The following is a 72,089-nucleotide window of genomic DNA, read 5'->3' as shown; positions in this document are numbered from 1 at the left end:
AATATTCCAGCTATATGACGGCGGTCTGTAAATAATCGAGTCAGGACCAGGCAATGCAGTGATAGACATCATGAGCATCGATCCACGCAAATGGGAAACGATGACATGCATCAACAAAGTCAGTGAGCCTGACCATCCGATCGCGTTAGTCGCCTCATACGACAAGCACAGTCGCCTTTTACATCAAGCATGGATTGCTGAAGACCTATTCTATACCCCGGATTTTCACGGGTCAATTTATTCCCTAGCGCCTGGGAGACACACACTGGGGGAGAACAAGAATATAATAAGGTTAATACATTGTACAATGCTACGGACATTTCATTATAACAAGACAATAGGTTTCACTATTCAAAGACTTGGTGATGCTGTTTCATGGATTATCGAACCTTTCGCTGTGGAAACAATAGACAGATCTTATCAAAAAGTCAAACTTTTAAAATAGGAGACAATTCATGCAACGACTGAGTATATGGTGACCTCAAGGAGATGTTGTGTAAAACACAATGATATATAGTGGTGTCCAATATTATTGAAAACAGTTAATACAGTGTGAACGATATGCAAATACTGAACATTGTCAGCGACGTAGAGCATAATGTTTGGCATGCATTAAAAGGTATTCGTATATAAGGGTGATATCTATTCTGATATGAACACTTAGGATTATACACGTTCAGCTAAATGGATTCGTATATCAATATAAGTATATACACTGCCTATAGCCCATTGATGTAGACCCATGCACTGGGGCGGTGTGCATAACGACATGTATTGAGCGTGCAGTGAATCGATGGTATATACTGTACAAGTAATCTACTAGTACGGTGCGTGAGGCTTATGTCGTGGCGTGTTCCGTATGTAGGCCACGTCTAAGGGGCGCGTTCAATTAGATGAACTAGGATTTGGTCAATTACAATGTTCAACGATTGCAGAAGCTTTCGTCGAAACGGGGGAATTGTGTTACGCCATGCGAATTTATTGTTTTGGCGTCATTGGTGCTTTGGGGATTAGGAGACATTGTGAGTTATATATTCAGTGGCGAGGCAGTATACTAGGGTTCCGGGCCGTGGTTGCGACATGATTACACTATGAACATCCTAATCCGAGGGGAAATTACCTAAGTCACCGACACACTGGCCCTGATCGATCTGGGATTTATTGATCTGGAGTACAGTGGCTGGGTCGGTCCCGATTTGGTTTACCGCGACCATGGTTTGTCCAAACAAACGCAGCCAGTTTTAGACACTAGGCGTGGTTTCACATGGCAACCTCTGCGGTCTCGGTTTGAGTCCATTCAGATCCCGTCGGGTCATTCGATGCGTCACGAAATATCGCGAGGATATCCGAATGAATAAGGCCCGTGCAGTACATGCAATGACGTTCGCCTAGCGACAAGGCGATATGGGCGTGGTTCAATGTGTTGTGACATTGTGTGACAAAGTGACGGGTTAGAGAACGTGAAACGAAAACCAGCAAATCATCAGATGTTTACAGTTTGAAGGATGTCTTTTACAGCATATATAAGCACGCACATTCGTTTTCACTGTAGATTAATTTAACCAGTATGTTCATGAAGATTCATTTTCAGCTGTGAGCGAACAATATTTAATCAGTGTTTGCACATCGTGTTTGTGTCATTGTAAATAGGTGTACATCAGTCAATGGATGGGGATCTCGGGCCTATATTGCTGAGTGATATGTACGTCACCTTAACAGTGGGTAATGAGCTTCGACATTTATACTTGTAAAGTGAAATCAGGGTTTCACCTGAAGTCGTTTGGTCCAAGTGACAGGGATGTACACCTAAATTATATTAGGATAACCTCTAACCTTAATCTTATTACATGCGATATATAATAATAAATAGGATTTATTTGTTTGTTTGTTTGCTTATGACGTCAACATTTCGAGAGATTTATATATTTTCACAAATCTTTTATTCTCTTTGCTGTAACGTTTTGGGAGCACTGGTGCCCGTGTGGTTTAGGGCGCCGTTACTCACTGTAGAGAGTTGCGTCGCTTGGGCATGCCAGAAGCCTAGCGCTATGACTGTTGGTTCCAATCCCGATTCGCCCCGAATCTGTTTCTAAGTTTGACAGAACCATATCCTGCTCGTGGGTTTCATCAAAGTGGTAAACGTCTGAGACCTGCATCCCTTCGGGCTTTTGTCCCGCAGCAAGCTGGCACGCCGTAATATAACTCCAATATTTTTCAAAGTGGCGTTAAATCCAACTTACTCACTGCAAAGTTTTTTTAACTTCCTTTCGAAACATCCACCATTGGGCTTTAAGAGCTCAACACCAGAACTGTCAAAGCAAACATAACCTTCAACTTACAAACCGGATATGATATTGACTTCGTTGACAGCCCGGAAATGACGAGTGTTTAGGATACGGATCGATTCATTATTTAAGTTAACGATTAAGGATCATCATGAGAATATGAGTTGCTGTTGTATCACTGTGTTGAAACGTTATTGATATTCGGGTTTGCGGAAAGGTTAAATCTACAATGAAGTTGACATTTAATGTGTATTGGTCGAACGTATAGATATTTATTAGAAACGAAAAAGTCCAATCAGATCCCGTCGTATCTTTCGATGCGTCACGAAATTTCGCGAGGCTATCCGAATGAATAAGGACCGTGCAGTACATGCAATGACGTATCACTATGTTGAGACGTTATTGGTATTCGGGTTTGCGGAACTACAATGAAGTTGACATTTAATGAGTATTGGTCGAACGTATAGATAGATATCTATTAGAAACGAAAACTACATTAGGTCATCATCACCGTACACCAGGAACTAGCTGTGATGTTGAAGGGAGCTATTAAAGGAAGGCATCGAGCGATACCTGAAGGCTGGAAGACCTTGAGTAACATGTGACCTAAATATGTTATAATGGAGGTACCTTTCCTCACACGACACCAGTATTTAACTAACAGTTAGGACCTATGTGTGTCAACCACAATGATGCTAAAATAGCATGATCATGTAAGCCTCATTTGAGGATTTAACAGCACTTGGGTTTGACAGCACTTGGAATTAAAACAAATGCCGAAATATAATCACTTTGGTTAAATCAAGGGCTATTTAGTTAGAGTGTCTTCATAGCGTCTGGAAAATCATGCAGGCTGTCGTCACGTCGCGGATCACAACCATTGATTATTATGCGATGAGCTTTTGGCCACGCGGCTTTGCATTCCTTGCGAATCGCAAAGCGCTACTTCCGGTACCGCATTTCCGGTGACATTCGTCACCACTCGTTCCTTTTCCTAACTTAGAAGAAGACTCGCTCCCCATCGATAAAAGTTATGTGTGAAAACATGAAAAACTAATAAGAATACGTGTATGACCATATTAAGTGTTTTGGTCAAATAATCTCTCCTTGATATTTTTGGTAATATCGGTTTAGTTTACAACAATGACAGGCGCAATTGTTTCATAGTAAACTGAATACCACGGGGTTGTAAATGGCAACTGTGTTATATTTAGAACATGGTAAGTTACAACTCGGTACAAGTTGGCTGTGTTTTTGCTGTGCCTGTTTGCGCAAAGATGGGACGAAGGTTTTAAAAATGTTCACGAGAGGTATCATTATAGCCATTTTTGTCGCGTTTCCGGTGACAAACAATTCGAGTCCAATCGGCTTGTAGCGTTACCGACGTAATACATTGGGGTCCATAACGACGTTAAACAACATCTACTTATTCTCTAGCCATTTTTAATCCTTGAAAAGACTTGACTAAAGTCTATCACGAGTCGTCACAGTCTGCCTGTTTGCTGGCTGGGATATGCAAGTCCATGCCTCCGGCTGCTCACGCGTTGACTCATAGCATTAATGAAACCGAGGCTTTGTAACTGTTGACTAAATAAAGTACAAAGTTTAAGCTAGGTATGTCGATGTTGATAAATACAGTATTGTGCGATCATGTTTTGTATTTAGAATATATGTAGCAGTTTTATTCAGAAGAACATGCAAAGACGTTCACACTGCATCGAAACTGAACCATTCGTGGATCCGGGGGAGTGGGAGGTAGGGGTGGGGGAGGTGAGTAGTGCAGTGTGTGTGTGTGTGTGTGTTGTTGGGGGGGGGGGGGGGGGGGGGGGGGTATTATGGGTATTCTAAACCGGATAACGTATAAATAACACAAAAACATATTATTTAGCGATATGTTATCAACTAAACTATCACGATTACCAAACGCAAATTGTTTCGGGAAGTGATTGCAGCCATCTAGCATGTCGTAAGTTCAGCCTCCAATTTGCCAAAAGCTGCATCCGTGATTGCGAAAGGTATACATTCTCGGTTCCGATGACTGTGATGAACATACAACATGTCTTATGATGTGGCGGAAGAAGTCCATGTACTTATGCATGAAGTCGTGCCACATGAATGTCTCCTATCTTATGTTATACAAGATCGTATATTAGAAATGTCATTCCATGATGTGTTGTACTCACATGATATATTGCTGTGTATTTGACAAGAAATTCACTCTTGTCTCTGCACATGTCATGTTTATTCAAACAGCTATTATTGCTATCGTGATTATATTTTTTGTAAAGGGTTTCTGTACAAATCCATGAGAGCTGCTTCTATACAAAGCGTGTTAGACGCATAATAGCTACTGTATTGTGTAAGCTAAAGGGCAAAGAAACTATACCATATCTCTTCCTCTCAACTGAAATGAAATTGTGTTTGCTTTTTGTTTACCGTCGCATTCAGCGATACAGTATTGCGGTCATAATGTGTAGCTAAGGTGATCGTAACTCTCATACTTTAACACTGGCTTACGATAGTCGTAGAGCTAAGATCGCTTTGTGGAACGGGGCCCTGGCCTAAGTCGGGATAACACCTGTACGGTTCTTTTTTTTCGCCCTTGCATCCGTTTACACTTATCAGTAATTATTTCCACACGTATCCACGCGTAGCCCATGGTGCAGACGTACAAAAGGGAAATCCACGGGGTCCACAGTATAATCTGACGTCACAACAGGGGCTATTCCATCCACAAGGTCCATCCGTATCCGCAAAAATCGGGTTGGGATCGAAAAAACGGACGTGGGACACGTATCCATAATGTACGGATACTGATACGGACAGGTGTAGATGCCCCTGCGTATTTTCTACAAAAGCGACTTCTGTGGATATAAAAGATAGGGATAAGTGTAGATGGCCCACTATTGTGTGTCAGGGTAGCCTGACGACATTGATTGTAGTTTGTGCTATCTCCTGCTGGTTTGTTTGACCTAGACTGGCTCCCAGGCCCGAGAGGATAAACTAAAAAAATAAATCCAAATCATGTCTAGAATGATTTGGCAAGTGAAATTAACCATTTTCTGGGCTTTATAAGGATCTTATTTTCATGTCGTAGAATAACGTATATAACATTATTTTGGGGACTAAATGTTAGGGTCTATCTGACCCAAGCCGGATTATTTGCAGATCGTCATACAAAATTCACCCAACCACTAATACCAAACTTTTTATAACTAAATCCATTCATTAGATATAAACTCGTTTATATCGACGTAAACATTTAATCAAGTTTACTGTTTCTTAGCCTGACAGCCGTGTATATATATATATAAGCTACCTTTCAAATTACATCCCATTCCTTCCGACAATAAACAAGTTTCGAATTGCAATTCCTTTGTTTAAAGGAATTGTGTCACATTTCGAAATAATGATACTCAAATGGTACTTTCACAATATCGGTAACGCCAACAATCGTTGCTTATAGCGTCACAACACACGTTGTCCACAGCATGTGGTTCACGCGAGGTATTTATTTGCGCTCGTCATCGGCGCTCCTCACAACGTACAATGGTTTACCTGTGCTGTTGGGAGCCTGAAACACTTGGTGAGACAATCCGCACCTAATTACGCTCAGTCTGAAGGAAACGGCGAACGTGATGGATAGAAGATCGAATCCTGCGTCAACATAGATCTACAAGCACGAACACCTTTATGTTTATTACTGCGCGGTCCAGTACAAGGAAACACCGACTGTTGGACTGTAACGTTGCCTCGGACAGACGTTTGATTAAATGCCACACAAATGTATATTGCTTCGGAGCCATTACTGTAAGGCAACCACAATGTGATTACAGTTGCATCGGTACTCTGTCATACAGACCCTGAAACAAATTTATCCAATGCAGCCCATGCAAATTTATAATATTTTCAGTCTAGATCACTGCAGGGTCTGAACATAAGGAGGGTCTCTGGGCTCCTTTTTATTATATTTCATAACTATAATATAACAAATGTTATTATCCCTAAAATATATTCTTTTCGGAGACTAGATGTTAGTCTAGTGCTTCGGAATCTTGGCATATTTCCATCCTGGTAAACCAAAGGGTTAATATATATTTACCTGGGCATACTTGCACAAAGGGTCCCTATATGAGAATGGCGTCCTAAGAGTCCATGTACTGTCCACATATCTTGACTTGCCTATTTGGAGGATAGAATTTCTACCAATCCATGGAATTTTCTTTCAGTACAGCCTTGGAGCAAGGCTACCTTGGCGACTATGGGACTTGAACCCAAGATGAACCCACTTTGACCTCTATATCCCAGACCTTAGGGAACAATTTAAAATATGAATCCAGCTCAAGTCTAGATTGCCTCAGCTCTGAATCAAATATTATTCTGGGCTTTATTTGGATTGTACATTTTATTTTGTAGATTTACATTTTTTAAATTAAATAACTTTATTTCTGGGACAAAATATCGGTCTAAGTGGACCCGGATGCTACTGAATCCTGGTTGCCAAGGGGCACAACTCTGCACGGCAATTTGTGACACCGCCGGGCACTGGATCATGACATGCATGAACTGACATGAACAATTTCGGTTAGCTGAGCAATCACTTGGTAATTGGTTTCAGATCATCTGCACCTGAAACATATTACTTGAGGTAAGCCATATCCCTTGTGAATTTATAAGAAGGACTCAAGCCTTGCAAACGTGCAAATAATCAGATAGTAATCAGATGATCCGTAATTCCCCTTGGCACGTACTGTCCCAATAGATCCCCATGTTTATCAGACAGGCATCTCATTAACTGAATTCTAAAAGCACCTGTTTGCACGTGAGATGCATTATCTACATAGCTACAGTGGATGTCATGGAAGCCATTTGACATGTATGTGAGTAGTGGAGTATTCGACATAAATTCAGACCACATTAAATATTCAGTTAACCCTAGCTATAGATCAAAATACTATCACTTCGTTATAACCGAATTAATTTTAATTTTGGTTCGTAAATAGCCTTTTGTTGTACGTAACGTCATATATATAACCCCGTGGTTATTCCAGGTCAGATTAAGGGAATCCTGCAAAACTAAGGTACAGTAAACGGTAGTCATAGTTACCTGACAACGTGAATCGTTGATCATGCTATCAACCACTGGTATGCCTACAAAGATTTTATATTTACCTTCATGTCACGGCGATTAGCTGGATTGCTAACTGCGGCGGTAAACACAATTCACTCACTAATTCACTTACATGTGAATCTTTTTTGGTCTGTGAAGCTACACTCATCTAAACAATGTAAGAAAACTTGTATGTGCTTCTCTGAAACTCACGGCTTTTCTTTCGACACCTACTCAATCTTAATGTACCAGGTCACTTGCAGCAGTACATTTTTCATTCTAAAAGGCTGATGTAAGCGATAGGGAAAATTGAACGATTCTGTTCAACTCCCCAATGCATTGAAGTTAGTCTCGTTCGTCGCGGTTTCGATAAACGAGAATTTACTTTCACAATCTCTCTCCGATAATGCTCAAATTATAAGCTCATTCAAGAATCGAATTTGGCATATGGAATGTGGACATGTAAGTTTTACGATGAGATACTGGAGAATGTAACGATCATATAAAAACAATTTAGGAATAGGTGAACTGACGCAGAATATATCAGGCTTTTTTCAGGCAATTGTAGCACTTTTATATAAATGAATGTTGATGTCATTCAAAAAATAACTACCAGTTCAATACCGAAGAAAACCCTAAATTTGACGAGCAAATATTGATCTGTAATGACTTAACTGTCATATAGTTAAATCAGCGTTCAGAATTATTCGCCTGTGCGCACTATCTTCTGGCTTCCTCGTTGATTCAATCGTGAGTCGTTGCAAATCCTGCATCAACCAACGAAGTGGGGAGTGTTTCTAAGACGGTTTGGTGAATCCGAAATTAGTCATTTCCGTTTCTTTGTTTGTTGTTTAACGCCGCACTCAGCAACATTCCAGCTACATGGCAGCGGTCGGTAAATAATCTGTAGTCTTGACCAGACAATCCAGTGATTGATATCATGAGCATCGATCCACGCAATTGGGAAACAATGACATGCATCAATCAAGTCAGCGAGCCGGACCACCTGATACCGTTAGTCGCCTCTTACGACAAGCGTAGACACCTTTTACGGCAAGCATAGGTCGCTGAAGACCTATTCTTCCCCGGATCTTCGCGGGTATTTTCGGGAATTTAAATGGCTCTAATGTATGTGTCGTTATATCATTGTTTCCACTATAGGCCCCTGAGGGTGACAGTCAGTTAACCCCACTATAGGCCTCTGAGGGTGACAGTCAGTTAACCCCCTTGCCTCAGTCATTGTTTCCACTATAGGCCTCTGAGGGTGACAGTCAGTTAACTCCCTTGCCTCAGTCATTGTTTCCACTATAGGCCTCTGAGGGTGACAGTCAGTTAACCCCCTTGCCTCAGTCATTGTTTCCACTATAGGCCTCTGAGGGTGACAGTCAGTTAACCCCCTTGCCTCAGTCATTGTTTCCACTATAGGCCTCTGAGGGTGACAGCCAGTTAACCCCCTTGCCTCAGTCATTGTTTCCACTATAGGCCTCTGAGGGTGACAGTCATTTAATCCCCTTGCCTCAGTCATTGTTTCCACTATAGGCCTCTGAGGGTGACAGTCAGTTAACCCCCTTGCCTCAGTCATTGTTTCCACTATAGGCCTCTGAGGGTGACAGTCAGTTAACCAACCCCCTTGCCTCAGTCATTGTTTCCACTATAGGCCTCTGAGGGTGACAGTCAGTTAACCAACCCCCTTGTCTCAGTCATTGTTTCCACAATAGGCCTCTGAGGGTGACAGTCAGTTAACTCCCTTGCCTCAGTCATTATTTCCACTATAGGCCTCTGAGGGTGACAGTCAGTTAACCCCCTTGCCTCAGTCATTGCTTCCACTATAGGCCTCTGAGGGTGACAGTCAGTTAACCCCCTTGCCTCAGTCATTGTTTCCACTATAGGCCTCTGAGGGTGAGTCAGTTAACCCCCTTGCCTCAGTCATTGCTTCCACTATAGGCCTCTGAGGGTGACAGTCAGTTAACCCCCTTGCCTCAGTCATTGTTTCCACTATAGGCCTCTGAGGGTGACAGTCAGTTAACCCCCTTGCCTCAGTCATCGTTTCCACTATAGGCCTCTGAGGGTGACAGTCGGTTAACCCCCTTGCCTCAGTCATTGTTTCCACTATAGGCCTCTGAGGGTGACAGTCAGTTAACCCACTTGCCTCAGTCATTGTTTCCACTATAGGCCTCTGAGGGTGACAGTCAGTTAACCCCCTTGCCTCAGTCATTGTTTCCACTATAGGCCTCTGAGGGTGACAGTCAGTTAACCAACCCCCTTGCCTCAGTCATTGTTTCCACTATAGGCCTCTGAGGGTGACAGTCAGTTAACCAACCCCCTTGTCTCAGTCATTGTTTCCACAATAGGCCTCTGAGGGTGACAGTCAGTTAACTCCCTTGCCTCAGTCATTATTTCCACTATAGGCCTCTGAGGGTGACAGTCAGTTAACCCCCTTGCCTCAGTCATTGCTTCCACTATAGGCCTCTGAGGGTGACAGTCAGTTAACCCCCTTGCCTCAGTCATTGTTTCCACTATAGGCCTCTGAGGGTGAGTCAGTTAACCCCCTTGCCTCAGTCATTGCTTCCACTATAGGCCTCTGAGGGTGACAGTCAGTTAACCCCCTTGCCTCAGTCATTGTTTCCACTATAGGCCTCTGAGGGTGACAGTCAGTTAACCCCCTTGCCTCAGTCATCGTTTCCACTATAGGCCTCTGAGGGTGACAGTCGGTTAACCCCCTTGCCTCAGTCATTGTTTCCACTATAGGCCTCTGAGGGTGACAGTCAGTTAATCCCCTTGCCTTAGTCATTGTTTCCACTATAGGCCTCTGAGGGTGACAGTCAGTTAACCCCCTTGCCTCAGTCATTGTTTCCACTATAGGCCTCTGAGGGTGACAGTCAGTTAATCCCCTTGCCTCAGTCATTGTTTCCACTATAGGCCTCTGAGGGTGACAGTCAGTTAATCCCCTTGCCTCAGTCATTGTTTCCACTATAGGCCTCTGAGGGTGACAGTCAGTTAACCCCCTTGCCTCAGTCATTGTTTCCACTATAGGCCTCTGAGGGTGACAGTCAGTTAATCCCCTTGCCTCAGTCATCGTTTCCACTATAGGCCTCTGGGGGATAAAAGAAAGGTAATCCGTTATGAGGTGGTGAGGTGAGGTGAAATTGGGTTTAACGTCGCATCCAAGATTATTGCACTTATATAGCGACGTGCATGTACGTGTGTGTGTTTTTGTGTACTAGTCTGGACTGATGCCGATTCATAGTGCTAGCTCACTGGGATACCATGCCGCAGTTTAACATGAATACCCCACTCAGACACAACATACTGACTCCGAGCCGACCAGTCCTTGTTTAAGCACCTTAATGCCGAGCACCATACAGGGTAACAACAAGTACCATCTTTTAACGTCTTTTGGTATGACGCGGCCGGGGATCGAACCCCGGACCTTCCGCTCTCCGGGCGGACGCTCTACCACCAGACAACGGAGGCGGTTAATCCGTTATGAAGCGCCCAGACAGAGAAGACAGCATTGGTTCATTAAAGTATAATAAACAGTTAAGGAATGTAAGAATCGGCGTTAGCGTCACCGGTAACTCGGTCCCAAGGCAGACAGTTCCAAGGGAAATGTGTATATCTGTATCGGCCAAGGCCACAGCTCCCATATAGAGCGGGATATAGGTGGACCGGCACCAGTCGTCTTCGGGCCAGGCCTACACCGGGTTAACCTGTAGCTTCATGTATTTATCACACACGAACGTTCCTGTGAAAATATCCCGGCTCAGACATTTATTTGTGCAGGCGAGCCCCGAGTTACAGCTCGACTTGCACGAGTCTATACGGAAATAATTAGTAGTTTCAATCCTAATTCCTAGATTATATATATGATAAGAACAAGTCGTCCCTGTAAAAGACTTGCGTCCTTTGACTGTCCGCTTGTCTAGACTTGCCTATCATATGGATAGAATTTCCATACATCCATACTTATCATTCAGTACAGCCTTGGAGCAAGGCTAAGGTGCAGGGAACGGCAACATTCGCCTACAGCGTGCAAGTCGTGCTCTATGGGTGGACGTGTGTGTTAGCCAATGTGAAGGCTGTGTCCTATACTTCTCTCGTACATGCAGTGTTGAAAAATTCCCGATGTCATTAAAGAGGGAATATAGTCAACGGTCTTCGTCTAGACGTAATCAGTAACAAGTATCACACCGAGTATTACACATGGTGTAAATTAGGTAATCATTAAGTGCAAATCGATATAAATGATAAAATTTGAGCTTACAGATGCACAGCGTAGATCACACAAACTTCTTTGGAATTTAATTGGATCGAGCCAAGCTCGCCTTTAATGAAGGAATTGGTTATGGGGTGAGTAGACTAATCCTAAGCTTCTGCAAAAAATATTTTTTGAAAGAATCAACAACTCCCTGTATACAGAGTGAGTGAGTGAGTATGGTTTTACGCCGCTTTTAGCAATATTCCAGCAATATCACGGCGGGGGACACCAGAAATTGGCTTCACACATTGTACCCATGTCGGGAATCGAACCCGGGTCTTCGGCGTGACGGGCGAACGCTTTAACCACTAGGCTACCCGACCGCCCCGCCCTGTATACAGATGAGGAGTCCAATTGGGAACCTAAAAAAAGTAGACTTGCTTCCTTTAGGTTGGTTGGTTGGTTTGTTGTTTAACGCCGCACTCAGCAATATTCCAGCTATTTGACAGCGGTCTGTAAATAATCGAGTTTGGACCAGACAATCCAGTGATTAATATCGCAATTAGGATCGATGACATGCATCAACCAAGTCAGCGAGCCTGACCACCCGATCCTGTTAGTCGCCTCTTACGACAAGCGTGGGTTGCTGAAGACCTATTCTACCCCGGATCTTCACGGGGTCAGAGGGTGGTACTCCATGCGAACAGCTTCATTTAGGACAAAAGCAATACAGTAAGGGCTAAGCGGAAGGGAAAATACCATGTTTCATGGGCCGTGTGACTGACTATATGGAGTGAGGTGAAATGTGGTTTGACGTCGCGTTCAAGATTATTACACTCGTGTGTGTTACTGTTTGTCCTTTGTCGGTTTTATAGTGCTGGCCCATCGAGATATCAGGCCGCAGTTGAACATGAATACCCTTTGCACTCAAGTTATTGTGCTGACTCTGAGCCGGCCAATCCTTTATCACCTTAAATGACGCAACCGGATCTAGGCTAACACAGTCTATGACATCTTCGTTACACAATACATTTCTATCCTCTAGAAGAATCATTCCTGCTGTCTTCATTGAATAGAGCTGGCTACACTTGCTTTTTTGTAATCTAGATTTGGTTTCATAAAATGCCCCTATTTCACAGCCATGGTGCAGTATTGGGCCGGGCATTCCGCTCTCCAGGCAGAAGCTCTAAACTGAGGCGGTCGAGTTGCTTATGAATGGGTGGCGTGTATTCAGCGTGTATCCTTGTTCGTGCTTCTTATCAGTAGCTCCTATTTACAGTGGCTGCTTATCCCAAGTCGTATATCTCGCGCGGTTTTATAACTTCTGGCCAACAGCTGGACGTTGTCCGGACTGGTTATCAGGAAGGTAGTTGATCTGACCGCGAACGTTTGATAAACAACGAGTGTTTGTATAGCGAGGCCATATACATGCTTGTTTACCTGTGGGTGGGTTGATTAATTGAGTGAGAATGGTTTTACGACGCTTTTAACATTATTCCTGCAACATCACAGATGGGGAACACCAAAAATGGTGTTCACAGATCGTACCCATGCTTGTGAGGAATCGAACCCGGGCCTAAGGTGTGACGAGCCAGCACTAGGCTACCTCTCCACCCCAGGATGAATAGGAAGCACTTACCTAGTTGTAGAGGTAGCGGTACTAACATATAGTCTTTGAAATCTTATATTACACTATACATTTCTCCCGTAATTTCGGTAAAGGTCATGGACACGAACTCTAATCTGTACACCTGGGGCTAATTTCACAATCCGACTATCGAAACACCCATAGTTTATACATGGACTTTGCACGATCGCTTTTCGAAACACAGTTGCATTCGTGACCATTCGTGTCATTCCGGGACAAGTTGAATGGCTTGCAGGCTACGGAAGGGGACGAATGATGACGAATGACACGATTGGTGCTTTGGAAAGACATGGCTCAACGACAACCTTTTTCCTCATACTCCATCTATTCCCAGCTTAAGAAACACTCACTTCAACACGCAAGCATTCGCCATACACATTATGTTCAACCACTCGGCTAATTCCGCTACCTATATTATCCCTTGGGATGCATAGCCATACCAGTCGCACGTTCGATTATTTACGCCAAGTCTGGAAAAAAAATCGCTGGTTATGCCAGCGCCCTCTGTTCGCAGATTTTTGCTTCACATGGGATTAGTGATAGCAGTGTAACACACTCAGTCTGTTATACGTGTATCTTGCCTCGTGGTGGTCAATTTTGAAAACAGCACATTAATAGTATACAGACATCTCGTGTATATATACACGTTGGTTGGAGAAAAAAGGCAAACGCGTTCAACATTTACATCCGGGTCACTAGAACAGGTGTTGTCTCGGTGATTCTCGCGTGAGTTCCGATATGGATTCATCCCAGCGCTTGCCGCGATGTCCTTAATGATTGAAACGAGCACGTTGGCTCTGAGTGAGTGAGTGAGTGAGTGAGTGAGTGGGTGGCTGAGTGAGTGAGTGAATGAGTGAGTCAGCTAAACCTTCTAGTCAGTCAGCTAAACCTGTATAAACACTTAAACAGTGTACATATTTAGCTGGAGATTTTCAAGGGTAAACCGTCAGCTCAATGGCAGTTTCAATAGGCTAATAATATATGATACCAACAGATAACCAGGTACTCCAACGGCGGTGCATGACTGATACCTTAATCCGATGACAGTCTTATTCATAATTCATGTACAGTGTATTTCCCCCCGATCGTAAATGTTTCTGAACTTTAAACGCCGTCTTATATTGCGCCTTGGCTCTTAACATGCATCATGCAATACTATGGGGATGTGATGAAAACAAGTAAAACCTTGACAGGGCAACAACTTTTACAAATGTCACGGCATTCATATAGCTTGAATGTCGCCCACAACGTATATCAAATACATCGCCTAGCAGGCAAGCGGTTGGGTTCGTGTATCGCTACATGCGTTATGCTGTCGTGTTAAAAACAAGAAACGTTATCAATTCCTGTTAACGTGGCGTTCAATTAATTCTTAAGAATAAAAGACAGACACAATTTATTTGCTGTTTGACGCACTCGGCGTGATTTCAACTATACTACTCAAAAGAAGTTAAAGAACACCCGATTCTTTGATGCGCATACATTGCCAGACAGAAGGAGGGGAGGTGTGTGTGTGGGGGGGTGGGGGTGGTAGTACTGGTCCGACTGAAGTATTACTTATCACGGTACTGCGGGCAAGCAGTCATTTTGAACTCCCCGTTGTCTACGCGTGGAAACATGCAGTCAGACGTTCACATAGTGCAAACAAAACGTATTCACAGTCGTTCACGCAGCGACTTGACTGAGTGCCAACGTGGAAAGTGTATCTCGGGCACATGTAATGTTCACTTTAGCCCTGACAACGGCTAAAGTTACATGAGACTCGCTGTTAAGACCTGCGTGGTGTTCAATCATACAATTCCAAACTGTATCCCCTTAAGCACGAATCTATGTCAACACATCCTTGACACTTTCTTTTATAGTGACAAGAGCTTCACCAGTGTGTGAAGTATATACGTGTATACTCCTCGGGTTCAGCCGTGCGTTAACTTCAACAGTAAAACTTCGAGATTACATCTGCTTTTGCATGACGAAACCCAATAATGGTTCTTTTGTACACTACTGGCTATGTAAGATAGGGTTTCAGTTACTGGTTGTCTTCGAGATGTAGGGGCAGTCGGGTAGCCTAGTGGTTAAAGCGTTCGCTCGTCACCCCCAATACCCGGGTTCGATTCCCGACATGGGTACAATGTGTGAAGCGCATTTCTGGTGTCCCCCGCTGTGATATTGCTGGAATATTGAAGCCGCTTTGAATGGTGTTATGTCGCATCAGAAGAATGTTGTAGGAAAGCACTAAGTGATCCAGGTTGTATACAGATGAGGTTAGGTGCAAATGGGGTTCAACGTCGGTTTCAAACAACGAGCATGTACGTGTGTATGTGTGTGTGTGTGCGTGTGTGTGTAGCTGATTGTCCCACTTTCATAATGCTAATTCATTGAGAACCCATGCCACGGGGTAACGTGGATACCCCACTCAGACACGAGTACTGACTACGATCCGACCAGTCATTACTTTCTCACCTTAAAAAAAATAATTTTTCAAGGTCATTTAGTATCACACAGCCGTGGCATATCGAACCACTGACCTTCCGGCCCATCAGGCAGACGCTTTGTGCACTAATTAATTTAAGGAGGCGACCAGTTACAAGCGATAGACATTCACCACTCTGGTGAAACTCACGAGCACACGTTTTTGTTTGTTTGTCTGTTGTTTAACGCCGTAATCATCAATATTCCAGCTATGTGACGGCGGTCTGTTAATAATCGAGTCTGGGCCAGACAGTCCAGCGATTGCCATCATGAGCATATATACACGCAAATGGAATACGATGACATGCATCAACCAGAGACCATATAATAGGTCATATGGTCTCTGCATCAACCAAGTCAGCGAGACTGACCACCTGATCCAGTTAGTCGCCTCTTACAACAAGCACAGTCGCCTTTTTCAGCAAGAATGGGTTGCTGAAGACCTATTCTAGCCCGAATCTTCACGGGTCACGAAATCACTTATAATGCAGACCGTGACCTCGAATTTATCGAGAGAAAAAAACATACTTCAGTGATCTCAGAACGATGTACAAATACAAATGATTCTGACTCTGAGCTAATACTGCACAATGAAAATAACAGGCCCACATGTGCGGGCAAAGTATTGCAGTGAACAGAGACAACGGTTATACAATCAGTAACCCATTCAAAGTGGAAGTTGCAGATCTCGATGTTTTCCTTGCAAAATATTTCCGCGTTATTCGTATGTAAACTGCAGCTAGATAGTCCTAAATAACAACAACAATAATAACAACAACGATAATTACGCAGCGTTCACTGAACGGACTTCGTTTATATGTCAGCTGGCTGTTTTATTTCCGTGTTTCTCTGCTGTATATTATTCAACATTATCCATATAGATAGATATAATAGGTATATCTTAGATACATGCACAGAATATATATAGGCTTATCAATTCTTGGGCCCCGTGAAGATCTGGCTTGTAACCGGTCAATGCTTGTCGTAAGAGGCGACTAACGGGATCGGGTGGTTCGGCTCGCTGACTTGGTTGATGCATGTCATCGTATCCCAATTGCGTGGATCGATGCTCCTGATGTCAATCACTGGATTGTCTGGTCCAGGCTCGATTATTTACAGGCCGCTGTCATATAGCTGGAATATTGCTGAGTGCGGCGTTAAACAAAAACGTTGATGGATTTTTTTCGATTCCACGCCCCCCTGTTTTTTTTATTTAACTCAATTTGAGATAAAATAGACTCTTTGTAGTGTATCCGAAAACATTTTCCATTGTGTTAATGGACTGATAACAGTATCATCTATAACGTATTTATATATTCTCCCGACTACACGATTTGAAATTCTTTTTAGCCAGCAACCCGGTTGGAATGGAAATTAAAGATTTTAATATGTTGCAAATCACTTTTTTAAATGTATTATGAGACGATTCGACTTTTTGTTTGAATCATCCGTTCGTATAAAAATCGCTCCGGTGACATCCATACAGCATATCTCATTTCGCAAGGAAATAACAACGGCTACATTTGATTTTTAGCACATAACCCTCAGTATTATTGATACGGAAACACGTCACAGAAGATCAGATTAACCCTTTCACATTTTCCACGAGTTACCTCCCTTTGTATAACACTTCGCATATGGAACGCGAGGAATGCAGTGTGCTAGGTTATACAGTCCTGCGCCTCCTGTTTGTGTAATGTTAACGTGATTCACAGTCACGTGATCTCCACGCCACTTTCCTACTCCCATGTGCTGTCGGTCCCACAGGCTTGATAACTCGCCGTGTACAGAATAAATGTGTACTTTGTACGCTGAACTAATTGTCGAGAACAGTAGCGTACGTATATTCATATATACCTTCGCGAATTAATATGAGAAACTGGGTATGTATTAAGAAGATTTAGGTTAAATGGCATTATACGTAGAAATTTCACATGTATTATTTGATGTCTTTGTGAAAGATGATTAACCAATAACCCTTTGTATGGTATATGGCTATATTTGGTTTAATTAATGGATCGTTCCAATTGTTATACCTGCTTTGAATGTCACATGTAATATTTGATGTGTGTGAAAACTCAGTAATTGCCGCTTTGTGTGGCATATGGTTCAGAGAGAGAGAGAGAGAGCTCATTTATACAAGTTTAAGTTTTATCTTCAGAGAGAGAGAGAGAGAGAGAGAGAGAGGAGAGAGAGAGAGAGAGGAGAGAGAGAGAGCTCATTTATACATTTATATACATGTTTCAGGCTTATCTCTTCAAGGAAAAGTCAAGATAAAGCTGTAATATGTATAGGAGCACAATTCGTGTTGTGTGATTATTTGGTGATTTTCTTTATATATCTACATGAAAGATAATTCAAGTTTTCTCCCCTCAGCGTTTACAGTCTATTAGGAGGAAAAGAGATGTTCAGGATTTTTCCACAAACTGTTTCTAATTTTAGAACATGATGCAACTATCTACCAGGAACGGATTTTGCGCGGGTGTGTAACGCGGGCGCGCATTTCGGAACACAATTCAGCTGCAGACAATTAATGCACATGTTAAACGAAATCGACTGAATATTTGTGATGACGATGTGAATTAATACTGCGACCCTTTTGTACAGAGGACGCATGGAGGCTTTGTAGTTTTGGGGCCGTTCATTCATCAACGATCGCAATAATATCTTTAATGCGAACGAGTGTGTATGAATGGAAAATGAGTAAATTGTGTTTGAAGCTGCCTTGAACGATATTCCGCTAATACTCCTCACAGCGTCGAGTGTGACATGAGCTCCACGCAGCGGGCCTTACTCGATAGACACGCTCGACTTAAAAAAGCTAATTATAGTTTCCGGTGTAAGCCATTTTACCTCACAAGCAAACAATACCTCTCTGATGCTTTTTTTAGTACATGTGCAGAAACCTCAAAATATGGTTGAATGATTAGATTAGAAAGGAAAAGTATTGATTTGGACAAGGTAGTTTATAAATATAACAACGAAAGAATAAGCGTGTGACAGTCTGAAACCGACATTTAATGTTATAGTGGTTATAGTCAGATTCTGTTCAAGGGCGGATTCGGCATTTTTACAAGGGAGGGGTCCAAAATATTCAAAGAACTCTCCAGATAATTTTACTTCCTATAACATAATACATTTGGTTTTCTCTGGATTAGCCAATGCCGTTTGTTGTGCGCATTGGAAATTGAAAAAAAGTATAGTGTTCGCCAGTACAAGACGCTTACGACTCCCAAATGTATACACGAATAATATTGCATGTTGTGTTATCAGATTAGTCACGAGGATTGTGTTTCGCAATAAAGACAAGACGACGTATGTTGCAAACTGGAGAGTTTGAGATAGGCCTATAGCTTTGTGTATGAATATATAAATATTTAAATAACCCGTTAGAACGAAATGATACCCAACTGAAACATTAAAAAAACCCCTGAAACAACAACAAACCATCGAAACGTCATTTTTTTCAGCTAGTTACCAAGGTACCATGATGATATTTTTATCTATTTTGATAAGTACATTCAATGTAGAATACTTATTAATCGTTTATTTGACCTTGGATCCCGTACCTTCTTTGACCGTTGACCACAGAGCTCTTATGTTCAATAAAACAGTCACCCCCCTTTCTCTGTTGTGAAGCAAATATATATACTCGTCCTCTCTTCGTGATTTCCTGAAATAAGGCACTTGAGGGCTCATTAATACTCCAGGGTTTCCTTGTAGTAGTATCTTTTATGGACCTTATGTATATTTTTTAGGGACCTATGCGTCTTCAGAAGCTTATTTATAGAGTGCAAATTTCTGTTGACTTTTCGTCTATTAGTCTAAACCTAGTCACATTTGACGGGTCTGCTGAAGCCATATGGACGCTAAATATAAATGTCCATGCTTATGTGACATGATAAAAAATATCTCAAACTATAGAATCAATACCGTCATACTTCACGATAAATCTATACGAGCTTATAAATACTGTATGTGTCAGCGAGAATGGTGGGAAATTATTTTGGTTATTGATAGCCATTGTTAAATTATCCTTATGTGTTGGGTACCATGATATTGTGTTCCTGTTCAATGAGTTGATTTAGTTGTCGAGAATAAGTATATTTGTGTCAACGAGGAGAATATGCGCTGGGTGATCTGTTTCGTTTCGTTTTAGCATTCCGACTCGCCATTGGACGACACAACAGTCTCGTGACTAGCTGGCTACATTCCACCTGCAGTTGGCGAACGAACAAGGCTGCGGACAAAGTCTCTCGTCGAAAATGCGTCTTTTGTTTGAAATCTGGATGTTTGTGGGCCCATTTTGATTCCTGTGGATATATTAATATTATTTTACGTAAGTATGTGTGACGATATTGGGTGCATATGCCTTCATTTGTGGAATACATGTGAATATTGCCTGTGTTATCGAGCGCGCTATACTGCGGTGGGAAATGGCGGCAAAGTGAAACTAGGTCACATGCTTTTGTTTGGGTTCAGTCAAAGACACGAGGTGAATATCAACACTCGCTGTCACCCAAGGATGTTGATTTCAGATTGGATACCTACCCTGTGGATGTCGACGCTTCAGAATGGATTTTATTTCATCCAAATATTGAATATGATTACAGAAAATGTGTTGTCATATGCAACTGTTTGGTCGTTTGTTGTGTTTGGGTCATACGAGTGGAAGGTATTTTTATCACGGAAATCGGACATATCAAAACAAAACATTCAGCTCTGACCCCCATTGTTTTCATTGTGAAATACATGCCCATAGTGAAGGCACTCGTCACAGTAATTAGTCGTAGAGCGAATAAACAATAGACTGATTATATTGAATAAACAGTGAATTAACAATGACGATCTTTGTGACTATGGTATGAACAAGCGAGCACAGATGGATTCACTCAGGCGTGGACGTTGGGTGGGAGGGGCAGATTTCATCAAGGTCAAAGACAGATGGGGCATTATGTAGCGAACACGATTCGGTGTGAGTGTTAGCACCAGGGCAATTGATGTAGGATAGATGGCAGTAATTGTGTAGTAGAATGTTGTGTTCAGTTTTGCAAGAAGTCATGCATGAATGAATGTAGGCAGCTTCTGAGATCAATAACTGGCAGTGGAATAAGAAGGATGATCTAGGAAACACTCAAATACTGAATACCAGACTGGGTTTATTTAGACAGTAATCCATATGGTTACTTGGGAAATTGATTGACAGTGGCTGAAATAAAGATAGGTGTGACAGTTAACATTTCTCTGCTTCATGTAGCTGCATTAATACCAGAAAGATTTTGACATTAGATAAATGTTTTTTTCTTCTAAACAAAGTTAACTCAGGATTAGACTTTCCAACAATGAAAAGTTGTGTTGAGGTGCCTGTGGTGATTCTTATTTACCTTTTTATAAAGTAGATGACAGAATTCTAAGTGCATGTATCGACCATTGCACCCATATATTTCTTGAAAAACTGGATTTATTTTTGCACACTTTATCATCTGCAAGTGTAACATCAAACTGCCCTAAAGATAAATGACAAATATTAGGGAGAATTTTTCTTTTCAAACAAAACCCTGTTCAGTGTGTGTTTTATCAATTAATCAAATGTTGGAATAGAAGGATTGTGTTGGAAGTGTTTTAAAGGAATTTACAATGCTCAAAAGCTCTCCATTTGGTGATATAATTGATAAGAACTGGTTTAACACTTCTATTACTTCCTGTTTTTTGGGGGGGCGGTCAGGTAGCCCAATGGTTAAAGCGTTCGCTCGTCACGCCGAAGACCCGGGTTCGATTCCCAACATGGTTACAATGTGTGAAGCCCATTTGTGGTGTCCCCTGCCGTGATATTCCTGGAATATTGCTAAAATTGGCGTTACAAAACCTCACTCACTCCACTCACCTGTTTATATTGTACAGGGTCCCAATTGATTAGTGTTGAGTCACCCAAAGGTGAAGGTCACAGTCCCACAGATACATCACTTGTGGTAATAGATAAGTATTGAAAGAGTAAAGTTGTCTGTGACTTGCCTATTAGCCCGCAGTCCATGACAGATATTGCTAATTAAGCAAAGCCACGTTTATTTGACTAAAGTCAAATGAGCATCAAGATACAAGTTTAGGGCTTGTTCTTTTTTATCAGGGGCGGTCGGGTAGCCTAGTGGTTAAAGCGTCCGCTCGTCATGCAGAAGACCCGGGTTCGATTCCCGACATGGGTACAATGTGTGAAGCCCATTTCTGGTGTCCCCCGCCGTGATATTGCTGGAATATTGCTAAAAGCGGCGTAAAACCATACTCACTCACTCACTCACTCTTTTTTATCACAGATTAAAGGTTTCTTTTTAAAAGAGTATAAAGAATATTTATTTTTGTATGTTTGAAATATTTGTTTATGTTCGTTAATCATTGTTCAGCTTTCTTGAAATGGAAGGAAATGGATAGTTGTGCTGGTTGCTCACAAGGACACATTTCTCCATACGCACAATGATTAACCATCACGCTAGGGGAAAGTGACTCATTTTATTCAGATCTTGTCGACATACTGTATAACTAAGGCAAATGAAATAAATATTAACACTGCCTTTGGTATACCACGTTAGACATTGGCACTAGTCCTGTCGTCCTTGCCATAATGCCCAATAGTAAGGTATCATGAGGACTAGTAGAAATTTGTCCTTTTTAAGGGGTTTGCTATATGTTATCATTATAAGGACTAGTGGGCTAAAACTGTTAGTTTCTGCTGCTGGTATATATGGATTGCTAAGCAGAGGACTGGCAGTGTCAAGCCACACTGACATGAAGTGACACCAGACACCGTGTATTCCATTGAGATATATCTGAAGTCATTGTGAATAGCTGTAACATAGCTGAGGCATAATGAGGCAGTTGTAACTGCTGCAGTTATATGGTTGTCAGGTTATGACTTGACAGGATTACTTTTGAAGTGGTGTAGTTTTCTGCTTGTGACAGTGTGTAGTTTCTTGTATGGCTGAACAGTAGGAAGGAACTAGCTGTAGCTTTAGGGACCCGCTTCCTGTTGGGAAATGAGTTCAGCACAATTTGAATCCTTCATCAGATAGGTTCACACCTACAGACACATTAGTGGTGTAATGCCAACAGTGATATAATTATGCAGTAGCAGGGGGTTGTTGAGATCTGCACAGTGCACACCCAAGTCAGTATGCCAGTAAACATTCCCAAGTTGGAATTAAACAATTCTCAATTCATCCTGTTCATGTTGTGCAACTAACGCCATGGCTTTGTGGAGTGGACTTCTATTTCACTGATAACAGGACCAATAAAGAGGCTTTTATACTTTTATTTATGTTTTTGAATTGAAATTCAGAATGCAGTGTTGAAGAAAATGCCTCTTGAGTTACGAAAAAAAATATGTAAATATCAATCCCAGTTTTTGAAGAAATAAGATTATTTTTGTTCAATTTGTCTGTCAATGGCAGCTTGTTTAGAATCCTAGCTAAATCCCCACGTATGTGTTAAGGCGAAAGCTGTCCATTCTATACATCAATTTGCAAGGGTTGTAAAACAATTCAAGTGATTATTTCTCTATTGTAATGAACATTTTAAAGGAATATTTGTAAAGTTTTCAAGTCTAACAGTACAGAAAGGAATAAGCTACTGTCTACACAATGTTTAAATGAAACATTTTTTTAATATTGGTATATTGTAAATACTTATGTTAGATTTCTACATGTGTGTTAAGTATTGTCTGATTGTACATCGTTTTGAAGAATTTGAACTCTCTTCAAAAAGGTTATATCATTTCAGTTTTTCCATTCAACCACCAGTCCAAAGTTGAACAGTTGACACATGCATCTGCAGCTCTTTTTGACTTGTTTTTTTATATTAAAAAATAGTTAGATTTTGGGTGAAATCGACTAGTCTTGCTTGAGTTTTACTGATCTTGGAATGACGGGCTAGTGGCCATGTCTATCCCTGCTGAATCTGTAAGAGAAGAAGAAAAGAAGAAGAAGAAAATTGTTTTATTTATGTAAGATTTGTGTCTTTCTGGCACGTTTATGACTGTAATAATTGCCCCATGTTCTGAGTAAACCTAATGGGAGTGATACTGAAAGACAAGTTCATGGCAGGGCTGCCTGTGTGTTGACCAACAACTTTGGTTCCTTTTCCTTGACCTTTGTAAGGAAAACAAGGTTCATAGGAGTCATGTTAATTGTCACTTCATAGTTGGGTCATAAGTTGGTTCATGCTTATGCTGCGAAATGAGAACTGCCTGATTGCATGGTTAGGAATTTAAACCAATACATTTGGAAAATTAATAAATTATCATAGTTTGAATTAGAAAAAGCAAGAATTTCTTTCATCTTAGGGTTGCCTCACACATTTAGTGACAGAAGTGCCTATGGTTGTATTGGAGTTGATTTGAATCAGAAACAACCTCATTTGACCTATGGATCAATGTTTTGCTGTTACGTTTCACAGGGGTCGGGTACCTTGGTCATATTTACATGTACATCATTTTTCCTGCTTCTCTCCCTAAAATCCACAGTCTCTGTGTAAGAACCCCATGTAAAAAATATCATTGTCAATGGAATAATAATTTCATTGTAAGTCTTGTTAGTGTTGAAATGTCATAGTTGATAGTTGTTCATGTCACACAGCATTAGTAGTGTATTCCAGGAAAAGGTCAGCAATATTCTTCACATGCCCTTTACATGATATTGGTGCTCTCCCTGATACTGCTTGATAAATGTTAGGCTTTCTAATTACTTCACAGATGTTATATAACAGGATCATCAGTTGCTAGGCTGGTTGTCAACATGATCTAAGTATGTTGCCATGGTAATGAAGTGAGGAATAACAGCTGCCAGTAAGGTAGTTGTGAGAGGAAAATTAGCAACTTTCCATTGATTCCTTGTGAGGCTTGCAGACGTGAGCATTTATCTTTTTCTTGACTGAAGGGGAGGTAACTCTTGTTAAGCCTAAGGGTAGGAATTCAATTGTGGGTTTGAATTGATCAGAATGACACGCTGTAAAAACAAGTTGTAAAATTGATTGAATGATTTTTTTACTTTTGAAATAAAAAGGTATTGCCAATATTTGCAGTAATGTTGATTTTGAAGAGAATACATTTTCAAGAGTCGATATCGACATTTTAGTGTATGATTATGTGTACTGAAATTTTATTTGATATCTTTCCGAAATGAAAAGAGTAAATTTATATCAATAGTTTTTAAGCAGGAATTACAGGCTGAAAGGTTCGTGACTAGATATTTACAGTGTTTGCAATTACCATGTTACAGGGGGCTCTGGGAATCCTACCTTAAGGTTTGTTACTATAGTATGTGAATCTAGGGATTCCCTAAATCTATACCTTTTAGAATTAGGACCCTTTTACTTTCATGCTTAGGTTCAAACATTGGATAAAGTTCACATAACAATTTGTGTCTTACAGCAAATTGTTGTAAACAACATACATGTTTATCATTAAGGACTGGTTACCATGGTAATGGAGGTGTTTGTGACAAACAAAATAAATTAGTTTGATACAGTCCTATGAATGGTTTAAAACTGATTTGTTCATCATGTTCATTATTTGATATTTTATATCAAAACATTGCGTATTATCCAAGCATCTTTATATATTTGACTGGGAAATGGGACCGGATTTCCGACCCAGAGTAGATAAGAACTGACTAGTTATGGGTGATAAAATATCTTATTATCTCACAGAGTAAACAAGTCTAGATCACATGCGGATTATGTTGAAGCATGTCCTATGTAGCTGGAGAAATTAACATCTATCTATTATGTTTATGGATGTTTCTGATTCGTGCAATTAATCATAATGATTAAGAACAACCTTTACACTTGACAGCCATTTGGTTGAAGCTGTTTGTGCTGAAAACTTTCGAGCCCAGGAGCCCAATATTGGCTCTTAGCTACATTTTCAGTAGATTTTACCGGTAGTCAAATTGTTATGTTGACTATTATCAGCTGTATTTACAAGAGAAAATAGGTAACAGATGTATGTCCTCTAAGAATCTATATCCTACCTGAATTATAAGTGATAAAGTTCTTCTACTGAAAGACATTTTTTCAGTGTGCGATATGTATAAATATAATTTCTGAAGGATATTTTTTAGTGATTGATTGTCCAATGATTCATCTGAATTTCTGTGAAATATCTGAAATATGGCATTAAGCATGGTTCATTTTATCGGTTTAATCCTACCGCAACTCTTACCACTTGGAAAAGAGAATATTCAGTTTCCTGCAAGCAACACAGTTGGTTTAAGAATTGATCATGAAATATTTTGGTCTATGAATATTTATTCCTCTTTAGCAAGTCAGGCTCTGAAAGTCAATACATAGGCTATTTGTATGACCACTGCAGTTTGTTACGTTTGAGCATGGTCGTCAGATTGCCTTACTGATGATATGTTTTCAGTTACTGCCAGGGTGGTGGAGTAGCCTAGTGGTTAAAGCGTTTGCTCGACACACCGAATATTCATGTTTGATTCCCCCACATTGGTACAATGGGTGAAGTCCATTTTTAGTGTCCTCTTAAGTGGTAGAAACTAACAGTTTTAGCCTACTTGTCCTTATGATAACATGTAGCAAAACCCTTATAAATGACAAATTTCTACTATTCCTTATGATGCCTTTACTAGGACAATTGGCAATTTCTAACACTGCTCTACCATGATATTGCTGGAATATTGCGAAAAGCTGTGTAAAACAAAAGTCACTAACACTCACTTACTCCATTACTGCCATGAGAATAATTCCCAATTACTATAATCATTCAGTCGGTAATTTGTTTCGCTCGTTGTTGGTTTGAGATAATGATTTTAATTATTAGTTTGTCTCCTGATGCCAGTAGGTGTGGTTAAGATGTAATGATAATAATTGTCTGAATTTAATTTGCCTTGTCTAGGTTACATTTAAAATATTTACAGGCACTGTGATCTTTGATATGGCTGGAATATTGCTGACTGCCGCATAAAACAAAATTCAGTCACTCAGTATGTTCCCCAATAGCAAAACCTGTCTCAACAATGAAGTCCAGAACAGTCAGTAAAAACTTGGTGGTGACAATCTGTGCCAACGATTTTAGTCTAATCGTTCTTCAACATAATATTTGGTAGATGATGGTGTTAATAAGCATTCTAGTTTACCAGACTGGAGAAAATATTACTGGTTGACGTCACAGACTAGTGGCGGGCACGGGTGGCCCAGTCGTCTAAGGCACTGCGATTTGCTGTGCTGAGTGTTTCTAGGTTTGTCAGCATCATACCCGTGATCGTGGGTTTCACTGAAGTGGTAAACGTCTGAGACCTGCATCACTTCGGGCTCTCCTCCCGCATTAAGCCGATACGCCACGATATAACTGGAATACTGTTAAAAGCGGCGTTAAACCCCACCCACTCACTCACTCAAACTAGTGCTAAAACTAGAATATTGTGGAATTTGACTTAAAACTACATTCACTCACTCAAGATCGTTGGGACTTGATCAATATACATGATATAATATCAGGTGTTGTGTAATGGTGGATAAGTCATCTGTTGTCCCAGGTCTAGTGACTCACATACAGGAACATTATGCTAAGTACAGCTCCAAGACTGGGACTGGGTGCTTTTGAGAAGACCTGATGGCAGATCAAGCCTCCGACTGAGTCACATGTGTGACAGATTAGCTGTAAATGATCCCAGGATTGCATGACGCCTCATGTGTCTGCTGCTGCTGCTGCTGCTGCTGCTGCTGCTGCTGCTTTTGCATCTATAACAGGACCTTGCAGTGGTCATTCTATCAGTGATATAAACTAACAGTTTTGGTCTACCAGTCCTTATAATGGTAGCATATAGCACAACCCTTAAAAAGGACAAATTTCTACTTGTCCTTATGATACCTCAACTATTGGGCAGTTTGGCAAGGACTATAGGACTCGTGCCAATTTCTAGTGCTCTCTGTGCTCTCTGTGATTATCATTCAATTATAAGCTGTAGGAACGTTGCTTGTGTGTTTTTATTGTCGGAAATGAGAGTTTGATATTCATCTTTGAAATTTTGTGGAACCAGGAATTAGGAATACACTTAAAGTTTGAAAATCAAGTGTGTTCTAAATATTCACCATGGCTGACATTTTTAGAACAATCTAGTTTCCACTGTAACTAATGTTACATTTTACCTAAAACAATCTCAACAAAATATATTGCCTCCCGATAAGCCAAGCTTAAAAGAACATCAAAGTTACATTTTTTTTATATCAGTTAGTATTTATTTTGTAAACTTTCACAGTGGTATTGACACCATAAGCCAAATTCAACTGGTCAATGTGGTGCAATCCTTCCCTCTGTAACTAGTTGTTCGTTTATGTTACATGCTGACAGTTTAAACAAAAATTACTTGTCCTCACACATTTGCTAAACTGACTAGTTGCTTGATTCAAACCATCCTTTATGGTTCAGACTGTTGATGTATTGAATAATAATGTATCATGTTTCATGTACCTGGTTGGACACATCAATCATTGTCAGTGCATTCACACTCGATAGTGTCAACAAACATTGGTAAAGCATACTACAGTTTATTGCTGAACTCCAAATAAGACATATCCCATTGTCTGTATTATCCCCATACTAGCAGCTAGAAAACCTGTGAAGGCTTCGCAGATCTGTGTAAACATTGAGTTAGAGTTGCAACGGTGATGTGAAGCATATTGAAACATGAACGCAGTGAACACTGGCGGATATGAATCTATCATAATGTGTGTCAAGTCTGCCTGTTTTGACCTGATCGCACATCACTTCCTGTCTCGCTCACGGCCTCTGATTCACCCTTGACATTTCCCGATACACGACTGGTGATCATCATTGTCCAGAGCCTTCCTTCACAGCCCCTCCCAGCCTTGGTGCACTGCATCCACACAGATTATTAGCTGAAACTTTGCAATTGTGCAAATATGATTATGGGGGCTGTCTCTTTGTCAGGATGAGAATTTTCTGTGGAATTCCATTAATTTTATTACGTCCAGAGTCACTTTTGAGACATATGCCATGACAATACATGTATATGCAAAAATCATCCTGTCACCCAGACCCAAGGCTAAATGAGAGAATTCTCCTCCCTGCTTTGTGCAAGAGCCAGCTCTGAAACCAGTAGCCTTTGGAGTTATTGATGGAAGGCTTGTATGTCAGAAAATTTAGCTGGGTCTAAGCAGATTTGTATTATTTTGAACATACTTCATCAATGTCAACATCTACAGTTGGAGAAACATGCATTGTGCTTTGATATGTTCAAATTGTTTTATGGCTAAGAAAAGCAAAGGTTTAGTCATGTTGATTTCACAGTTAAAGATGTGTTCATCTTGAGCAGTTCTGTTACAAAGGCCTGATTGATTGGTTCCCCACACAACACTTTTTATGTTACGTTAAAGTTAGAGAATCTAGTGCAAAATGGCAAGAACTCAATACCCACTCAAGGTCTAAACATGTTGCAGCTGAGGAGAATATAGCTGTCTACTCCCAGATTGCTCCATCTTCGAATAGTCTACTTTCCTTTAAGAATTTACATTGTATGCTGGGTTACATGTGGGCAAAAGGCCTCAAGAAGACCAGCATACTTACGCATATTCTCTACATCATCAAAATTACATGGGCCCTCCTCCTTGCAACCCCCAACCCACCCCTATAGTAGATGATTTGAGAGGCTTTCTAATGTTTGTTAGTTTCAACATGTTCAAACAGGCTAAAAGTCTGAGTAGATGAAAACCCCAGCCCACACAGACAAGCCAGTCGGGGGTGTTTACTGGAGTTTCTGTCATTAAGAGATAAAACAGAAATTTGGTGTTTTTCTTAACATTTTTCCTTGCAGCCTTCAGTTTCTTTTTCTCATAGGTAATTTAGGCATGAAAATATTGATAAACACATATACATATTTTAAATATGTATATATGAGGAATGTAAAAAATAATAATTACAATCCATATCTGTTTTTGCCATATATTTAGCTTATCTGTTGTCCATATTCAGGCCTTTCTTCTGTATGAACATGATGAATCGCCCTGGCATAGTTGCTGAGTAAAGCATTATTTTCTTATTGCACTTGAGCTGATCCCAATCCGAGCCCATAGCACCTATGTCCTGATACCCATTTAATCATATTAACAAAATATATGAGCGATCTCCCCTTAAGAACATCAATAGCTCAAACATCCATTTCCAATCTAGCAATGGGAGCCTGTTCAGCCCTCGATAAGGACTAAATATTTCATCCACAAATATGGATTTGTGTCTCTCTTGCCCGCTTGTACAATGTGCAATAGACTCATTTGGTGATACTAAGCATTTAGTTGAAGTCATTTTGTCTAAAGAGGGCCACTTTAAGATATTTGTGTAATTCCAATCATTACTTTGTACCAAAAAATGTTAAATTGTGCGAGGCTGGCAACTCTCAAAGTCGTATGAGGAGTCTATTGTAGACTATGTAGTTCTCCTGAATGTATGTACCGGGTTAGTGCTGAATAAAAATTCACTTGCGCTTTCCATCCAATATCAATATTGTACAAGAGCTGCTATGTGAATATTGCATTAGTCGGCATCACTTGAATGGTTGCTGTCATATCCCCTTGCAAGGCAACAACTGAACACTGTATACAAGCAGTACTTGAGAAAATCATTTAGAGAAGTACAGGGCCGTTGTATTGATTAAGGAAGATGGATGGCTGGTACTGGGCCAGAGCACCTGCTTTAAGTATCCAGGCTCCAGCTGATGTTGGTGGTGTGGGATTCTTTCAAGGCGGAGGTGTATGTGCCAGCTCACTTGGACCTGAGACGCCATGTTTGGGAAAAAAATAAATGGTGACATTTCTGTAAGGATTGGTGTCACACAGGAGAAGACATAAGTTGTGGTATGCATGAATAGCTCTTGTAAAGATACAGAGGTATCAAATTGATACTGTGACATTGCTAGACAGAACTTGAGACTAGCCTGGGAGTGTTTGGACTAAATTAGTGTTAGGTTTGAAGGACTATTATAATTTGGCCTTAGGATATATTGTAGGATCTTGTCACTTCTTATAGTGGTATATACAACCATGTGGTAGTTTATTTATGTCTAAAGCAGAAATATGTGAACAATTCTGACACCCAGGGATCACACTTTATCAAAGTGTAAAACTCTCCAGATGTTTCGCACACTAATTAAGACAAACTACATTTCAGTATATTGTTTTGGTTACATAATGTTGTATACTTTGTAATTTATCGGTACAGGCTTTTTGGGGGAGATCAGTTTTTCAGTACTTCCCTCGCGGGGGGGGGGGGGGGATTCCATGGCAGTGTTCCGTACCCTGTTTGTAAGAGCCAACAGATGAGGTAAGGTGGCTACAGTGTGTGACGTGGCTGATGGTGTGTTATTGTTCCTGGTGGCCTGGATTGTTGATTACACAGTCAAGCACTGATTTGACTGGTCAGGCCCAGTTATTTGGGGGCTGTTAAGATATGGCTGGAACACGTCTGACTGGTGTAGAACAGATTTCACTCAGTCATTCGCTTTTCAGACCATAGGCTGTGGTATGATCTCAAAGGAGTCTGGGTAAGTCTTTGTGACTTGAACCATATTTTGTATAAAGAAAATATATTTATGAAATCTGATAATCTTGGCTTCAGTTTGATTTTTCTTCTCAAATGTGGTTGTGGGATTATGTATGGCAGATTTGTAAACAATATGTTTTCTTTGGTTACCTCCCCTGATTTCGTGTCTTTGTCGGGCATTGATTTCTGTATTGCCTCTGGAATAAAAGTCAGAATTATAATAAATCACATGACTTGAATTTGATCAAGCCCACTAGATTGTACCATCTGAAACTTTTGAGGCAATAGTGGTAGATGGCAGATTGGATTATGTGAACTCTTGGTTGTGACTTAAATGTAATAGCAAACATATTGGCACAACAATATTTCCCATCCATCATTACTTTTAAATTCTTTGTTCACACATGCAGTGTTTATCATGCTTCGACAAACCCATTGCATGATCTCAATGAAACTTTTAAATGAAATATTTTTAATTTATCTGCACGAATAGTGACGATAAGCTGAAAAGAGGACATTCTTGATACGAAAGCCAGTCAAACAGTGTTAGTTTTGGTCCTAGTAAAATAAGGTGATAATGGGTTGATTTAAGATTTTGAATAAGGTATTGTAGTACTGGCCCAAGTACTGCTGTAACAAAGGAATGCTGACTTAATTGATGTGGTGGGAGAGCATAGGTTTTCCTCTCAGCTGAAACATTGATTGAACCCTACAGCAAGGCTTCAATAGCTGAGTGCAGAAGGCTGCCCTGGGTTAGCCTTATAATGAGGTAGTTGTGTTTCATTATTATGCAAATGATATGTTATTGTATTCAAGGAAGTGAAACTTGATGTTCTTGATTTCTAATAAATAATTTTGAAAAGAATTAATATATGGAATTATAAAGTAGTATATTTGAACTGGAAAAACATGTTTGTCTCATTTGTCTGTATAAAACCCCAGCAACAGAATGTTTGGTTGTAAGGACTTGTATAGTTTCGGTTTTAAGAAGATATGATATAAGATAAGAATTGAAAGATAATAATTTCAAATATAGAGAATTAGCGATTCAAACCTGAAACTATTCCTTGTATTTCTTATGAAACTTAGTGGTTAAAGGATAGTAAGTGTCTTACTGTTGTAAGTATGTTTCAAAATTACTGATCTAAAGCATAAAAATAGACAACTACTTGACATAACTGTATAAATTTGATCAATTCAGTATGCTTGTTGTAAGAGGCGACTAACAGGTAAGACTCGCTGACTTGGATGATGCATGTCATCGTATCCCAATTGCGTGGATCGATGCACATGATGTCAATCACTAGATTGTCTGGTCAAGATTTGATTATTTCCAGACTGCCGTCATATAGCTGGACTAATGCTGAGTGCGGTGTTAAACAAGAAACAACAACATTTATCAATTCAGCTTGGAACAGCAGATTGAATTTCTTGGATTAGAGTTGGGGCAATTTGAGGAAGAGGTCAGATGATTAGAAGTGCTGCTCCAAAAATGGAATTGGTCCCAACACGAACAACCTATGCTTGGTGTCCGTCTGTTGAAATGGATTGGGATTTTGACTCCATGACCTGGATGAATGAGTGATATATTACCCCGACGAAGTGGGTCATTGCTCATACTATCAATCATTGGTTTGTCTGGTCCAGGCCTGACTATTTTCAGGCGGCTGCCTGGCGTTAACAACAAAGAAGACGTCTCCATCCTATGTTTGGGGCGGTCGGGTAGCCTAGTGGTTAAAGCGTTCACTCATCACGCCAAAGACCCGGTTTCAATTCCTGACATGGGTGCTATGTGTGAAGCCCATTTCTGGTGTTCCCCGCCATGATATTGCTGGAATATTGCTTAAAGCTTCGTAAAACCATACTCACTCATCCCACGTGTGTGTGTGACTTGAAAGATGGTGTGTCATGAGATCCTGAGAGAGTATATTTGTACCACAAACCAGTGGTTTAGGCAGGATTATTTACAGGGAGTGATGACACTGCTGCTATGTATGTCACTGCTCTTTGTAAAACAGGCATTAGAATTTATGTTTATAAAAAACCTAGATGTACTGAAAACTGTTAAATCTTCCCTCCACAGTGAATCTTTGGTAGAGGAGAAAATAAAAGCATCATGTTTCATGACCTTTGGATGAAATGTTATACATGTATGTGCATTCTACAAAGGCTGCCATGGCAAGGCCAGGCCAGGCATGCATGTGGTATTTAATGTTAAACTATCTGTATTATTTTATCAACCAAGTTCGACAAAACATGGTATGAATTAAGAATGCCAGACAAAGGATTTAACTTTATGTATGCACAAAAACTTTGTGGCAGGATATTTATGTTGCGTTGTCACGTTGGTGGATATCCTAACCCACTTCACTTGTCAAACACTCTATTTATAGAGAGCAGTGACAAGCCATTCAGTAGTTTTTATTTTACTCCTCTGGCTTCTCAGTGAGTATTTGGCCACTAATTCTCCCTTTTATGGGTACCATTGTTTATGGAAGCTATAAGCTGTTTGTGTAACTATGTGCATTGTGAGGTCTATGTGATGTGTGGGAGTTATGTAATAGGTTATGTAGAAAGTAGTATCACAGATTCAGTTCACATGTTCTTACAAGTTAGTTGCCTAGATATTGGTTGTCTTGTTATTTGATGAAGTCGATGAAAGAGTTATGTTTTAGTTACCATGTTGTGCCAGACCATATGCTTTCTTTTTATCATTTGTCTCTCACATGTCCAATGTTTTAGATTTTCAAATTTGAATTTGATATTGGATTCATGATTTTAAGTTATTAGATCTTTGTAAACATGATAAATGTGGATATTATTTAGTAAATAATGATTTGAAGTCCTTACTAATTTCAAGTTATACCTTTTGATGAAGTACGCTAATGCACTGGTCCTGGGGCACTAGAGGTCTTTCATTTCATTGAAGGGACCCGTTAAACAATGTTAAAAATTATTTTTTTATACTTTCTTAACTTGAGGGTAACAACAAGTTTAGTTTTGATTTTTGAACAGTGAACAAGTTTTTTGTGTATAGGTTATGCACTTAGGTTTCTGGGGATGGCAGAATAGTGCTGGCTAATATAAGATCTAAAGGGGCCATCTGTCTCACGTGACAGCATAAAGGAGATGATTTATGACACAAACAATCCAAGAATACTTTAGACACACTGAATAACATACTAAGTTTGTGATGAAACATGTTTAGAAGTCCTGATTTCTGTGTCGAAATGACCAGTGATGTCTTTTGTGGTATGTTTGACCTTCCTTGAGGAGGCCACTAATAGGATTGAATTGAGGCTTTGTGAAGCAAAGGTGATGTCACGGCTCGATGCCCGACAACAAAGCAGGTTGCAACCAAGGGAGAGAACTCAATAGCCATTGGTGGCCTGATGTTCAATATAGCTCCAGATGAGGCCTTGATGTGTTACTAGGGAACATGCCCTTGTGGATAAGAATGTTGTTGGCAAATCACAAACTTGGTTTCTTATCTTTTTCTGCTTAGATTTCAGGATGTTTTTATTTCTTTTTAAACATTTTTTGAAATGTGTTCACAATGTTCTAGCTTCGTGAGTGAGACATGTATTCAGTGGAGGGTGGGGGTGAAGATATCAGTATGAGACTTAAGGTACTTAAAATTTTTGTTGGGCATGTGGACCGAACTTATTGCTTAGATGAAAATGATAACAGGAAAGGATATTGTGGAATGTTTTGGTTAGCAAGTAAGTTGAACTGATACTGATGACACTTATGAATAAACATATGGTTGAGTGTGTTTTTAAAGTTTGTAAAATGATGTGCTTGATCGTTAAGAGTTTTCCGTCGCTCCTTTTAACAATGTTAACAGTATTTATTATCGGTTTCTGAACACATTTTGAATCCTCTTAAAAATAGAATGTCTGGTTTGGGGTTTGTTCAGTTTCTTTTATATAAAAGTTGATTGTCATCCTAACACCCCCTAAAGTTTTTCTTAAGTTGATAAAATCACAAAACAGCCCTTCCCCTTGTTTAATTCTTCTTACTGAATGTGTGGCGTTTCAATGGAATGTATTTTCTAATGTACAGATTTGTGAGCAAAAGATAAATCAATGACAATCACCCAGTCGTTGTGAACAATCCTGACTTGGATACGCACAGAGAAAAGTTAAATCTAGTATTCGTGAATATAGGTGAAATTCCAACTCCATTCATATTTAAAAGAAACTTGTGGCAGAGCTTGCCATGTACGAGTAGAATCTTAGTGAAGCATGACCCCTGTTGCCCCCTGAGGTATGTGTGTATACTGTGTGGTGGAGCTGGTTGCCGGGCTGGATGTGTCTTTGTGAGATGGTATCGGTTGGTCTCGGTGTTGACTGTTGATGGTAGTAGTCGGGCTCAGTGTCACAGGCAGTGTGTGTGTGCAGGATGTGGTTGCCATCTGTTGGCTTGACTCATACTATGCTTCCGCTAGGTCACACATGTTCGCATTTACAACATTGATCCTGAACCTTCTAAGGAATAGGATTTACCTTGAATTACTGTATTAGGATGAATAGGGCTTTGTGATATGTACTTGTATTTGTTTGTAGTAGAGATGTGTGGCGATTGTGCTTTTGTTTTTGTGTGGATTGTTTGTTTTTAATGTTTGACCTGGAATTGTTGTGAAACAAGTTTACACTCCTCTTGCCAAGCCTGTGGAAAGATTTTTATGCGAGAGGAGAAGGAAGGGAAACAATTGTGTGTTGAAATTGAGGTGTGGAATATTGTCATATTTTTACTGCAGAAGTCTTCATTATCGATCTTGTCCAATTTGGTGTTGCAGGATTGTTATCTTCTGGATGAATATGAAAAAAACCCTCACTTTGATATACAATGGTTAACTGTTTGGAATTTGGATGGTTACATTGATAGTAAACTTAATGCTATGCTTTATTCAGTACAGCTGGGCCTTATCATGCTATTGACATATGGTAGTAGGACATTTTCAGGGGTTGATCAATAATCTGAATTATCATTCCTTCCATGTCATTAAAAAATCTAAAATAAACATCAGGAAATTTGGGATAACAATCTGTCAGTGTCCTAGAATTTGAAACAATCTGAAACCCTGTCTTGTGCAGATTTTCAGTGGTTTGTTAAAAATGTCTTATGAAAATTCAGAGGCAGAACATGTCCCTCCTTCTCTATACTAACAGATAATATGATGGTTTTGGGGTCACAATGGCTGCTAAGTATGTGATTTCCATGAAAGACCAAGTTTCAGCTGTCACCTGAAAGTAACACCATAAGACCCACCCCTCCATAGTGATTCAATGTTATGTAAATTCAGAATGGCACAATGAATATGTCAATGTTCGAAGATACTTCTGACCCAATTTCTTTTCAGCTCCTAGTGTGATGATGTAATTGAATATTTTGGGGCCAGGTAAAATGTTCCTGTATACGTGGTGTATGGATTTCATTCACAGATTATTTCCTTGTTATTCAATATTTATGACGACAGATTTTTGATCCCACAATCTGCTTAATTCAACATTGACTGAAGGAGGGCCCCTACTTATGAGATTTGAACTGAATGCTGGTGTTGCCAGCGGGTTGAATACTTGCAGTGTGAACGTGCTGCACACATTGAGTAGCCTACTAAATGTTGGTCGTCAGATATGTGAAAGCTGTGATAGTCACACCAGTATTACACACCTTATACTGGATGCTAGCCTTGCTCCAAGGCTGTACTGAAAGAAATGTTCATGGATTAATTCAATCCTAATAGGCAAGTCAAGATATGTGGACAGTGCAAGACCAGTCTCTGACAGGGACAACTTGTTCTAATTATTTACATAATCTAGAAATTATGATTTAAGCTAATAATTAATGCCTGAGAGACTTGTGTAAGTCTAACTGGATCTCTACCCATGTCTAGCTCTATCAGGAAGGACTTGTGTACTGAGGCTCCAGGGGAAGGGATCTACATGGGAGGCCCATGTAGGCCATAGACCATTTGACTCTTTATTGTTTAAAAACCTTTACGCATTGTGAGATAAATTCTGACAGTGATATCGATACTTACCTTAATGTTTGCTTTGATAACTGTTAAACCAAAGACAAATTAGACGTTAAACTTCCGTAGTGAAAAAGTAAATATTTTCATCCATTGTGTCATACTTGAGACTAGGACTGATACGATTCACTTGCGTATTCGGTTAATAGAACCGTAGCCATTCTTGAATTGAATTCATTATTCGTGGCCACAAGAATAGAATATTTATGAATATGCAATCAAGTGCATTTACATACCCTTTACCTAAAAATATCTTAAGAACATTTTATATACATAGATTTCTTCCAAAACAACACTCTTATGATATTTAATTTAACAGTATTGCGGTCACTGATCATTGTCACTTTTGAGCAGATACTAGTACCTGGATAAAAGCAGTATATAAATGTATAATATATTAATAATTAACAAACGATGTCAAATAATTTATGTTGTTATTGTTTCACTGAATATGACAAATAATACATAAACTGCTGACTTGTTACTGTGTTCGTGAATTAATATTCGTATTCATTACCCATATTCGTGATACGAATCGTATTCGCCGCATAGTGTATTCGTTGCAGCCCTACTTGAGACTGCCAACTGTAAATCGTCAGTTTGCAAGGTATTTGGCCGTCCTTTCTGTGAGGCAGATGCCTTTAGCACCACTGATCATGCTGATAATACTTAATAGCACATGCAAGTATTTTGATATGTTTCGGATCGTGAGCAAGGTATCGTGATACGTATTGGATCGCACAGTTGGTGTATTGTCCCAGCCCTAGTTGTTAGGTTGTTGGATGGGAATCACAGTTTGTCACGTATGGGGAGGTATTTCTGCTCTAGAATCCAATATTGTAACACATCTATTTTGAATTTATCAATGTTTTTGCACAGAAGGGCTCTACATTGGGCCATTGATCTTGAGCCAACTATGTGAAAGTTTCAGTGTGCTATTAGGTCTGAGGATTGGAGTGTGGGGTTCTACAGGGGTGGTTTCATTGAGAGCCTACACATGCTGCATCAGAGAAATACCTGAAGCCTTGGAATTGCCAGTGAACTGAGATTCCAGTTGATTTACCCTTCATATGTGGTGTGTGTTGATGTTGGTTGTGGATCATGGTTGTTTGGTGGATGGGTATCATTTGGAGAGACTGGAGTCCATATTTTCCATATCTCTTTGAAAAATATTTTTGGGGAGTGAGTTTGTTTTGTTTGTGTACTGTCATCCTCAGCAATATTCCAGCTATATGAAGGCAGCCTGTAAGTAAACAAATCTGGTGATTGATATAATGGGGATTGCTCCATGCAGTCTTGGTTCAATGACACGCAATCATCTAAGTCACTGAGCCTGACCACCCGATCCATTGTTGCCTTTATCAACCAGCATAAGTTGCTGGGGAGTTGGGACCAGTTTTATCCCACAGGGGATTTGGGGAAAGAAACTTCTGTGGAACAGAAATGACAGCATTTGAAATTGACACTAGTCCTGTTGTCCTTGCCAAACTGCCCAATAGGTAAGATATCATAAGGGCTAGTAGAAATTAGCCCTTTTTAAGGATTTTCCTGTATGCTGTCATTATGACTAGTGGACAAAAACTGTTAGTTTCTAACACTGAATGACTAGAAATGTGACATTAATTTTTATTGATTGTGACGTGTCAAACCCTTTGTAAAAAGAAACTGGAAAGTATTGAAAGACGATACAGGTGTGGCCTTGGGTAAACACAACAGGCATTGATGTGTATGCATGTGTCTCAAGGCATGTTGTTAATGTGTATGCTGCTGAAAGAGTGACGCTGAGTCCCACCTCTGTTGCAATCATGTGTAGTATTCAGTTCAGGTATTATGAAATCAGGCTGCACCACACAAATGCTAGTGAATATCAATAGTTTGTTTACCATTGGGTGGCCAGTCATTTACAGTGATACTGCAGCAGTGGGTCGAGACATAAAGGAATGAATTTGAAAAGTGACTCATTTTATCATCAGTTTACTTGGATAATAACAATGTGGGGGCATATCATTAAAAATTCTACTTTGCAAAAGCATATGCACCTTCAGTGATTTTACAAAAGAGTAGAGACAAATGGCATAAAGACATATACATGATTGTATCAATTTTTGATAGGTCTTTCTTTTATTTTGTTACAAAATTTCAATAAATCTTTTTGACGTTTGGGAATATAATCAGTCACTGTCCTTGTAGATGAACTGATCTGAAACCCTTAGGACCTTTCACCTGGGCATGACTTTAGGTGGGCCTGATATTTAGTGTTTAGTGTTGTATTTATTTGTGATGTAAAATTTTAGCCTGTGGTATTAACTGTGGGGATTTTTTAAAGAGTATTATAGGTATTCATATTTTATTGAAAGAAGGAGTGATCCGTTTTCAATATGTTCCTATTGTATGTCAGTATCATGTTCCTTTTTGTTGCTATTCATGAGTTGAAAGTCCAAAATACACTTGCAGCAAAAAAAGCAACGAAGGTCAAAGATTCAGGTAGATGTATACATCAGAGTCCGACTTCAGCATGCTGACGGATAAAGGTCAAGTGAAAGTTATATGCCTTATGTTTTTGTTGGGTATTTGCAGATGTTTCAATCACTCAACTAATGAATGTAATGTATTATCTTGCGAAAAAACATCAATTGTTTACGGTATGTTTGAGTAAATGATAGTGAATTGCATCTAAGATAAACCTCATGAATTAAGACAAAAGAGGATTATAAAATCAACTGAAATGTTTGTGGTCAGACAGTTGTACTACATATCCTTTTCTTGTAACACTGTTAGTTCTTCCTTGTCCTGGTGGTTGTATAACCAGTTTAAGGGACTATTTATACACCTATAACATACCACACTGGCTGACAAGTTTGAATGTTGTTTCCCAGTGATACTAGACAGAAACACTGAAAGTATTGGAGGGCATGGTTTAAAGTTGTCTTAAAGGAAGAGTTAAGTTTAGAATTATTTTCAACTTTTTATATTTAAGCTGTTGGTTTGGGATAAGTTGCTGATACCCTATACCTTGTCTGTGTCAAAATATTTGAATCTGCATGCCCAAAGTTTCAGAGACTTTTCGGTAGATGTTTGTTTGAGACTTTAGTTCGTTTAGCTTATCAGACATTTGACTAGACTTGGGTTAATGGCGAGTAGCAATAGTTGCAGTACGAGGAGAGATCAGGTGGTAGCAGTGATTGTTGGGAATGATACTGCTTACTAAGCCTTAGATTGGAGATCACCAATGATGACAAACTCAGACCAGTCTGATGATGTGTCATCTACCCCAACACTGTTGAGCACTTGTTTGTATTCTGACAGGCACACCAGGATATGTAGAGCTGTAATATTTCCAAATACCTTAATGTGGACACAGGTGGCTTAATGGAATGTGCCTCAAATACATGTCCTGGTCAGAGTTTCAGTGGTTGGTTGAATCAGATTCATCCTGATTAGCTGGTCCTGACTATGTTCCATGACATTGGCAGCATCATGCCACTAGTGTAAGTAGGGTTTTACCAACTATGTAAACACCTGCGTAAATGATTTTTTCCTCCCACACTAAGCTGAAACACCCCTTGAACTGATACTGTTAGAAGTGGGTCCAAACCTTCACTGACTCATTTACCTGCCCAATAAGTCAGCAGTGTTTGAAAATATGGAATGTCCTCGAGGTTGGCCCCTCTGTGTTTGAATCTTGGATTCCCATAAATCTTTAACTTTTCACATTAGCAGGGCTCGATTTGACTATATAAAGGATAAACTTGCAGCATTGCAACCTATTATTGAAAAATGCAGCGTAATATTTGTCTACTTGCACCAAATGCATGTTAAAACAATTCGGATTTGTGTCTGATTAAGCCTTAGTTTTCCACACGACCTGGTTTTTTCTGGTGCACCTAAGTTGTCATATCAACACACACCTGGTGCAAGTTAAATCAAGTTCCTTAAATAGAGCATTAGGTTCATGATCATGATCGTCACGCCGAAGACCCGGGTCGATTCCCGACATGGGTACAATGTGTGAAGCCCATTTCTGGTGTCCCCCGCCGTGATATTGCTGGAATATTGCTAAAAGCGGCGTAAAACCATACTCACTCACTCACTCACTCACTCACTCACTCACTCACTCACTCACTCATGATCATGGTGATAGGACCCCTCAACTTCCATGCTTAATTTCGAACATTCTGTCAATTTAGGAAGATAAGCAGAAGGCATGCCTTATGTTTCATCGAGTGGTGTTTGTTTGTTGTGTAACACACACCTCGTGCACATGCACAACAAGCCCATGCAACTTGGTATATAAGTGCAATCATCTTGGATGTGACATTAAGGCTCACCTCACCTCACCTCACCTCACCTCACCTCACCTCACCTCACCTCACCTCACCAATTTAGTATGTCCTTGACTTGTTATTGTAGTATATGGGCGTGTGATACACTGGTGTGATTGTGACATGCCTTTGGCTATGCTGGTTTATTGGTGTTGAATATATAACCAGGACATATGTTCCCGTTGTCAACCAAGCAAGATGATCGTTACAGGTAACATTATACCTGTCGGTGAAACTATACCTGGTTGGGAAAATATGATACTTTTTGAAGAGGGTTATAAAGTTTATGATAGCATTTTCATATCTATATTTATTTGTATTTGAATTGTGTATAAGATTTTTCAAAGTAATGTTGATTATCTTTGTATCTGTTGTTTTCTCAGAATCAGTTTGGATATTTTGTCACACGTATTGTAGGATAAACAAGTAATGACTGAAGTCAATGTGGTTTGTAAATAAACATTCAGGAAATCTAGATACAGTTTTCGACTGTCATAGTTAAACAGTCCTGTTTGGGAATCCAAGGACCAACAACTTGATCTTTTTCTACTGTTAACAAAAGGTGGTTTGATAAGTATGCCCTGGCTTAAATAGACTCCAGCAATTGACAAGCAAATTGTCATGGTGACACGTTAGTTTTACAGTTGGTATGACAAACACGCAGATGGTGTTACAGAGCAGATGAACGTACTCCCTGCTGTGAATGCCAGGCCTGGATTCTGCTGTCTCAATGCAAGATATGTATTCTGCTGAATGTTTTCATGAAAGCCTTTGGGAAGCTGAGTGAGTGATTCCAGTTTTTAGACTTGACACTGCACTCACCAATATTACTGTTATCTCAGGGGGTCGGGGGAGGCTTGTTATTTTGTGTGTCGTCTAAGGTGCCTCAATTTGCTGCTAAGAGTTGCCTCCCTTGGGCATGCCTAGATTCTATGATTGTGGGTTCGATTCCTGGTTCGCCCCGACAATGTTTTTAGGTTTGTCAGCACCATACCATGCAAACTGGTAAATGTCTCAGGCCTGCATCACGATGGGCTTTCCTAATGCACTGTTCAAAGCAGCATTAAACCCAACTCACTCTCTCACTCACTGTAGGTTTGTATCTCATCAGTGGTTGTTTATGGGATGAGCAAGAAAGTGTTCATATCAGGTCACTAAACATATACTGGATATATCTGTTAATCATGATTTTGACAATATCTTTTAGTCATGAATATGCAATGATCTAATATTTAATGTATCACACTGGTTTCAAGATTAAGTCTGACCTTCGCCTAATGCCAAACAGAGGGAATTAGTCCATACAGTTTCAGGTATTCAGATCAGTTCATTTTCAAGGACATTGGCTGATTTCATTCAAAATGTCCATAATGTTTTTGAAAATTTGATAATGATGTAGAAGAATGTCATGTCTCCTTCAAAATCACTGCATTTTGAGTGAAGTTAATAGATTATGTATCTAGACGAGCTACATCATGTGTGACCTTTGGTGATATGTTTCATATGACCCTTCACTGTAATATATTATATGAAGTATGCCCTTTGCACTGCATATATCTAATTATCTGGTTCGACCACTGCAGTGACTTTGCTACGCTAGATACAAACGCGATCAATTATATTTTGATAAGACATTTTCATGATTGTATTACTTTTGATGGGACATTTTTCTGTGTGATATCTAAATTTGAAACTGATCTTTTGGACATTTATGTCGGTATCTTAGAAATGAACTGATCTGAAATCCATGATATATCTCTGTGGCAAGACGCTGTCAATGCCTATAGTAGACAGAGCTATGATGAATGTCTGTTTGCTATGCTGTCAGCAGTGTGTGTATGTTTAGTATGACTATATATTTGGAATGAAACCTCTCTCACTCACTCACTCACTCTTGATGTTGAAATATCTGCTATGACTGCTGTCTATACCTCTGGTTGGTATGATGGCCATTATATCTAGTATTCCACCTGCACTCATATGACGGACTGTGGATCCAGGTGAGATCGATTCTGGTATTGATTTGCAAGATGGACGACGACCAGTAGAAAGGTTTCCTACTATAACCGATTGATTTGTCTTCATTGTGTGATGGCTGCATTAAACAGTGGTGGGTGTTGCCGCATGGTGATGTCTGGCTTCTATCTCCAGCATAAACTGCAGTACACTAGTCTTATTTGCCTGGTTAATACGCAAAAGGTTTGCCATCATGGAGAAAGAGCCACTGTTGTCAATATTGATAATATCTTCAAAATGTATTCATTCCTATTCATGGAATATTGTATAGAGGGAGAGATACTGCCATTTCCCAATGATGCACAAAAAATGTTAGTTCCGGCGTATGTGTTCTTTTTGTAAAGAGACATGAGAGAGGCCGTGGGTAATAAAATGATTGTTGAAAATAAATTGTCCCTATCAGCAAGAATTGCTTGATAAAGAGCTTCATTTTCATCGTAATTCAGCAATGTTTGGTATGCAGTTTTGATGAGGTTCATTTGATGGTACAGATTGTATTTTTGAAAACCAAATTCAAACAGCATTTGGTATTTTCATGGCAAAATGGAACTTTTTTGGAGTAGATATTTATTCATTAATTTTCTTGCTAAATTAAAAATTGAACTGAATTTTGAACTATGAGATGTCTGTGATCAGAAACTTGTTTCCGAGACTGCAGATATTGGCAGTATTCACTTGATATAGTGGACACCAGTGCTGGTATGAATCATTTAACAGACCATACAAAGGAAAGCAGGCTTTAGTTTCTGTAGATAGCAAGCCTTTGTGTGAGAATAGTTGGGGAGGTAAAAATATGGCTGTATGCAGCTGAATACCTCTAGGGCTAGTTCTTTGTCAACTGAGTGATTTTATGGCAATACACATTTATGCTTTAGAATTAGATTCAAGGTTAAGCACTGTCACAAGTCTACTTATCTGAGTCTGGGGAAATATGGAAAGGATTGGTTGTTTTTTTCATCTAATCAAGTAATATATCACAGTGTTTGAAATAAGGGGATAGGGGGAAACTTAAAGTTTTATGCTATCATATTTGATTATGCTCAGAAAAAGAACATGATTCAGTGATCAAAATTAAGGTTAGTCCTGGGGCAGGGAGGGAAATTAACCAAGAAAATCTACCAGCTCTCTTTCTGAGAACATACAGCAATACCCCTCATAATGTTATAAATTCCACTAACTGGGGCTGGGAAGGGTAACTTGGGTACTTGAGTCTAGTGGGTACAGAGTAGGACCCGGGTACCCACAGGACTACCCGGACCCGTGATTAGTCATATGATATATTTTTTTTTATGAAATTAACATTAAAATTTCATGGTTACACTTTATAAACTGTACAAGTTGCTAATGTTTGCATTTCTTTCTGACTGTGCACACATTCCTTCCAATTTTTATATGTCTTAGTAAAGACAAAGCTTCAGTCAACTTCAGTATATATATGCATGATCAGATCGTTTTATACTATTTATCAATACTTTTTGCCAGTAAAAAACTTCCCATTTGAACATTTTGTACCCAACTTGAGACCTAGACTGGGAACCTGGGTAGGGTCAGGTAGTAGGGGGTCGGGTACCCGGGTAGGGTCAGGTAGTAGGGGGTCGGGTACCTGGGTAGGGTCAGGTAATAGGGGGTCGGGTACCCGGGTAGGGTCAGGTAATAGGGGGTCGGGTACCTGGGTAGGGTCAGGTAATAGGGGGTCGGGTACCCGGGTAGGGTCAGGTAATAGGGGGTCGGGTACCCGGGTAGGGTCAGGTAATAGGGGGTCGGGTACCCGGGTAGGGTCAGGTAATAGGGGGTCAGGTACCTGGGTAGGGTCAGGTAATAGGGGGTCGGGTACCCGGGTAGGGTCAGGTAATAGGGGGTCGGGTACCCGGGTAGTAAATTTAGACTCGGGCTGGGACCCGGGTAGTAAATTTAGACTCGTCCCAGCCTTACTACTAAGCCCTTTAACATCCCTGGGGAATATTTGAATATAGGGCTTCCTTTAATGTTAGTTCTCAACATTAGGTTTATGCTGAGGACCCCATGAGTTTTATTAATGCTTAATTCTGAACGCAGAAATAGTTCAGAGGAACTGGATTATTACACAGGTTATGAATAATATTGAATATGCTGGTGTAGAGGTCAGGTCATTGTGTTGATTACAAGTTTTGTTTGTGATAATCTATCTCTGTGTGTTCTCTAGATATCTTACACCCACAACATTTCCAGAATCAGTTCAGACTGTTGATATGTCAGGTGAAACTGCTTGTTTTTCTCCCAACTCCCATTAAAATGTGAACATGATGTCAAATAAGAATTTCCAATTGCTGAAGTGGAAGAATAGCTTTGATGGGGCAGACTGTTCGATCATGTGTCTGCTATAATATTTCCCCAGGATTTCTCGAATCATTTTACAGACAAGGGATCACATGGTGACCTAATCATCAGATATCTAGTCCCAAATCGTACAAGATAGGATCACATATGCATTATTATTCTGTTGAGCCAGCGTTATGATGAAACAGAGCATATTTGCACACAAGGCAAAATAGTCTATAATGATGTGGCTGTGGAATAATGAGCCATAGACCTATAAATAGTTGTCATTACAAGTTAGAACCAGCCCAAGCAACCTAGTGGAATAATGAAGACCATTCAGTGTAATGAAGCAATGCTGAGTGTGGGCCAGCCTGGCGAGGCTGTATAAGGAGGCAGGGTTAGAACACTGTAAACAAGATAAGGCTGAAGTGGTTGTGGCCACCTGTTGGTATAATGAGGTACTTTGTCTAACAGTTATTACAAGTAAGAGTGCTGCTTGATGTTGCAAGTAGGAATTTAGGCGCTGTACTTTATGTGCATATATCACTGTATATCGAGGTGAAGTGGTATCTGTTATGTTTGTGATGTGCTTGTATAATGAGGCAATTAGTTGGTATGGGCGACTTGCCTGTTTAACAGGTAGTACAGTGACTATGTTAAGACTTTCATGGTAAGCAATGAGACCCCCTTGTCATTGGAGGCAGTTGTATGTCTGACCAAACCTCACTGTATTATGAAGTTGAATAGTATCTAATGTATTATCTCTTCTGGGTTGTATAGTTTACAGATAATGATTATGCAGCTAAGCATGCACCAAGACACACTGCATTATAATGAGGCAGTTGGGAAATGTTTTGTGGTAAGTCCACTTCATAGAGTATCATGGAAAGGGGAAATGAATCCTATATCTATTATTATTATGAGTCTATGATAGGGCAGTTATGATCCACCACATCTCTATGCATTGAGGCAGTTATGATACAAGCCCCACCTTGCTATATAATAAGGCAGTTATGATACAAGCCCCACCTTGCTATATAATAAGGCAGTTATGATACAAGCCCCACCTTGCTGTATAATGAGGCAGTTATGATCCACCACATCTCTATGTATTGAGGCAGTTATGATACAAGCCCCACTTTGCAATATGATGAGGCAGTTATGATCCCCACCTTCACTATATAATGAGGCAGCTATGATCCCCACCCTCACTATATAATGGGGCAGTTATGATACAAGCCCCACCTTGCTATATAATGAGGCATTTATGATACAAGCTCTGCCTTGCTGTATAATGAGGCAATGTCAGTGTTGTAATGAGGCAGTATTGTCTGAATAATGAAGCTACTTCATTGAACCTGTTAGTTATGCCATTTATTGAACATGCCTGACATGAAATTTATCTCTACTTGCTCTGAGATGTGTAAGTGATATGGGCCCCACCTCACTTTATAATGAGGCAGTTGTTACCAGTATGTATCTAATGACCCTCCTTGAAGATATGGCACAGACCATGCTGGGAATCCCACCTGTCCCTATAATGAGGAAGTACAGTGTGCATATAATGAGATATGTCTCCGGCTATGACCTAGTGTAACATCCAAATGAACTGCTGTATAGGGACTTAGCTATCAACATTCTCAATGCATACAGAGAAAAATATTCATTTTCTAATTTTAAGCTGTTTCTGAATGGTGACAACTTTAATAAAATGCACCTTTTGATCATTTGATGGCTTGTCTTGTGTGTAAGCATATGATTTTGCTCTGCATGTTGCCCAAAACAAAAGTAATTTTTTCAAGTAATATATTTTGACATACTATTCTATTAATTTAAGTTTGTCTTTGTTTGTTGTATGGAGAAAGTTCAGTGTTATCCTGGTAACAATCTTCATGGTCTATATCAAATCTTCAAATAGGTGATGTTTTTCATAACTTTGTACAGCTGTGGCACCATGTAGCTTGGGGCAATGTGCCAGTAAGTACAGCAAGGCAGTTTCTAGTTTATGTAACGGCTCCTGTCTCTTCAGAAGTACATTGCCGGGAACTATGGGTCATGTTGTAGCTCTGTAGTTGGCCAGGCAAACTTACTTTGTGTCATGACACAAAATGCAAAAAAGTGTGAAGCCCATTTCTGGTGTCACCCGCCGTGATATTGCTGGAATATGGCTAAAAGCGGCGTGAAACCAAACTCACTCACTCCTTAAAAGTTGGCCTGTATGTTATTATTGACGTCTGGCAACATGATAATTGTTTTGAGTCACAGTTTCTGATTGTGAAACTTTGTGAGGTACATTTTGTGGATGGACAGGTGTAATGAATCTTCGTTTACCAATGTGTATGGCTGTCATTGTGAATTGCAATAATAACATTGACTGGTGAGTTTCACCTTATGGAGATTCATCAATAATTGATACCTTTGAGTGATATGTCAGTCACAACATACATTGATCATGTGATGCAGCTCTTGTAAATCCAGAAGCGGCTGAAATTGTTTGGGTGGTCAGACTCCATGACACAGTCGACTGTGTGTCATCATATTCTGACAGCATAGGACATTGCTCAAAATTTCAATCACATGTGTCTCCGGTCCAGACTTTATATTTTTCAGGACAGTGACAGTGTTCAAAATAATTTTAAAACCCAACAAGACAGTCGGGTAGGTGACCCATAAGTGTTGCCTGCCCATCTTCAAAGTTACCTTACCACGTTCAGGCATTATAAATATTGAACAAAGATAGACAAATCATGTCTTAATTCAGTTGAAATAATGCAATCAATTATATGAGAATCTACAAGGTGTTAATATATATCTGATTACATAATAAGTCTGAAAATTATCTGCTAGATAGTCCTGCAGGTGGAGGAAAATTTCATGCAGCCTGGCAGAAAGGTTACCAGCCACAGTCAGGGGTCAGGCAGTTATTTTGGACACTGCTCTGTGTTATAGCTGAATTTGACTGTTGCTGCATTGAACAGCAAATCTTGTAAATCTGTGAGTTGGATGACAACTGTGCTGCCGTTGTTAAAACCCGTCTATTTTAATTATGAGGCAGTTGGGTGACACTTATGATTATATGTGACAAACCTACTAGTACTACCCATCAATTCCCACATTGACCTTGTGATGAGGTTTGGGAAATACTGAACTAGGCCTTGTTTAACACTGTAAGAGGCAGGGTGTCTCAATGGGAGTGTTTATCAACAACCTCCATCTCCTTACAGCTTAGCTTAGTGGCTGCCAGAGTCCATCTTTACTTCCAGTCTAGTAGGTACAGATAACATGCTTTCACTTGACTTTCCTCTACAGTCCATTCGTGATTATTTGGTTCATTCATTCGAATATATTCTTGATCAGCGTTAGAAATTGGCACTAGTCCTGTAGTCCTTACCAAACTGCCCAATGGTAAAGGTATCCTAAGGACTAGTAAAAATTTGCCAATTTTAAGGGTTTTGCTATATGTTATCATTATAAGGACTAGTGGACAAAAACTGTTAGTTTCTAACCCTGTTGATGGTTCTAGTCTGTGACAAACACATTTGAATCTATAGCAATAGAGGGGCGGTCGGGTAGCCTTGTGGTTAAAGCGTTCGCTCTTCATACTGAAGACCTGGGTTCGATTCCCGACATGGGTACAATGTGTGAAGCACATTGCTGATGTACCCGGCCGTGATATTGGTGGATAACTGCTAAAAGCGGCATAAAACCATACTCACTCACAAACTATAGCGATAGAAACTAGTCCTTGTAATGATAACATATAGCAAAATCCTTAAGATAGAAAATTTCTACTAGCCCTTATGATACCTCAACTGTTGGTCAGTTTGGCAAGGACTATAGGACTAGTGCCAATTTCTATCACTGATCTACTAGCACAAACTTGGCTGAAAGCTTACTTTTCTGTAGATTTTAGAATTATCTTTACACTATTATTGGCAGATCTCCCTGGACTGAACAGAATTTTACTAGACTCCGATGTTAGACTAGTGTTCTTTATTGCTACATTTGTCATTCTTATTGTCTTATTTTCCCATTTCGCTGAATCATATGAGAACACTGAGTTTTAGAAGTTGGTTATGCATGTATGTTGGAAGAAAGTTTAATTCTAGCTTTAAAACTCATCTGTCAAATGGGTAAAATATTTTGATTTTCTGCTGAATGTGAATTGTGCAATAACTATGGTGTTCTGATGATATCCATTGTGACAGCTTTTGTGCAGATGATTACAATGCCTGTCTGCTGTTGAAGCTTTTATCCTCTAGCCTGGTGCGTTATAGAGAGGCACAGACATAGTCAACTGCCAAATTTTGAACAGTATTATAATGAGACACTTTTAGTTTTGTATGGAATACATATGTTTTTGTGTTTGTTATGCTAGATACTGAGTTGGTGTATTCATTCGAGAAATGAGTGATTACATGTTCAGCATTCATGTTATAGTGAGGTAGGATAGTGTGCTGGGTGACATGTGGGCTCTTTGTCATGGGAAGTGTCGTGGAAGCTGATTGGAGACATGTATTGCTTTTTACCTGGTCGTGAGATGCAAGCTGATGAGAATCTTGTTTTTAGCCTGGTTATGAGATGAATCTTGTGAACATGTACATTTTAGATATTGTTTTGAAGGATGGTAGGATTTATAAACAGTCCTTTCACTCAATCCCCATCATGATACTCGTCCTTCTCCTAATCCACGGTCATGGCACATGTACCCCATTTCTCTAACTTCTTGTGGCCCATCTCCTCCCTTCCCTCTCCCCCCTTCACAACCCCCTGCAGATTCACTCCACAACCAAACTCTATACTTTCATCTGAGTCTTCAAGCGTATAATTACACAGCAGTTCTCTTGTGAGAAAGAATATTGTGTTTAATGGACTGTTTGGTAAGTATAGGGGGCGTTCTCTTTTCAAACTGTACATTTATGTATCTTTGAAGATGTGCTTGAAAATGCATTAAGAAGCTGCTGTTGTTAAGAGTAAAATAGACTTCTGAACATATTTGAAATAGAAATTCATGCGTTTTGCAAGTATGATGAATGCTCATGGACTTTCCTTGAAAGAAAAGGGATTGTTACATGAAGAATATTCTAAATTTTCCTGAGCAGCTTCCAATGTACAAAGGTCACACACATCACACTAAAAATCTTTAGAAGTTGGGATAAAATCAGGGAATCGGATAGAATTTCCGGTTTGTGATGAAATTGCAAATCTATTGATCAAGGAATGATCTTTTGCCATGAAATGCAATGAGGATAGTTGAAGCTAAGTTGTGTTGGCATTTCAGAGGGAACTCGTTGAGATTGTCTTCATCCCTTTCCTGTTTGGAGGGTGTCCACCTCTTTGGACCTTATGGAAGCTGTTCTGTATGCATGGATGCAGGAAGCCTATTCCAGTCACTGTTCAGTATTCCAACAAGGGGAGAGACACTCTTGTCATGCTTTATCCAATATTCGTGATATGAGGCAAGGAATTTATTTCCAACAAGTTGGTCAGATGGGTAAAATGTTTATTAAAAGGCACTAGTGCGGCATCCCATCATGTACCTGGCTCACTGGCATAGCCTTGAACAGCCTTGAACATGTTTAATGGTGGATAAATTGATTTACACACACAGCTATCCTGGGAGAAAGCCAGCAGATCTCTTGAGTGAAATCCAGTGATGGGGTCAGACTGGTGGCAGAGTCCATGTTCAACAATGAGGTCTCCCATGTTACAGCTGTCATTGGCCTGTGTTACATTAGGAGTCTGGTTCAATGGTCGCTTTGCAGAATGGACCTGTTCGGGTTTTTTTCTTACCAATGCCAGTCCTGATAGTCAGGTGCTGATACATTGCTCCTAGCCTTCACAGGACATATTGGTCTGTTAATCCTCTTTATCACGTCCAGGAAAAGAACAGCCTAGGACGTCATTGGAATAATCTTTGTTTTAGTTTGGGAGATTTGGAGTTTGACCAGGCTATGCTAAATATTTGATCTCAGTGTTTCCGACATAACTGTAACACTAGCCCTGGTGGCACTGTTTGTTAGATTTAAGTTTGGTGTGATTAGAGATATGTGGATTTGCTTGTGACATGTGTAATGTATTTGTGAGAGTAGAGTAGTGTACGAACGTTACAATTTGCAATTTGAATTTTCGCATTGAATTCAACTCATTCCAGTTGATAAAGTAATAGGCTGCAGTGATTGTTATTGTCAACATCACCAACATTCTAGTTGCAGTGGTAGAAATTAAGTGGAGTCAGGGGTCCTTGTGGAATTTGGCAATTGTATATGAATTGAGGACCACTAAGTCTATCATTAGGGCTATGACAAGGACCGTTTGACTTTCAGGTTTAAATTTGAACTCTCTGTTGTGATCGCTTGTTTGATTTTAAGTGCGACACTTTGCTGTTGCATTTCATGAAGTATTAAGAGCTGTCTTGCTGAAGAAAGAGATTAATTCAGCTGTTTGAATTTGCTGCTATTTTATGTCCATTTGCTTTGTTTTCATCTGCAGTCCTGTTTTCCTGTGAATGTTTTGATAACCTTTTTGATGAGAAAGCCCTGATAAATTCATCAAGGGAAATAACTTTTTAATAACAACAATGGTTATACCTCACAAAGGTAATCCACTCTGTCAGTCTACCATAATTACAGTTGTTTCTCCGTAATGTAATAAAGAGAAAAGAAATTTCCATTAACCCCAAACGGTGTGCAAATGAACATCTGATCATGTGAGATGCTGGTGTGCTGACTGTGACTTTGTTCTGACTTTCCCTGTCCAATGTAGCATGTCTTCATATATGTGCAGGCCTCCAGGATCAATGTTGGGCCTAAACAAAGGGTGTTTTGTGTAAATCTGAATCGTAGGCCTGTATTGATCAGATGGAGAGACTGTTGGCAATGAATATTGTATGGGCCTTGGTGAGCTCTTCAGTCAGGCCTGCAAGACAAAGCCCGTAATGTCATTGATTTGTACATGGGGACACCATTAACATGCAGTATATCTTGTCTTGTTTTTCTTATGAGGCTTTAATAACTTGTTACGCTGCTTTCAGAAGGTAATGTTGGTTGGTTGGTTAATTTTGTTGATTATGTGACTCGTCAGAGATTTTATGTGAGATTATTTTCACTTTTTTGATTGAAGTTTGAATAAAATCTGAAATTTTCTTTTGTTCATCGTGTTCATTGGTCAATCTGTGAAATATTCAATTTTGGGTATTTGTGAAGTTTCTGGTTGGTGCATGTATTTTAGATGACATTGAGTAAATAGTTATCACCCGAACCTTTTTGGCCTTTTAATACTCTTTATTCAGTACGTTTTATCTTTTTGAAGCGTTAATATCAGTTTGATTGGCCTCATACTGCTCAACATTTGCTAAGGACCACACCTTTGACTAAAGATGACAAATGTTGGTCCTTGGCAAATGTTGAGTAGTATAATTCAATGTCAATATTATGTATGGTAAGGATTTGGGAATATTAAGGATAACAGCGTCTTTATTGTATATACATGACCTTTCAGGTAAATGATTGGATGGAGAACATCATCTGAAAAAATATTTTGAATCGAGAAATTGTTTGTGCTCACGAGTGTATGTAATCACTCATGACAAAATATGATGTTACATGTAGAATATGCAGTGAGATAAGCCAGGTAGCTTGTCAAGTTAAATAAGGGAGATCTCCTTCTACATGTGCTTTATGTCAGAATTGATTTGCATCCTATCTATAACAATCTATTCAGTCGAATACAGGTGTGGCCCATCAAGCGCATCTGTGTGAACATTGCTGTGAGATACGGCCCAAACACGTTTGGCAAATGTTGTGTTTGTGTCGAGTGACTACCGAGGTTTGCGAGGCCACTACATGCTTGGTCCTGCTGCCTGGTCCTGCTGCCTGACCAAGCAAATGGCACTGACCAAGCAAATGGCACTGACCAAATAGGAGAGAAATTCACTAGGATCCAAACTTGAGCCTATTTCACTGAAGTTTGCTTTAATTTAAAATAGTCATGGTAAGGTTATTAATATATCAGTATTAACCTGATATGGTGGTGAGCAGAAAATTGCTGTTTCATTTCAAATCTCGAACTGTTATCTGTAGACTTGTAATGATGTCTTCATGGATTTAGTGGATCCAAAATACTTTATGGACTGTTTATCTTAGATAAGCCCTCACTAATTGATTGAATGTTTTAGGGATCCGAGTGATAATTATATTTTCTTATAATGAAATGATATTATACTATCAGGCTTGATACTCAACTATTGAGATGTTTCTATCGTTGTTCCTGAGTGTTGGGATCTAGCAAATACAGCATTACAGATAAAAGATTCATGGAACTATTGAATTCATGTGTTTTGGTGTAGGGTTCCATCACTTTTTGCAAAAAAAAAGCCAACAAATTAATGAATTGGCCTGGACTGGTAAAGATACGAAACATGCTGGAAACTAAGGGGATTATTTCCAATGAAATTCATCCCAATTTTGGTGAAAAACATTTGACAAAAATGTATTTTCATTGAAGCTATGTTAAAAATTCTGATAACAGACATTATCTCTTATTGCCATTCAATACATAATGTTTTTGATCCATCTTTGAATTTGATAGTGTTCACATATTTGCAACTGGCATTTATGACGTTAATTTGGAGGAAGCATGTACACCAGATATGTGCTCTGCAAATCTCCATTGCACGTTAGTGCAAATCAGTGATGGTTTACTGAATAAAAATATCTCAAGATAATGGGAATCTTGAATGCTTTAGCAATACTGATGAAATTCACAGCACCAGTAATAATGTCTGTTTTGTGTCAGCCTCTCCCTTTGAAATTGCAATGAACTCAATTTGAAGATGGGAGAATGTTTTGTGATTGAGAGAAAGCCCACAAATGCCTGTTTTATCCCAGAGATTGAGAATGTGTGCTAAAAGCAGATCAGGAGTTACCATATGGCGAAATGGCTGCTGTATGCAGAAACTACTACATTTAGGTCACATAGTGGATGTGCTTGTATGCTTGCCGAGATTTCTCTCACAGTGTTATCTTATATCAAGCTTTCTGCAGCAAGCATGTGGGCTGCATGGCTCTCCCTGTTTAGTGAGTTGGCAAGGGAGGCAGCCCAGTGTCCCTACTTCCTTCATTGAGGCGTACTTGAAATCTGGCCTGAGTATTGATTAGCTTGGTGAGCGAGTTTCAAGAACAAAGCCAGCCGAGTGTGTCAAGATGAGTTCTCTCCCTTGGTGTGTTTATTGTGGAGCGTACCAAGGCTAGACGGGGTGTTTGGTTAGGCTTGTTGTTCAAGCCCTTCTGCTTGTTGGTGGTTGATATGGAGGATCAATGTATGTGTATTTGTACCAACTGATCTTTGTCAGATTATTTTGGATTTTAGTTTGATGATTGGAGAGCATAAAGGGTAAACAAAATATGATGTCAAATGTAATCCAATGATTTTGATGGAGACAAATGGCATCATATTCATGATTATATGTTAATGATTTTATCAAGTATTTAATGGACTTTCTTCTGTTTCATTATCAAATGTATTGAACTAATTTGTTAATTTCAGCATGGTGAAAGTCTGTATTACAGTACATTTATGTGTACCAGTGTATCACATATTAACATGATTAAGAGTGTATATTAGAAGATGAAATAGCTGGTGGTATTTCATCTTGACTGAAAGATATATTTTATTTTGGTAATGAATTTTTGGTGAACTGTTGTGATGTAGCTGGACTAAAGTGACATAATACTCTCTTTCAGCGTTAGAAATTGGCACAGGCCCTGTAGTCCTTGCCAAACTGCCCAATAGTGAAGGTATCATAAGGACTAGTAGAAATTTGCCATTTTTAAGGGTTTTGCTATATGTTATCATTGTAAGGACTAGTAGACTAAACATGTTAGTTTCTACCCCTGTACTTACAAACACGTAATTGGTAACAAGTGCATAATTTGTGGAATTGAAGACCAGTTTGAATTGCATGTATAATATCATATGCCTATTTATTTCGATACAAGAATGATTAACATTATGTATGTTGAGATGCAATCTGTACCAAATACTTTTTTGAGTCTAACAGCCGAAACATGGTTTGGGGCATTATTTTTAGTAAATATTTGTCTTAGTATCTGGACTAGAATAAGCTGATCTTACTAGACCAGAATGAATTTTGCTAGACTGAGCCTTCGGATGAGTGGATAAAATCACAGACTGTAGCTGGGTTTGCTTTAATTTGGCAAAGTTATGTTTGGCTATCATTAATTATTCTCTTAAAACTTCCATTGTTCAGTATGTAGGCACACCCTTAAAAATGTGACAACATAATATGTATGGTTTTCAGCCTATGCGAGAAGTTGTAATTATTGCTATGCTATGGCTATATTGTTTTTGAAAAATTGCCAGATTGCTATACATAGTAGGTCATGAAGATCCGGATAGAATAGGTCTTCAGCAACCCATGCATGCTGTAAAAGGCAACCATGCTTGTTGTTAGATGTGATTAATGGGATTGGGTGGTCAGATTTGATTATTTACCGACCCCTGTCATATTTCCCAGTGAGGCGTTAAACAAAAAAAAAACAAACTATTCATCATAACATTTGGGTTAGCAGATGAACAAATTGTCATTTTAATATTTGACTCAATCTTATTGGGACTACCAGTTTGCTTTAGCCTAGTTCCCCTTTGAGTCTTGAGTCTTCTAATAAGATTTCGCTCATTGTACTTATTTATTCAATACTTTAAGTACTACTGCATTTTTCAGTCATATATGTGATGAAATACTTCTGGGAACAACTATTTAATTGTAATTTTCTGATTTTTTTCAGATTCTTAGAAGTTTTCGCCTCACAACTAATCTCCATGTTGGGTAAGGACTGGACAAGGCAAGTGGATGATGGATTTCAACCCTCTGGACCTTCTGGCAGCAGCTGCCGCCCTGCAGAGAGACGACCCCAAGTCATCCAACCAATCAGGAGGCCAGACTCAGAGTGAGGCTAACTGTGATGATACAAATACAGAAGAGTCTACAGAGGAAGAGGATCCAAACAAGAGTAACAAAATGGGCTCAGCTAGAAAATTACGTAGTGAGATTAAGCGACAGAACTCTTGCAACCTACCCACAAGTGAGGTAGGCAAGTTGTTCAGTGAAAAGTCAAGTGGTGTTGACTATGTGGTGGATGAGGATTCTCCTGGAAGGACGATAAGGAGACATTCATGGAGTGCGGAGGGAGAGGTAGTAGGTGACAGTGACAGTGCTATAATTACAGACTTGTCTGTTGAACATAAGGACAGTAAAACTGACTCCTCACAGAAGGTGGTGGAGGAGTCTGATGACACATCATGTGAAAGAGACAGTTTAGACAATGGTGAAAGTGGTTGTGGGGAGTCTTCTGAAGTGTCAGAAGGTCCATCACAAACACCACCACCACCACCATCTGACCCAGCTGGTGCTCAGAGTGCAGATGATGATGACTCATCTGACTCTGCATCTGTTAAAGAGACATCTGAAGATTCTCCTCTAGAATCATACGCTTGTGATGTGAGTGTGACAGAGCCCGCTCAGTTAGAACAAGTCGATGAAAGTGTGCTTAAGCATGACAATGTCAGTGATTTTGACTTGACTGAACCAACAGCAGCTTGCTGTCCTGTTTGTCACAAGCCAAGGACTGATTATGCTGTTGGGGTGTCTGATCCTAGTGAGCTTTGTGCAATCTGTGAGAAACAGACAGTGTCAGAGAACGATGAGGCAGCTAGTCCATCAGGATCTGTTGAGGAACCAGTCTCGGGATCAGCTGCAGGACCAAGTATAAGTGTTATTGATAATGAGCAGTCTGAGTCCGGCTTTGTTGCCATTGTTAGTGATAGGACTTGTTCGGATGCTACTGATAATGAGGAAAAGTCAAGTTTATTAGAAACATATTTGACAACTGGTCATACAGAAAAGGTTCAAGAAGATAGTTTTTCCATGGAAATGCATGCTAGCAAGAGCTCTGAGGAGTGTATAATGGACACAACTGATTGTGATGTGAGAATGGAGAGCAGTGATGCCTCAGGGCCTGCTTCTAGTGTTGAGTCGGACCACTCATATGCCTCTCAACCAGGAAAGGTGACTGAAAGACAAAGCACAGACTATTATGACACAGAAACAGGGGCAGAATCCGATTCTTGTGGAGAAAATAGCTCGACTGAAGAAGTAGAACATCGTGCAAGGAGCATGTCAATAGAAAGTGTGTGTCTAAGATTCGGTTTTGAGGATAAACATATGACATTGCCTGTGAAAGAACATGAAGATAGTGATCATATGTCTGGAGAACCATCCCTTCTATCTCCTACATCATCTGTAGACTCTTCTATGACAGACTTTCCTTCCTTTAAACTGACGCCTTTGCCCCTAACAGAGAAGGACCCAGATTCTACTGTGCAGCAGCAAACACTTCAGGGTTTTAGTTCTAGTGATGGTTGTGATAGCAGACTTAGTTCACCTATTGGCAGCGTAGATAGTCTTCATGGACAGATTCCTCCAAAAGTTGGCAAGTTCAGAATAGGAACATTTGCATCATTCAGTAGCTCCAATATTAAAAGTGACAATTCAAGCCCTGCAACTGGGAGTAAAAATTTCCGATTAAATGTGTCAAAGGATCATTCCACACTTTCCTCTCCGTACTTTGACAAAGGACTAATTAGCTCACCTCCAATGAGTGTTCCTCCATCTCCTGGACTACCCTCCTTCCTGCAGTCTCCTTGTGGAGACTGGGAAAGGTCGGACGCAGGGTCTGAGGTGCAAGATGAATTGGGACCACCTCACTGCAGTGACAGTACTATAAGCAATGGGGGTTTACAAAATAGCACAGAGCCTGGGCTTGCTGACACAAGTTCGGTTCATCATGACCATGACTACTGTCTTCGAGAAGGACATTTACCCCGAGATTATGGAATTGATACAACTCATGGTAAACAGGAGAGAAGAAAGTATTCTTCATGGTCTAAAACAAAGTCTGGAATTGCTAGGCATGTGAAAGAGCCGAAGTTAAAAACAAAGGCAAAAGTGAAAAAGATAAAGGTGGAGTTGCTGGACAGTCCAACAGGACCTGCTCCATCAACAGAGGATGTGACTGACTTCAAGCAACCATTTGAGGTGGACTTTGTTCAGGACAGAGCACATTCAGTTATTGGGAGGACAAGTCGAAGGAGGCTGGAGAAACTTCAAGAACAGCTGGAACTTGATAATGGCTCCAAATTGAAAATAACGGGTAAATTTAAAGATGACTATGTCTATTATTTGAACAAGAGCTCAAGAAGCAGAAGGAGAGCCAGCACAGACTTGCCACCACCCCCTCCCACAGATAAGATCATAATTCCAGCTCCCAAACCTGGAGACATAATTGTTCCACATCTAACTGATGCAGACATTGAAGCAATCAAACGCAGAGGGAAAGCTGGTTTATCCATCAGTGAGAAATACTATGGTGCAGGACTGTCCTCAACTCTCCACAGTGGAGGCAGTACTCCAAGTACTGCTTCCCAGACACAGTCATCTCAGTCTTCACCACAAGCACCTACCATGGAGAACATCGTTGATATGGATAGTAGGATCATCAGTACGATTCTCAGCATGGAGAATGATAGTCTTGGATCTCCAGGGTCTGCTCATGATTCCTCATTATCTGACACTGTGGACCTGTACAGCCCTTCTGAGGACTCTGTTGGTATCAGTTTCATGGGTGAAAACATGACCTTGACGCCAGACCAGGTGAACATTCTACTGGATGCTGTGAAGGATGTTGAGACAACACCGGAGGAAATCATTGATTCTGCTGCTGGGAAGTATAATCTGGACAACAACCAGAACTATGACAGGTCAGTGGATAACATAGACCTGTCTGACCAGCAGTCTGTAGATGGTGTAAGTACATCAGATGAAACTGAGAGAAGGCAGAGTGTTTCTAGTGCTGCTTCTGAGTTTGACACAGAAAGTAAGGATCGGTTTGAGATTAAAAATGAGCCTGCAACAGCACCTGCAAGCACAACAGATCCAGCTGCAGCAGTTGCAACTACAACTACAACAGTTGCATCACCTGCACCACCAGCAGATACATCTGAGACTACTGCGGCACCATCTCAAGTTGTGGTGCCTCCCACAGTCAATCCAAGTGAAAGTCCTGTTAGAGCTTTGCTTGAAGCAGATTTGGGAACAATTGGGGATATTGAGAAGCCATTTGACCTACTGGGACATGACTTCAGACTTGATAAGTCTGACTTGTTTCCAGATGCTGCTGTCATGGACAGCTCTGCACCATCTATGACAACTTCTACTACCACTGCTACCTCTGCAGCATCAGACTATAACACTCCTTGGATTGTGACGGTCACAATGTTCTGGAATGACCTTCCGGCTATCATGATTGAAAACCAACCATTTGTCAGACTTGTTGACATCCATAAACAAATCTTGCCAGCTAAAGATACAGGCATCCTGAAGAAACGATGTCAGCTGCTGGGAATTGATGTTCTTAATTGTTCAGAAATGCAGAGGTACTTTTTGGTTCAGTATGGTCGAGCGTACAATTCTAAGAGCACATTGATTGTTTCAAAAGATTATGCCAAGAATCTGATTGGATACTATGTAAACCCTCAGCCAAGGATGTCGAAATTGGATGAAGTGGTCCGTCGTGATGACCCTGAATTGTCCTCTGATGGTTCTTTAGCTTCACTCTACTCTGGAGAGAGTCAACCAGTCAAGGTTACTGCTGGTGTACTGAGGAAGAAGATCAAGCCTAAGGCTCAGCCAAGAACTGCTGCTGTGGAGAAGTAAGTTAATATTGAAGGTTTTTTTAGAATTTCAGTAATGTCTGATCCTTATTTGGGATTAGGAATTATTTTAGTCAATTGAGGAGTCATTGTAATTGTAATGATATTGCTATTTTTTCGAACATGTGAGAAAAATACTTTTGATACCAACATATTTGAGAAGTTAAATTGTAAAGAATGGTAAAGAATGGTTGATTACTGTGACATAGTAATTCCTGCCTGAGAGACTTTTTAATAAAGTATCTGACCCAGTGATATTTGAATTGCTTTTGCCATATAAGAAATGGAGTAAGCAGTTATTAGCTTTATGGATAAAAAGCTCTTCACCGGCCAACTTCCAACAATTTAGCGACGACATTATTACTATATTGTGTAAGTTCTTGTTATTATTACCAGAACTTCAGTTGCTTTTTTTCTTTCAGGATGGATTTAGTTCCAATAACAATACCAATACCAGCGGTGACTCCAAGCCAAGATGTGCCCTTGCCTGTGACAGAAATAGCCAAAGAGATTCCTCCGCCACTAGAGTCAAAGCGTCTGAGGCATAAGAAGATCAATTTCTTGGAACTACTCAAGGGTGAAACCAACACCGAGAGTTGTGTTGTGGCAGAACCTGTGGAGGAGAAGACGAGTGAAAAAGAGGAAGAAGTTGTCTGTGAAAATGGCAAGAAAACGGCTGTACCACCAGCAAGTCCAAATGGGAAAAAGAAGACTAAGTTGTCAGATGCTGAGAAACTCAAACTTGCGAAAGAAGAATTGAAAAAGAGAAAGGTTGAGCTCTTGGAAGAGGCTGTTCAAGAGAAAAAGTCAGCCAGAGTTGTTGAACAGGACTCAGAGGAAGAAAACCATTCCTCACCTTCAAATAGACGCAGGTTTAGTGGTTCAAGATCTAGAGGGGCCAATCCTCCACTGAACGGTAACAGAAGATCAAGGCTGAAAAAGATGGGGCCCTTGAAGGTGAAGATCAAAGGTTTAATTCATTTCAAAAAGGGCAATAAGAAAAATGTGAGTGATACTGATAAGAAGATCATTGAGATTCGTCACAAGGACCCCAAACCAACAAACTCGCATCCATCTGTGACCCAAGATGGTGACATTCATTTGGATCTGTACCAGAAAAAGAGCAGCTTGTGTATCAAGTGCTGCAGCTGCAAGAAGTTCTTCTCTTTGAGGAACTTCCTTACCCACCAGCACTATCCTGATGACACTGAAATCCTTACAACTGTGGCCCAGCCTCAGGTTCTGGAGCCAAGGTCCATTAAGCTCTCGGACAGGAAGAAGGGTCTTTGGCAGGAGTTCAACAAGCGCAGGAAACAACTGGAAGGCCCCAAGCCTGTAAATGAGAGCAAACCTATAGTGCTGTCGAAACCTTTAAATATTGTGAATAAATCTGTGATCACTACCTCTCACTCGGTCCCCTCTCATGCTCCCAAACCTGCTACTGTTCACAAGCCTCCTTCTCTGGCTGATGCAGTTCCTCCAGGCTATAAACCTGCCTCAGAGCTTGAGGCACAGTTGAGGAAAAAGATTGAAGTACCACAGTTCAAACAGCCAGTGACTGTAACTGGGCCTCCACGAAGGGCACCAGGCTCAAGTGGAGTTCGTGTGAGCTCGAGAAAAAGGAAAGAAAGACAATTGTTTCCCATAGAGAACTACTCATTTGCCAAGAAAGTAGCTCGTTTAGACTTGCCTATGAATGGAGAAGAGGCAATGGATGTAAGTCCAGTTGTTCCTGCACCTACAGAGGTTAAGGCTGCAGCAGCGGCAGCAGAAGCTTGCAACAGTGTCCTTACTCTCAGTAACGGGCCTGAGCTCACAAACTACACTGCTTTGCAGGATGGACCTGAAATTTGAAGCAGGATTTGCTGTGTCGATGTGATTTTCATGTGGATAAGCCATGAATAATATTGCATTTCAGCCTTGTGGCTTTTGTAGTCTCAACAAAAAAAAACGATCTAAAATGGCAAAAATGACCCAAAAAAATCTGATGTGGAAATATGTGTTATCAACTGTACAGTTTTTGTGGAAGTGTATACACACATTGTATCTTCTTCTAAGGAAGCTGTGGTTCTACATATGTTGCATCAGGGGGAATAACGTAGTGCACAGGACCTGTCATGATGTTGCTCTAGTTGTAGTGTGACTATCCCTGCACCATCAGTAGGTTTTCATTGCTTTTGCTTATAGTGATTGCTATCATCCTTTCCATGAATATTTCTTACATTTATCATTCTGCCATAGAATTTAAATTATTGCCAAGAATATCTATCAATTTATATCCTAGCAACAAGTTACACTGTCATTATTCAATCAGGGTTTGAAAATATTACCCTAGTACACTAATAAGAGATTTACACTTATATGTTGTAACACTTTCGTTGAACTTGTTAAGGTCTGTTGAAATTAGAAATTTTCATTTTCACTGGTTCTTGTGGTTTGTTGTCAAATAGATGGAAGCTCTGGTGGTGAAAATTATTACAGAAATAACATCAGTACAATAAGGTGATGAAAGATTTTGGTAGCAGCACCAATTGGCTAAATGTTCACATATACATTGTAAGTGCTATTATGTTTTTTGACTGTCTTTGTTTAAGTTGTGTGTTTTGTCTGTAGACATGTTTTGGTGCATTGTGTATTTGTTACTTATTTCTTGTTATTTATCTTTCTACCCTGCATTGAAGTTTCCAGTTTACTCACAAGTTAACAACTTCAAGTGATGAGATACTTCATATTAGAAAGACACTTTTTGGCACTTGAATATCCAAATTGCTGACAAAATTAGGTTTTGACCATTTTTTAAATCGTTTTTGTGCGTAGAGTTTATGTAAACATTAAATGTTCTACTAATTGAGTGATATCATAATGATCCAGCAAGAATGGTCATGTTCAGAAATCCCATTGCTTCTTTACTTTATCACAAAGTTAAGGCCTCTTATGCAGGGGGCTTTGTTGGAGTTTGATCCAACTCCTGTATTTACACATTTTCGCTTGATAGATTTTTAATGTTTGATTCACTGGTATTTTAAAATTTGTTTTTCTTTTATTGTTGTCAATCATAGTTGTAATTTGGTTTGCGCACTTTCTACATAGGCTCTCACTTTAGAATGTTAAGATGGATCATCACTTAGATTGTAAGGAGGTTAAGCTATTGTGTGTTGCATGTACATCATTTGCTGTGTTATATTCACTGCTCATTCAAGAGAGAAGCCAGGCAAAAACCAGTATCTGCTAATGCATATTGCATTTGATTTGAAGTTGGTTGAACGCCTGTCTGAAGTAATAGGTGAAGATCCTGTTTTGCCCAGAGATGAATTGTTAATGGCTTGCAAATTAATACATGTATACATTTACAAATGAAACTTTGTTATGTGTGGTACAAGATTTCTCCTGGAACAGCTTCTAGTAACAATTGGATTTTCTTTCATGAAGTCCTGTTGTTAATCGAGGTCTTTCAAATTGTCTTTTTATTTGACCTCCATATGAGAATGCAATTCTGTCCTTGAGTACCTAGTCTGTAAGATGGCCACATTTTAGGACATTGTTAGATTTTGTTTTCAAACAGTTAAAAGCGATTGGATTGTCTTGTATGAAGCTCTTTAGGAAATTGCTAAGTTTCAGTTTTGTTGAAAATCTCCATTTGAGAATGAAAATCTGTCTTTAGAAGCTTATTTAATTTAACCACTATGTAGGACATCTTCTGGAACCAGGGTTCTGTTATCTTAACCAGCCTCTAGACTGAGCCCTGCATATGACATGTTGTTATTGTACTTATTGTTGGTGCCATCTTGCCCCTGTCGGGTTGGCAGTGGGTGTGTGTATATATTGAATTGTACACTGGTGTATTATAGTAGTGTATATATCTTGTACAGACAGCCCTTGTATATAGCCCCTCCTACCATGTATCGACTACTCCATGTGTAGTCAATGTTGTCCCGACATCCCAGCAGATGTAGGCTAACAAGATGGACAGATGGCTGGTGACTGCAGCCATGTGTGCGGAAACATGAGTACATCTTCAGCAGATTTGGATGTAAAAATGTTAATAAAGTGTAAAATAAATGTTGACTCTGTGGTTCTTGGTGTTCTAGATGAGAGTTGGAACGTTACAATGTGGGACCTTGTCCATTGCAGGTCATGTGAATGGTCGATGTATGGCAGCTCATGCTGTCAATCAATGGTTTACCTTTCAAGTTTTGAAACTGCCATGTGCCTGGAATATTTCTGACAACCGGGTAAAATAGCACGCACCTACCTGTACAGACTCACTGGTTCCAGCTGATGGAAGAATTCTATTGCTAGTAACATCATTGGAACAATTAAATTTCAAACATGACAGTATAGGGTGATATTCCATGCCAGCGTGTACATATAGCCAGTCAATATGAAATAGAAAAGTATTTACTCTTTTAAAGAGACAAAATATCTGTCACACAATAGAATGCTATAATACTGCCATTAGCTGAAGAAAGTCAATTGACCTGATAAGATTGGCAAAGCTTATTGATTTCATTAGCGTATCACTTCTTGGCTTGTGGACAACAAAAGCAATGATTGCTGGAATCAGTATTTCATTAAGGTTTAGGCTCACTGAAGTAGTTTGATAGCAGACCTGTCAACCCCTCATCATGACAATGTGGGAGATTTGACTTCAAAATGGGGGAGATTTGCCTCCAAAGGGGGAGATTTTTAAGATAGTGGATAAGATAATTTCCAACTATTATTTTTAATAATGTTACAAAGAAAACCAAATATTTTGAAACAATAAATAATCAATAAGTTTCTTATACGTACAGCTTGCTTAATTTCCGTTTGCATTTTCCTCCTCCAAAAATAAACCCAGCACAATCTACCCATATAACTTTCGTTCAAAGATCATCTCAGATAAACGCAAACAGATATTGAAATTTCACAATCAGTAGCTTGACCAGTTGACGACGTGTTCAATCCGACCAGTTGTCAGGCTTCGTTACGATGCAGGTTTTCTGAGTATTTGGCGCGATGTTGGTTACAAAATTCGCCAAAGAAATATCAAATGCATTTATCCTGACGCAACATCATCGCCCTTAATTTCAATAAGATATACTGGGTTTTTTTCTGTCTGCGGTAGTCTGTTGACAGTCCCATTACTTCGCTTCTTAAATTTCCTAGAAATGTTCACGTTATTCCATTCCAAGAAATGTATGCCATATTTGGAAGTACTATTACGTTTTACTACAATTTATGAATGAAATGAGTCTCGTTGTCGTTGTTGACCTTTCTGACCTTGGCGTGTATTAATCTCATTGGTTGACTAGTACTGTTGTATGCAAATTAGATTGCAGATCTGGGACGCAAGCAAACTATTAGCCAATCAAATCGTGTAAAATAATCACATGATACATTCTCGCAAAATTTGATAAAGTTCTGTTTTGATATTTTCTGTGCACACAAGTCACGATGTCAGTCAAAAGGAAATTTGTAAGTTTCACTTTAAACTTTGACTTTGAAATCCTGCTGTGAGGAAGCCTGATCGTGTAACTCATTGTTATTTCGACTACCGAATCAACCAATCACGCATAGTGTTGTTTCTGAAGACGGCGCTTGCAGGACATATTTTGTTTTCATTTCCAAGAGTTCAATGACGTAACTTTGAGGTATGTTGATGTTTTAACAAAGTTTCTGACAAATCTGATAACCAATAAAGTCATGTATAACTGGACCGGCCATATGTATCTACGTTCTTAAATTATGGAAGAATAAACACGCTAAGAACATGAAGACAACAGTTCATTTCATGAAGTGATGAATACTTGGCTGATTTTTCATTTCAAGTTCAACCCTTCAGGCACCTGTTAGGACTATCCGAGTTTTCTTAACAGTTTACATTGTTCAATCGTTCACCATATGAAATTAATTACCATTTGATTACTGGACAAAGGCCCATCTGGGTCCCCCTGCGGGTGGCTGTGATAAGGGTCGCTAATCCGGGAGCCTACCGGACAGATCAGGACGCAAACTTCCCGTTCATTGTTTTCACTCACGGGACAATGAGGCGATTTTTTTAAATAATGAAGAATTCTGTTTTGCGGGAGAAATAGTCCATCTTGCGGGAGACTGGGAGATTTCATCAAATTGCGGGAGTCTCCCGCAAAATGTGGGAGGGTTGACAGGTCTGTGATAGTGGGAGTGAAGTCCTAAGTAATTGAAAGGGGGAAGATACTGCTACTCTAAGTGTTGAGATGTCTTGACTGGCACATGAAGTCCAGAGGTGTATACCTGTCTGCCCACACTGACGGAGTATGATGTCACATTGATACAGACTAGTTATTGCAGTCTCTCTGACATTGTGGCCACCTCATCAACATCATTCCCCTTGCCTTGGGTTGTGGGAACATCTTGTATCCTAGGTAATCTGTACTCTGTCCACCTTCTCCAGAGTTTAAGGCTATAATTGACTTTTTGTATATACTGCTGGGTTTGCAAGAATAAGACCTCGGGTCAATAACATGTGAAGCACATTCTACACCCACAGGAACAATCCAACTAAGGCTGGCTTTCTGTTTTCTGATACTGAAATGTTTGGTCTTTAGGTCAGAAAGAAAAGGTAAAAAATGCATGGTACAGGATTTGTTTCATCTTCAATTTCGATTTAGTTTGGTAGGGATAATAACATCTTGGCCTGGTGTTGGTCCTTATGAAATGTAAGTGTTATATCTAAAATCTGAATGCGATATTTTAGTTGAATGGATTGGTTGATGTGACCATTTATTAAGGGTTTACCAATTATATTTGACTTGGGGAAAAAGTTTTTTAGTCCTAAAAATCTGATCATTTTTTATGTCATAGTGACCTGTTCTGTTTGTAGTATTAAAAAGACCTTGTAATTGTGATTTTTCTTCTTCTGAATTTTCAGTTTTTCGGTAGCTGGATCTGTAAATCAAACAAATATATGTAGGGTGTTATGATGATTTGGGTTGGGCTGGGGTTATAATGTGTAACCTCGCAGATTGTGTCTTCTACCTCACTGCTTGAAGATTCGGGCTAGAATTGGTCTTCAGACAATAAAATGTGAGTGTGGGCTGTTTATGAGGGTGTTTTTAATGAACAGGCAGGTGTTAACATCAAATACTTACTATATTTGGACCAGACAATCCAGTGTACCTTGGCCCCTTATTAAACTTCAAGAGCCAGTCCACCCAATCCATTCTGTCTCCTTACCACCAAAAACATAATTATTGTCAAATTGTGTATGTGTTACTGAAGAAATAGTCATGATTGACTTGTACCTGAAATACTGCCCTGTGTTCTGTTGCCAAGACAATAAGAACTAGACATGAAGGGTGAGTTGTCCAAATGTCATGTTGTAAGTTAGTGTCGTGTATACATTCATTTTCCAGTTTATATTGGCCAGTGTGCTGTAGTCAGCAATTACCGCCACGGGCTTCCTTGTAATTGTGTGATAAAACAAACTCAAGACCGTTGGCTCCCTGCCAGAACGGAGACGTCTGTTATACATGCTGTCGGGGGTTATCTAGCCGAGGCAGGTACATATAGGTTGAAACGATACTGACGGACATGTGTGTTTGAGATGAAGAGCTCTAAGGGCATTGCTAAAATACTTCACCTATTTGCAGAGGTCTGCTTCACTGTAGTAGCCCAATTCGTATCGGCTGCAGTCAAAACGTCAATGCAGCTGGAAAGATTGGCGAGTCTGACAGGCACTGTCAGGGTTGAAAGATTTGTTTGAGATTGAGACTTGAATTATTGATCTCACGTAGACATCCAGTAGAGTTATTAGTAATGCGAGATTGATGAAGGTAGGAACATGCGGAAGTTGTCACGACCTTCCACGTTCGCTCTATTGTAGTGCGTTAATATGAATGTTATTTTACGCAGCAGTTTTCTTTGCATGTTTTTTAACGGCGCACTCAGCAATATTCCAGCTATAAGACGGCGGACTGTAGATAATCGAGTCTGGAACAGACAATCTATTGATTGACGTCATGGGCATCGATCTATGCAGTTGGGATACGATTACATGCATCGAACAAGTCAGTGTGCCTGATCAGACGATCCCGTTTGTCGCTTTTTACAAGCATGGGTTGCTCTTAGCTGCATTCACCTATACAAACAAACAAACTTCGGGCTTTCCTCACACGTCAAGCTGACACGTTGGTGTAATGGCTGGAATACTGCTCAAAGCGGCGTTAAAAACCAACTCACTCAGGACACGCCCTTGATAAATGATTTTGGTCTGATAAACCAGTCACCGAAGGAATGAGCAACGATCTGGTTTTGTCACAAACGAGTATCGGGTACTGGAAAGTTTTTCATTCCCGGAATCCCAACGGAGGAGTAATGGTTGCTGTTCCTGGAATGTAATGGTAATGATTGCCAGGAGACATTCTGTGGATCACCGTCTTTTCCTTGTAAAATCCGAGGTACTTAAGTACCAATTTTGTGTCATCAGGCGAGTCCGATGGGGTCGATGCTAGTCAGTGGGAATAGTGCTGTTTGGGCGGACGGTCTGAAGGCCATTTGCGTTGTGCGAACTCGGTGATGGGGATCATTCCACACCAACTGCATGGTTCTTCTCCTGAGCTGGCCCATGAGTCATTGATCAACAGTTCTAAATACTTGAAAGCACGTAGATTCACCCGTTACTGGTGGACAATTACACGTCTTCATTTGCAACAAACCCAGGAAAGCTGTCCGTCCAATCCAGTATTTTTATAACAAAATAAAATGCAACTGTTCCGCACTCTGAAAGAGCAATCTCTAATTTGGACTGATTGCATTATATTGTATTCAGCCCAGCAATTACTTGGTTCCTTCTATAGGCACAGCTAAACGATTTACACCGGAAAAGAAATGAGACTATACACAGACGACAAACGTCGACAGGAGCCCTGGCTTCGAAACCGTAGAAATGAACAGCTCTGTTTTTATTATCAAGACATTTAGTGGTCGCAGAGACCACCATTTCAGAGCAAATATTATTTCATCACGAATGATACAGACACGTATTGCATCAACATTTCATTTGGTCGGATGATTGCAACATGTTTGTGACTGGGATATTCATGAAACACTGAAGACTCTTCAATCGCTGTGACGACCCGTGAAGATCCGGGATAGAATAGGTCTTCAGCCATCCATGCTTGCCGTAAAAGGTGACTTCGTTTGTCGTAAGAGGCGACAAACGGGATCGGGTGCTCAGGCTCGCTGACTTGGTTGAAGCATGTCACGATCCCAATTGTGTGGATCGATGCTCACGATATTAATCACAGGAATGTCTGGTCCAGACTCTATTATTTACAGACCGCCGTCATATTGCTGGAATATTTCTGAGTGCGGTGTTAAACAACAAACCAACCAACCAACCAATCGCTCTGACACAGTTGCATTCCAGAAATTAATTTTGTTTGTTGTTTAACGCCACGCTCCGCAATATTCCAGCTATATTTATTATGACGGCGGTCTGTAAATATCGAGTCTGGACCAGACAACCAAATGATCGACATTATGAGCATCGATCTACGCAATTGAAAAACGATGACATGCATCAACCAAGTCAGCAAGCGTGATCACCCCATCCCGTTAGTCGTCTCTTACGACAAGCATGGCTTGCTGAAGACACAACTCATATTGGTTTGAGGTGTAATCTATTTACCATCAATTCCAAACGTTCTACACTATATACACCGAGGAAAGTCTTCTGATCCCAAAGCATCCTTCAACAACGTCAGGTATACAATATCGCCCTGTCGATGACAATGTGTCTGGTCAGTTTGCCCACAGTCATTATTTTCGGAACAGAATGGATGCGAATAATACGGTGATGCCAAGAAATGTCTACTATCGAACAGCGGTGACATTCCCATCGGAACTCGCGACCATTATCCAGCCACCATTAACTGCCCTTTCTTTTATAACAAGTTGGCCCTGAGATCAAGTGGTCGAGGCCGATAGGCTGTCTGCTTCGGTTAAGAAGCTTTACGCAGCTGATTGAGATTGAAAGACCACCTCGTAAGACTGTCACTGTCATTGCTTAGCTATAGTGCCTGCATAGATGAATCAATCCACGCTTCGTTTTAATGCTTCTGTCGTATGTAGCTACTTTGGTTGTTGTTTAACGCCGAGCCCCGCAATATTCCAACTGTATGACGGCGGTTTGCAAATAATCGAAGATGGGCCAGACAATGCAGTGATTGATATTATGAGCAACGATCCACTACGTTCACACAAGTATGTCATATGTACAAACATTGAAAAAAATATATCCGATACAACCTATGCAAGTCTATAATACTTGGCAAGTCCAGATTACTGCTGTTTCAGGAAGGAGATTTTTCTTTAAAGTATGTTTACCAGAAACCGTAGCTTTGTACTGCTCAATTTTCACAATCCACTGGTTGCTAAAAAGAATATCGTGGAAATGCGCCTACTGCATAGTTCCACAACCATTTATCACAAGGTTTTAAGTACAGCAAATATTTCGATTGAAAGTGTATTTTGTCATAAGTAATGAAGTTCTACTGCCCTGACACCTGTTTCTAAACATAGTAACACTTCAATCGAAGTAAATGGTTTGGGAACTTTATACAGTATACACATTTCCACGATATCCTGTGATTTGAACCACGACCGATTGCGAAGGCCGATGAAAAATCAGCATCGGTCGTTTTGTAGAACGTTATGAAAGTGTGAATAGTTATGTATCAACGACCAGTGTGTTATGTTGTGTTTGTTGTTTAACGCATCATTCAGAAATAAACCAGCTATATGACGGCGATCTGTAAGAAATCGAGTCTGGACCAGACAATCCAGTGATTAATATCATGAGCATCGAGCCACGCAATTAGGATCGATGACATGCATCAACCAAGTCAGCGAGCCTGGCCATCCGATCCCGTTAGTCGCCTCTAACGACAAGCATTGTCGCCTGCTTCCGATTCGCTTAATATACATCTAAACCAATCACTCTCTTATTTAGAATGAACTATTTTATTAGTCAGGGCCACACACGGAACTATAGCGTGACTCGTTGATTAATAATTTCGTGCTTTTGATCGGACTGATAAATTATACTTGAGTCTTTCCGGGTGATCGCCATTCGGAACAGTAATTAACATCAGATCTTTATAACCGTCAGCTCAAAGAGCATTTCTCGTACTCATATGTCCACGGGGGAAATTTTAACAGGCCTATTAGATTAAAATGACAGATATTTAATTCATTATAACAATCTGTGTTAAAATGAGGGAAACAGTCATAAAAACAAACGACGTTTCATTATTTTAAAAACGTTAAATGGTCAGGACTTTTTGAAACAGGTTCCCTCCAATTCAACCTGCCCCAAAACCACGTGTCCCACA

At 40.0% G+C, this 72,089-nt stretch overlaps 1 protein-coding gene across 1 annotated transcript; it reads left to right on the top strand.

Moving 5' to 3' along the window:
• Positions 1–19,906: 19,906 nt before the first annotated feature.
• On the top strand, positions 19,907–64,791 carry LOC124141231. Its single transcript, XM_046509173.2, has 3 exons — positions 19,907–20,049; positions 56,751–60,732; positions 61,155–64,791. The coding sequence occupies exons 2-3, from the start codon at positions 56,816–56,818 to the stop codon at positions 62,584–62,586; spliced, it is 5,349 nt and encodes a 1,782-aa protein (XP_046365129.2). The 5' UTR covers positions 19,907–20,049; positions 56,751–56,815; the 3' UTR covers positions 62,587–64,791.
• Positions 64,792–72,089: the final 7,298 nt, after the last annotated feature.

The sequence above is a fragment of the Haliotis rufescens genome, unplaced genomic scaffold (assembly GCF_023055435.1).
Source record: "Haliotis rufescens isolate VD_foot unplaced genomic scaffold, xgHalRufe1.0.p SCAF_12, whole genome shotgun sequence".
Lineage (NCBI taxonomy): Eukaryota > Metazoa > Mollusca > Gastropoda > Lepetellida > Haliotidae > Haliotis > Haliotis rufescens.
This window is presented reverse-complemented; position numbering and strand designations above follow the sequence as displayed.

Excerpts from the sequence above, each read along its gene's own strand:
- LOC124141231 (XM_046509173.2), top strand. The coding sequence starts at position 56,816 with ATGATGGATTTCAACCCTCTGGACCTTCTGGCAGCAGCTGCCGCCCTG. Across the intron at positions 60,733-61,154 it reads AGAACTGCTGCTGTGGAGAA|GATGGATTTAGTTCCAATAA; the intron begins GTAAGTTAATAT and ends TTTTTCTTTCAG.